This window comes from Schistocerca gregaria, chromosome 2 (genome assembly GCF_023897955.1).
Source record: "Schistocerca gregaria isolate iqSchGreg1 chromosome 2, iqSchGreg1.2, whole genome shotgun sequence".
Lineage (NCBI taxonomy): Eukaryota > Metazoa > Arthropoda > Insecta > Orthoptera > Acrididae > Schistocerca > Schistocerca gregaria.
This window is the reverse complement of record NC_064921.1, coordinates 859,684,906-859,756,994: the sequence shown is the minus strand read 5'-3', so window position 1 is coordinate 859,756,994 and position 72,089 is coordinate 859,684,906. Positions and strand designations below refer to the sequence as shown.

At 40.8% G+C, this 72,089-nt stretch overlaps 1 long non-coding RNA gene across 1 annotated transcript; it reads right to left on the bottom strand.

The window, feature by feature from the left end:
* Positions 1–27,742: 27,742 nt before the first annotated feature.
* On the bottom strand, positions 27,743–57,521 carry LOC126335238 (uncharacterized). The gene is made up of 3 exons (XR_007564832.1): positions 57,440–57,521; positions 40,860–40,917; positions 27,743–27,980 (listed from the first exon to the last, which is right to left on the bottom strand). It is a non-coding gene; the product is annotated as an uncharacterized LOC126335238 (long non-coding RNA).
* Between the last annotated feature and the right edge of the window lie 14,568 nt (positions 57,522–72,089).

Genomic DNA, 72,089 nt, shown 5'->3' with positions numbered 1-72,089 from the left:
AAGCTTAGGGACTGATGACCTTAGCAGTTAAGTCCCATAAGATTTCGCACACATTTGAACATTTGTCTCTAACTTTATTCTTAGAATGCGAGAATGCCTTGTGACTCCACCCACAATGAGAAAGATCGTAATTTACGCACTATGATCGAAGTGCTCGACATAAGTAGGTAGCTGTCTGGTATACTTTCGTGTGTATGTTCGAGAATTAACAATGAATGCACTGCACAGTCATCTACTTACATTCGCGATGGTACTCGCAAAGTACTGGAGGGGCTGTTTAGCGATGATACAAATTGGTAAGCATGCTATCACGTCATTGGCTGGTGTTGAAATTACGATAAAGTTGCTAAAACTGATCGCACTATCAACTATGATGTTTATTATTACAGTAAATCGGCGGTGTCTTTTCAATCCCAGCAGTCCACTGGTATGCCCTTGGTTACCACATAATGATTGACTGACATCACTTATTTGAGGTAGATAAAGAGTGTTATTGGAGGAGGCAACACCTTCCGGGAATGGTTAACACCAAAACAGTGATCATAAGCATGGCAGCAATATGAGGAAACAAGCAAACGGAACACAGCGACATTAGCTGCCCAATTACTGTGAATGATGGTCGACAATCACCTGGGGGAGTCAGTGGACCAAACGTGTTAATATCAGTTTAGAATCTGACACAGACGTCGAAGTCGTGGCGGGAAAAAAAATGTATGGCAGTGTACAAAGAGTGTTACAGCAGATAAAGCTGTGTATCAAACAACGAAACAGGGACCCTCTCCTGCGACTGATGACATGTGGGAGAATGTTTCTCGTACAGTACAGGCGATGAAACTTTATACCCGTCTGTGCAAGTGACGTCGGTCACTGGCCACCTGCTCCAATGGATAAACACCTGTATATTTAATAGGATAGCTGCGTATGTTCGATGCCAGCACGTAGGCAGTATTCGTTTTCGATATATCGGAAGAGAAAGATGTGGTAAAAATCTACCGGATGAAGTTAGTGGAGCTTTTATAGTTCGTAATTTTTCTCTGTTGGATAGTACAGAAAAAAGATGATAGAATGTTTGGGTGACAGACGTTGATGGACCCTGAGGGATGCGTATCTGCTTCAGACTGCAGTACCTGTATGATGTGGAGTCTTCCTATTTCTCCCAACAAGAAACGCCACCGTACCCGTTCGTACTGTCTTTTATGCTATGTCGTGTTGCAGGAGCAGGCGTTGTTTGCAGCTGACCTTACACATCATACACGGGTGGCGGAACTACAACAATATGTTCCCATTTCTATTGAGTGGTGAAAACACGGTCTATAGCATTAACTCAGCTCACTCTGTTTCTACACAGGTAGCAAAACGTGGCAGATATTGCTCTCTCCGACTTCTGGGTAAAATAGATCTCGCTATCAACTACAGTAAGTATTACAGCACGTCTCCCCATATCAATGGCATCTTTCCCATCCCGACTGTCCACTGGGTACACTGTTGATTCCCGCACAATGACTGACAGACACCACTCGGTTGAGATGCAGGAAGGTTCGGCGGAACACCGGATATCTGTTACTTGTCGCTGTGGAACATGGGATTAAATATAGAGGTCATCACCTTAATACAATTATTTGGAAGCGTTCCTCATTGCTACAGACTCGTCCTGTTTCCATATGCTGAGGTACCCTACACAGGTTTTTATTTTTATTTTTTTGTTTCTTTCACCAGTAAGTGCGAACAGCACCTTCCGGCGATGGTCAGCAGCGGAACAGTAATCATGTACATCCGTGCAAAATGAAGGAACAGTGCTTTTCGAAACGGAGCATTGAGACATCCACTATCCTGTCGATGGAAAGATGAGAGTAACCTTACAGGTAATCACCTTCGAATAGCTATTGGAAACGCTCTGCAATACTGCAAACTCTTGCAGTTTCCATCTGCTGCAATGTCTTCCGCATTTTGTCAATGAGAAACATCGTGTCTGTGTTTTATTTCTACCAGCCTGTGTTGTTGTAGCTGTATAGTTTATGCCATGTGATTCACGTTTCTGTGAGAGCCAGAGGATCGAAACGTGTCAATGTAGGTTTAACAGCTGGCACGGATCTCTAACTCACGGTAGAAAAAACAATGTGTATGGCGGTGTACACTTACTTGGTGTTACAACCGAAAAAAAAATTAAACTGCTTATGAAGAACAATACAGGAACCCTCTCGTGTGATTAATGGCCTGTTGGATAAGGTCATCCTACAGTACAGGTGATGAAACTTTATACCGGTCTGTGGAAGTGACTTCGATCATGAACCACCAGTTTCAATGAAACAATACCTGTATATTTAATAGGTTCGCCACTTAGGTTTTGGTGATAGACATGAATGCACCCTGAGAAACACAGATCTCCTTCACACTGCAGTACCAGTATGTAGTTTGGAGATGTGTCGCAAAGCAGTAGCAAAATCTTCGTCCTTCCTCCATGCCATGTATGATGTGTAGTCTTCTTAATTTTCCCAACAAGAAACACCTCCGTACCTGCTTGTACTATCTCTTCTACTACCTCGCGTTGCAGGGGAAAGCTTCGTTTCGCGCTGGCCTTACACACTGTACACGGATGGTGGAGCTATGACACCATGTTCCCATATCCACTGAGTGTCCAAAACGCGCTGCTGTAGCATTAACTCAGCTCGTCCTGTTTCCCCACAGTTTGCAGAAGGTCTTAGATGTACAGGTCAGACTTCAATTGGGACGATCACATAGACTAATCTGCAGGGAGGGCAGCGCAGAGACTTGGGAGCAATTACAAGATGCAGATTGACTGTCTAAAAACAGTATTGGAGTTCTTGGTGTATAGGATTCTTAACAGATGGGTTCGAAAAAAGGTGACACGTTTCGAGATACGAGAGTGGCACGAGTATGATTCACCAGTGGCTGTAATTAATAAAAGACGTCTCTACAGAATCCAGCACATATGTGTGGTAGAATGGATAAACTTGATTCCAAATTGCAGACAGCATTTCCACCCGAAAGCGTAACGCTATCAGCGACTCATGTGTGTGCCTGTAGACTCAAGACCGTTTTTCACGCAGGGTAATGGTAATATAGCCGCTACGACTGTGTTTTTAATAGCGCAGTTCTTACGCAAAATGTATGTGTGGGCTGTAGAATACCTGTACGGTTGGCTTCAAATGTCGGTTATCAATAGTGTCCCTCGAAAAGAACATCATGTTCCCTCCATGGATTCCCAGTTGTCCTACTAAGAGGGTGTAATCCGACTGCTGAAAACCAAAACTGCTTGCCATGCAAAGTGACTCCCATGACCAATTTAATCAGCCTATCAAATTGATATCAATGACATGCCACCTTGATGGTGGTAGAAATGGCTGGGGCGCCACAGTATGATTCTCGGCAAGCGTTTCTTTTTTTCTTTTTTTTGTCTTTGCAGCGATATCTTGTAACGAAATTTCAATCTCCCATCTACATAGGACGAGACAGACACTCACGATTTGTTTCGTGAACGCTAGTATGATATAGCATCGCAATGGTAAAATGGGACCAGTCATAGTGTACAAAACAGCTACATTCTCTTGAATTATAGCTTGTTATTGTCGAATGTAAAATGACTGTGTTTCTTCCGACTTGTGAGCCAATGGCATGAAAGATTGTATTCTCTAGTGTCATTTCACGAGCATGAGAGTTTATTTGCAGACACTGAACGCAAGATATGCCCTCAGGCCATGTAATTTGTTCAACAAACTGAGAGAAATTGCTTAGTACAGATTATTAATTTCTTCTTGATAGTTTAAATTAACGTTTTTTCTTTACTATGATGACAGTTTCAAAATACCAAGGACGTTCTGTGGTGATCAGTAGTTTTCACAGCAAAATAGTTGAAGTTTCTTTTCTCCTGATTTTACGCAGGGTGGGCATGTCTCTGCTGATCATTTGTGATTGGTGGAGGTCCATTTCGTTGGACATCACAAAATAATGAGATGCGACAGCAGTCGAACGTAAAACTATACTGATTTTGCCTATAAAACTGAATGAAAATGGACTTTGCCTATTTTCATGGAATGAGGACATTTATTATGCTCGAAATTGTGTTTTTCATTTTTAATACACTCCTGGAAATTGAAATAAGAACACCGTGAATTCATTGTCCCAGGAAGGGGAAACTTTATTGACACATTCGTGGGGTCAGATACATCACATGATCACACTGATAGAGCCACAGGCACATAGACACAGGCAACAGAGTATGCACAATGTCGGCACAAGTACAGTGTATATCCACCTTTCGCAGCAATGCAGGCTGCTATTCTCCAATGGAGATGACCGTAGAGATGCTGGATGTAGTCGTGTGGAACGGCTTGCCATGCCATTTCCACCTGGCGCCTCAGTTGGACCAGCGTTCGTGCTGGACGTGCAGACCGCGTTAGACGACGCTTCATCCAGTCCCAAACATGCTCAATGGGGGACAGATCCGGAGATCTTGCTGGCCAGGGTAGTTGACTTACACCTTCTAGAGGACGTTGGGTGGCACGGGATACATGCGGACGTGCATTGTCCTGTTGGAACAGCAAGTTCCCTTGCCGGTCTAGGAATGGTAGAACGATGGGTTCGATGACGGTTTGGATGTACCGTGCACTATTCAGTGTCCCCTTGACGATCACCAGAGGTGTACGGCCAGTGTAGGAGATCACTCCCCACACCATGAAGCCGGGTGTTGGCCCTGTGTGCCTCGGTCATATGCAGTCCTGATTGTGGTGCTCACCTGCACGGCGCCAAACACGCATACGACCTTCATTGGCACCAAGGCAGAAGCGACTCTCATCGCTGAAGACGACACGTCTCCATTCGTCCCTCCATTCACGCCTGTCGCGACACCACTGGAAGCGGGCTGCACGATGTTGGGGCGTGAGCGGAAGACGGCCTAACGGTGTGCGGCACCGTAGGCCAGCTTCGTGGAGACAGTTGCGAATGGTCCTCGGCGATACCCCAGGAGCAACAGTGTCCCTAATTTGCTGAGAAGTGCCGGTGCGGTCCCCTACGGCACTGCGTAGGATCCTACGGTCTTGGGGTGCATCCGTGCGTCGCTACGGTCCGGTTCCAGGTCGACGGGCACGTGCACCTTCCGCCGACCACTGGCGACAACATCGATGTACTGTGGAGACCTCACGCCCCACGTGTTGAGCAATTCGGCGGTAGGTCCACCCGGCCTCCCACATGCCCACTATACCCCCTCGCTCAAAGTCCGTCAACTGCACATACGGTTCACGTCCACGCTGTCGCGGCATGCTACCAGTGTTAAAGACTGCGATGGAGTTCCGTATGCCACGGCAAACTGGCTGACACTGACGGCGGCGGTGCACAAATGCTGCGCAGCTAGCGCCATTCGACGGCCAACACCACGGTTCCTGGTGTGTCCGCTGTGCCGTGCGTGTGATCATTGCTTGTACAGCCCTCTCGCAGTGTCCGGAGCAAGTATGGTGGGTCTGACACACCGGTGTCAATGTGTTCTTTTTTCCATTTCCAGGAGTGTAGTTTCTTTATTATAGTAGTCGACATGATGTTAAGTAGTCCAGCAAATAACGTTTTGCTTTTGCAAGCGAATTCCTTAATGGGCCACGGCTGTCCCTCTCGCTCGGGATAGCAGTCATTTATCATGGTCCTGAGGGATGCCAGCGTGAAGATGTGCTCGTCGGCGTGAGGATGTGCTCGCTTTATGCGGCAGGGGCTTCCTGTTTCACATGCAGTCGACTTTTGAAACAGCCATCTGGAGCATTCTCCAGATGGGCGGGGTTACGCCACTTAATTTCCCTTTGGTTTTGTCTAGGTCTGCCGGCTCCAGGCCTGCTGCGTATCGTGAGTGACGCAAAGAGGGTGGCAGCGGGTTGCGTCTGCTGTCAGCGGTCGCTTTACACAGCCGCTCTCTGTCTAGGGGGAGGTGTTTGTGGGCTCTGCCGCTATGTTTTAGGAGAACAACTTGCGGTTTATTGTGTTGGCGTAGGAGCGTTCCCTTCAGGTGGCGGCTACATGGCGGAAAGCCTAGTGCTGGCAGCAGCCTGAGAGAAGCGGTAGCGGGGGCGCGAGACGCTCGGCAGGGCATCTGGCTGTTTCGAGAATCTTGTGTATCCCCCATAGGTGGATAGAGGGACGGGCGGTGGGGGAGGGGTGGAGGGAGGAAGAGGGCCTTGATTTCCGGCAGTTTGTGGACGCCTATCGAGGAAAACGTACGTTCAACTACCGTCCCGTTGCAGTCTTTCAGGACGACGATTTTCCCCTGAACATGTGCTGCATTATGACCCATTCATTACGAGTGATGGTTTTGTTCACAACAATTTCGGAGTGTATTTACAACTGTAACACGTTCTTTTTTCGTTCCATTGTGGTATGGTGTGTTGTCACCGGTTACCTTGGCTGTAGGTGATTTTTGAGCAGGCGTCTGTAGCGAACTCTGATGTCAAACACCGATAGATACTGTATGGTTACAGATATTGCACTCCTTAAACTTCTCTCTGACCTACACCAGCATCTCGTCAGTTGAAAATTGTTCTTGCTAAAAAGAATAAAGATAGTGCCTTACACCCGTGCCTTTTTTCTGCCAGCTTGTAGGTGTAGGGTAGAGTTTAAGTGTGTCGGTCACTAGTTTAGAGTGATATTGCGAAAATTTTTCCCAGCACGATAACACCAGTTGTATGGTATCGTCAGTTTTTGAGTTGTATTGTGCATTTCTGCCGTCCTTGTGTAGTGCTATGCATATAGTGGTGTAATTAGGCTCAATCTTTGTGATTAATTACGTAATTTGGATCGATTTTTGCGTTAGTTTCCCAACCACAATAAACAAAGTATACTAACCTAACCTTCCTCTCCCGCATCTGGACAGTTCCCATGTGTTAGTGGGTGCACTTGGGCTTTCCATCCACTAGAATCAGGGCTTGAGTCTAAGAAAGGGCACCACCAATTTTAATTTCCTGTCAGTTCCCGGGTGGGGTGTAGGGTGGGATGTCAGGACAACCCTGGGAAAAAGAAATTCTCGCCAAAGTTCGAAAATTCCACCACATTCTCAATTCCCACCACAGTTCAAATTTTCTGCCAATAGGGTAGGTAGGAGGAAGGGGGAGGAGTGGGGGAGGGGAGGGGGAGGGGCTGGGGCACACCTGTAGGCTGAGAAAAATGTGTAACATCATCTATAGGTGATGTGGGCGTGATCGAGCGCGGAGGTCATCGGGTTAGGTTGAGCGTGGCGGGGGTGGGATGATTAATTGAACAATTTAACTATTTTGCATACCAATTTGATATCAAAATTGCACCTGTCACGCCAAAGCCCTACTACTCACGTCTATTTTTAATGGTCGGCGGTTCAGTTTTTCTGGCATCCCTCTTGCACTCTCCCACAGGTCACACAAACGTGCTGCCCTTCTCTGTGTACTTTCAATATCCCCTGTTAGTCCTATATGGTATGTGTCCCACACACTTGAGCAATATTCTATAACTGATCACACGAGTGATGTCTAAGACTAATTGCACTTCCCCAGTATTCTACCAATAAACTTAAGTCTACCAGCCGTTATACCCATTTCATATACCCACAGAGTGCTACAATCAGGTACCTGTGTGAGTTGGCCAGTTCCAACTCTGACTCACTGATGTTATAGTCATGGGATAGAACGTTTCTTCACTTTGTGAATTGTACAGTTTCCAATTGCTGAACATGTAAAGCAAGTTGGCAATCATTCTACCACCTTGAAAACTTATCAAGATCTGATTGAATATTTATGCAGCTTCTTTCAGACAGTACTCTATTACAGATAAGTGAATCATCTGCAAAAAGTGTGATATTAGTATTACTATTGTCTGAAAAGTCATTAGCGTCCATCATAAACAGCAAGGGTCCCAACACACTTCCCCGGAACACTCCCAAAGTTACTTCTACACCTGACGATAACTGTCCATGCAAGATAATATGCTGCGTCCTCCCTACCAAAAAGTCGTCAACCCAGCCACAAATTTCACTTGATACCCCATATGATCATGCTTTTTACGGTAAGCGTAGGTCTTGTACTGAGCCAAATGCTTTTCGGAAATCAATAAATACTGCATATACCTGACTGTCTTGAACCAAAGCTATCAGTACGTCAGAGTGCGAATTTAATTTCACATGATCGATGTTTCTGGAATCCGTTCGAGATACCTCATTATGTTGAGCACTACAGCAAGTAAGGCCGAAACCCAGTCTATGCGTACTAAACTCTCATGAACACAAATTAAAGGTATCCTTTCTCAACGGAAGCTTTCATTTTTTTAAATTTTTCGCCATTTACGAGACTCGTTGTTCTCACAAAACTGTATTCTCCGAAAGTTAGATGGAAAATCTGAAAGTGACAACTGTAAAAATATGAACATTTTTATTAAAAGTTGCTTGCGGGAGGTGAGGAGGGGGTTTATGACCACACGCTCCGCCCCCCCCCCCCCCCAACCTCCCTTAATCTGCGTCTGTCTTCTGGTTTCCACTCTGGCAAGTCACTTTCGGTCGTTCGCTGCTCAGAAACGTAGATCTGCCCCACAGTCCCCCCTAGCACCCTTCCCTCTCCGCCCCACCCAACTCCCCCAGTGAGCGTCACCTTGTCCCTTGCCTCCTGCCAGCACCGTTCAGTGTCCTGCTCTGAAAGCGCCAAAGTAAACTTGCGTGAATTCCATTTAATTTTAGAAAATGTCACGATCTCGATACGCTACCGATTTTTCTTAGAAAGGAGGTGACAGTAGAGCGCCATTGTTCTTATCGCCGAGTTTGCACAGCGTATCAGAAAACGTGGTTACATCATTTACCTCACATTGTAGTGCGAGGACTGGGCTTCAGTTTCCGCCTTGTTTAAGGAAGGCAAATGCTGTATGTGACATCTAATCCGAAGGTGGGGCGAATATAGTACGCAACATTCACTACCAATTTTGTCGATAAGATTTTAGAGATGATGCTGTTCCACCGAAGCAGGAAGTATCAGCACCGTTTAAAGGAGACTGCGGAACAGTATGTGCCAAGTTACCGCCTCCAGTCCACAATGATGAAGAGTCTGGTGGTCGCCCTGCTGCTGTTTGCTGCAGTATCCGGTGAGAGAGACACGAGCCTAGCAATGGAGCTACGAAGATCTTTCGGCTTAGAAGAAGGTCGAAGTATTGAATACGCTTTTCCGAAATTATAATACGAGTATTTGCTGAACGTTGTACTGAAACATTTCTCACACTAATCACTCCGCCCTCTGTGACGTCCAGAAATCAGTTTAGCATTACGTAGTGGTCTCTGGATATTTTTGATTATTTAGTGTATAAAATAAATGTAAGTGCGACATGACTGTGCACGCCACTATAACTCTGCAAGCCGTCCCCGCAGCCCTATGGGGATCATATGGTCTGGTAGCCCTCCTTACTCCATCCACTATACTTCGGAACTGCAGGGGTTAGTTTTAAGGATATGGGTGTCAAAAGAGCGTATCACACCATTCGATTTCTTACGGGAAGTCGATGAAGCGCGTTGGAAATAGAGTGCCGAAGTGGCTGACAGGCCAAAATGTTCCTCCTAGAATGTTACAGAATGTTCCATAAAGTATACAACCTTACGGAAGGTTCAATAATGTTTTAAAATGCTTTAGAAAGTTGAAGCGAAGCGGGTGTTTTTCAGCTAGCAGAATTATGAAACTTGATGTTATTAGAATACGTATACTTTGATTCTTAAATTTTTTTCATACTTTGCCTGTCGGACATTTAAATTTTTGAGGTGAATGTACAGAAAACTCATTTTTATTTTGCAAAAGGACCTACTTGTATCGTGAATGGGTCTAAATTTGAGTCTGTCAAAGAATATGTCGGCTTGTTCCTAGCTGAAACCATTTACTGCTCGCTGCAGACACGTGGATTCAGCTGTTCTCAGCCTTAAGTTTCCATGTCTTTTCATACAAACTTAGTGAATGTCCTTACCTGTATTCATTTTTGTCTTATAGACAGTGCTTCATTTTCCGTTGCTCTGCATATTTGTGCACTAAATTTAAGAACTCGTGTTTACTCTAAGGCACAAGTTGGTTACCAAAATTTTTACCATGATCGCACAACATTGTTTTCTGTGTGTGTGAATTCCTAAGGCACCAAACTTGTGAGGTTATCGGTCCCTAGACTTATACACTACTTAAACTACCTAATCGTGTGGCCACTCAATGGTGCTTCTGCATCACTGGACATCATCGAAAAAAGCATATTAGTACATAAAACAGACTTTGTGGGCGTCTCTTTGTTTTCACATATAGCTTCAAGTCTACGGCAATGACAGAAGCTGAAGAAATGAGTTAAAGCTTGTGCCACAGCTGGGACTTCAACTGGTGCTTCTGGCTTACTAGGCAAGTGTGCTAGCCATTGCACCACTGCGGTAGCATAGTTAACACCGCTGGATGGACTACCCTAGTCCGATGCCCTCCCCAACACAAACTCCAGTTCGCGTCTGTCTTCACGTTTGGGGCGGGAGGGGGGCGCATTAGACTTAGGTGGTCCATGCATGTGTGTTAGCTACGTTGCGTCGGTGTCATGGTTAGCCCACGTACCTAGTAACCAAGGAGAGGTGTGTGAAGTCCCAGGTGTGCCAAATATTTTAATTCGTTTCTTTTGCTTCTATCATTATCATAGATATAGCTAAGACTCTGATGTGCCACGGAAAATGTAATTATATCAGCTTTAAGTCTTTCATCCTACATATTATAGAATCTGAATATTTCTCCTGGAACGTCGTTTCACGAAGTCTTTTTCTACGGCTTCCTTTATATTGTTTTCACCCCATTTATATTTGACATTTGAATTTTTGCTAGTTAAAAGCAAATATTAAAAATCTAAGTTCTTTTGCAATCTGTTTTGTCTGATGCAACCCGAAATTGTTTTATCCGATACCGCCGTTTTAGCTTAACATTCCCAATGTTTTTATTTGGCATAGACACTGTCACAGCTCGCAATATAGGGAATATAACAGTTGTATCTAAAGATAGAATTAAAAAGTAATATTACAGATTTGCAACAACACACAACACTTACGAAATTGATGGCATTTCCAGCAAAGTACTTAAAGCTTGTTCCCCACAGATAAGTAGGATTCTCAGCCACGTATGTAATAGCCCTTTGGAGCAGAGAGTTTTCCCCAATAGACTGAAATATGCCATTGCAACACCTTTGCATAAAGAAGGGATACGTCGGATGTCAACAACTACCACCCAATCTCTCTTCTGACAGCTCTATCAAAATATTTTGAGAAAGTAATGTATTCAAGAGTAGCCTCCCATATTTGTAAAAATAAAGTACTAACAAAATGTAATTTTGGTTTTCAGAAACGCTTTTCAGCAGAAAATGCTATATACGCTTTCACTGATCAAATATTAAATGCTCTGAATAACCGGATATCACCCATTAGTATGTTTTGTGATCTCTCAAGGGCTTTTGTTATGTAAATCATGTGATTCTTTTAGATAAGCTAAATCATTATGGTTTCAGCGGGGCAGTGCACAAATGGTTTAATTCATACTTAACTGGAAGAATGAAGAAAGTTGAAATAAGTGGTTCATGTAATGTTAAAACAACAGCTGATTCCTCAAACTGGGGGGGGGGGGGGGGGGGGGGGCGCTATCAAGTACAGGGTCCCACAGGGTTTGGTCTTAGGTCCTATACTGTTCTTGATGTACATTAATGACTTACCATTCCACATTGATGAAGATGCAAAGATAGTTCTGTTGCTGATGATACACACGCGAGACAGTTATCCAAAAACCAAGAACTAAGTGATGTAATTGTAAATGATGTTTTTCATAAAATTATTAAGCGGTTCTCAGCAAACGGACTCTCTTTAAATTTTGATAAAACACAATATATACAGTTCCGTACAGTAAATGGCACAACTCCAGTAATAAATATAGTCTTTGAACAGAAGTCTGTAGCTAAGGTAGAATTTTCAAAGTTTTTAGGTGTGTCCATTGATGAGAGGTTAAACTGGAAGCAACACATTGATGGTCTGCTGAAAATTCTGAGTTCAGCTACGTATGCTGTTAGGGTTATTGCAAATTTTGGTGATAAGAATCTCAGTAAATTAGCTTACTACGCCTACTTTCAGTCACTGCTTTCGTATGGCATCATATTCTGGGGTAATTCATCGTTGAGTAGAAAAGTATTCATTGCTCAAAACCATGTAATCAGAATAATTGCTGGAGCCCACCCACAGTCATCCTGCAGACACCCATTTATGGATCTAGGGATCCTCACAGTAACCTCACAATATATATATATATTCATTTATGAAATTTGTTGTTAATAATCCAACCCAGTTCAAAAGTAACAGCAGTGTGCATAGCTATAACACCAGGAGAAAAGAAAAGGGTAAATTATGCTGCCACAAAAGTCTTTGGTCACCTACCAAACAACATCAAAAGCCTGACAGTTAGCCAACTAACATTTAAAAATAAATTAAAAGAATTTCTAGGTGACAACTCCTTCTACTCATTGGCTGATGTTTAGATATAAATTAAGGGGGAAAAAATAAAAAAAAACCTTAAACATTAGTGTCATACAATATTTTGTGTAATGTAATATCTTGTACAGAAATCTTTTATTAACCTGACACGTTCCACATCATTACGAAGTGTCGTATTCATGACCCCTGGAACAAGTATTAACCTAATCTAACCTAATTACGTTAGTGCACCGAAAAGCTCGCTAGGAACAGGTAAGTTGCTGCCACTCGTGCTATCGTTGAGAAACAGACCTCGTCCGATACAGTGCGCTGTCCAACACTACCCGACCTTCTCCTACGACCTGTTAAGAACACCTCTGATCCCGCAGTGGTATGAGTAGCGGATACATGGGAACAGACTGAGTGTAATATATCACAGTTAAAAGAGCTGTACGTGGAAAGGATGAAGCTCGTTTAAGACTCAGTTCTTTATTATCGGTGAAATCATTTTCTCGAATTTAATGTGTCTTTAACTTGTGATACTACTTTGTGTATGTGTGTGTGTGTGTGTGTGTGCACATTGTATAAAGAAAAAGTGTTACATACATACATATAATATTTCACATCTTTTATGAGACAGGTCGCTACCCCGAACAGTCGTTAAGTTCACTTTTACTTCCTTGCCTTTGAAGACTAACGTATCAAAGGCAGAGATTATGACCTTATTTGAGCACTCATAAACTAAATGTAATACACCGAAGGCTAAAGAGAGATACGTGATTCACAATTTGGGTTTAGACAAGAGCTGGGTACAAGGGAGGAAAAGGCTTGTCTACAACTGTTATAGACGACAAGAAAACGGGTGCAGTATCATAAACTACGCTGAGGTGAAAACATTTCTGGGATACCTCTTAAAATTCTGTTAGACGTCTTTTCGCCAGGAGTGGTGCAGCAGATCGACGTGGAATGGACCAAACAAGTATTGGAAATTCCCTGTAGAGATACTGGGCCATTCTGCCTTTACAGCAGTCCATAACTGCGATAGTGTTGCCACTGAAGGACGTTGTCCATAGCTGACCTCTCCACTGTGTCCCATAAATATTCAGTGGGATTCATGTTAGGCGATCTGGGTAGAGAAAATCATTCGTTTGAATTGTTCAGAATGTTCTTTAAACCTGCATCGAACAACTGTGGCGCAGTGAGATGACATCGATGTTTGGGAACATGCAAATGTCTCCAAGTAACAGAACATAACCATTTTCAATCAATGATCGTTTTAGCTGTACTAGAGGACACCGTCCACTCCATGTAAACGCAGCCCACACCATTATGGAGCCACCCCCAGCTTCCAAAGTGCTCGTTGGCAACTTGGGTCCTTGGCTTCGTGAGTGTGCGCTACACTTGAACCCTACTATCAGCTGTGACCAACTGAAATAGGGACTCATCTGACCAGGCCACGGTTTTCCATTCGTCTAGAGTCCAACCGACATGGTCACAAGCCCAGGAGCGGCGCTGCAGGCGATTCGTGCCGCTAGCAAAGGCACTCGCGCCTGTTACTTGCTGCCATAGCCCATTATGCCAGATCTCGCCACACTGTCCTAACGGATGGATTTATTGTAAGCCCCACATTGATTTCTGCGTTTATTTGATGCAGTGTTGCCTGTCTGTTAGAACTGACATCTGTAAGCAGATGCTGCTGCTCTCGGTCGTTAAATGAAGGCCGTCCGCTGAGTTCTCCGTGGTGAAAAACAATGCCTGAAATTTGGTATTCTTGGCACACTCTTAACACTGTGGATCTCGGAACATTGAATTCTCACGCGATTTCAGAAATGGAATATCCCATGCGTCTAGCTCCAACTGCCATTCCGCATTCAAAATATGTTTATTCCTGTTGTAGGGCATAATCATGTCGGAAACCTTTTCACATGAAACACCTGTGTACAAATATAAGCTCCATCAATGCACTGCTGTTCTATCGTTGTGTACATTATGCTGCCGCCATCTGTATATGTTTATATCGCTATCCTGTGATTTTCGTCACCTCAGTGTAATGTAGCTACTCAGGAAAACTTATCCTACGTTAGAACAACAATTTTTGTATGATCGCCCTGCATAAATGATTTTTTTAAATGCAAAATTTAAAATTTCAGCTTTCCCTTTGCTGTCTTCTGTTGCCACAACACACTGGTTGATGAGTGACTGGACAGAAACATTTGACATGCTTGGTGGTTTTATGTCGGACTAGAATTTTCTCATGTTGGGTTCTCGACAAGATCGTTTGTTTATTTATGACAGTTACAGTAGCTGTATGATTCATGTATTGATGTATTTACTGGCACATGAATTTCTACTAACTTTTATCTGTTGAAATATGTACATTCTCTTTTTGAACTGAGAGTGGAAGAATCTCTGCTTCTTAGCTTAACTTTGCACTAGTAATTCTTTACTCTCTCCAGTTTCTCATCATACACATCACAGTACACCCATAAAAATTTACTTAAATCCTCCTTTTGAATGTGATTACGTTTCTTAGCACCCTCTACTTTCTCTTCTACTAAACTGTTATTATATTCTAGATCTCCCCTCTATTCAAGATAATCATCCCCTTCTTCAAAGTATCCTCTGTCACCTAAACGTCCTGATGCGATTAACACCGTTTATGTTATTTGCAGTAATAAGTTTTGTTGGTTGTGAAATTTTTCATCTAGGTTCAGTGAAAAACAATTCCATATTTGTGCAACAGAATCCTACTTTAACTTTTACAATTGTATCCATGCCCATGTCCAAAATAATTTTCTTGCCTCTCTCGGGAATCACAGGGCAACACCGAAAAAATGGTATGTTGTTAACTCAACAGGACTGTAATAATCAGTTTATGAAAATATAATGAAATTGGATACATTAATAAATCTACTCACCAAGCAGTCACAGGAGAACACACATACAAAGGTACTAAAGTTTTCAAGCTTTTGGAGCTAGTGGCTCCTTCTTCAGACAGAAATGTTGAAGGAGTAGGACAAGGGATGAATAAAAAGGACTGGTGAGGTTTAGGAATCATCTCTTGTCAAATTTCTTGTGAAGTGACAACCCTGTCTCGAAAGTTGGTTACACTGCAATTTATCAGAAAGAGAGTGCAGCCGTGTGTTTGTGCTTCAGTTTCTGTCAAAAGTTCACGTTAGTGAATTGTTATAGAGACGGGACAATTTGCATTAGAATATTGAAGTGATATTGTGGAGTGTTGTATAAAGGCAGACTCCATCAAGAAATGTAAAGAAATATTTCAAGTGAAATATCCTGGTACTAAACTCCCACAACCAGCACTATTTAACATCTGTACAAGAAGTGGAGTGATGTAGGATCCTATCAGAATGTGCATAGAAATAGGCGACCAACAGCGAGGACCCCTGAAACTAGACAGAATTTGCATGTATATTACGAGAAATTCACGCAAATTGGTAAGATGGTTTCTGCAGTAGGCTGGTGTCTCTTGTACATCATGTCATTGTGTACTAAAATATAGGAAATTAAAAGCCAATCATGTGAGTGTTGTGATAGAATTGAAATCTGAGGATCAGAAAAAACAGTTCATTACTGTCACTGAGTGTCAACATCAATTGTTAACCATTACTTGGACTCCTTGCATTATTTCATGTCTGGTTTCATTTGCAAGGTTACATAAACTCCCAGAATTGAAGATATTGGTTACAGGATGACCCACATATTCTACGTAAAGAAGCTCACCACTCTGAGAAGACAGGCATTTTGTGTGTGTCATCAATTACACCTTAAACAGTGCCAGATATCTAGACTCCTTTTATGCACAGTTAACAGATGCAGAGAAAATGTATGCAATTTTTAAACAAGATGGAGCAGCTGCTCACCCATGCAACCAAAATATGGCTCACATCACTAACATGTTCCCTATATATTCTCCAGTCAGAAATATACAAATTTATAGTAGCCATACACATAAATAAATAAATATATACACTCACATTCATATACAAATTGTATTTATATTACACATGCCCAGGACTTCGAAACCTCCAAGGTGCTTGGAATGGCTTGCAGGAGATCATTCTTCATGCAGGATGTAGGGCACAAAGGGCACTGATGCATGTGGCTTGTGGTTTATCCTGGTCCACAATCACAGGACGTATCCTCTGTTATGAAGCCCCATCTCTTCAGATTGTCCAGCTCCTGATTGTAATCTGTTTAAAGATTTGCACACCAGTGAGCTTTCATTGTGCTCAGGTGGTAGTTCTTCAGCTTCTGGCATCCATCCACACAGGTGAGGCATTGACTTCTTCCACGACTCCAGTCTTGCCTTCTCTGCTGTAATAGTGAGCTTCTTCGATGTTCTCAGGAAGCTCTTTTGTGAGCTCTGCCACTTCTGTGGTGGATTATGTCCCTCACACAGTAGTTTATCTTAATGGGCCATTACAAGAGAAATTAATTACATCATGCCTTCAGATTACAGTGTGTTGTTAGTAACATCATTGAACAAAGTCAGCAATGCCTGGATGCTTTAATTTAGCTTGTTCTTATCTCAGTCGAGACAATACAATGAATTATAATAATGAATATTAAATAGAGATCAATTAAGTTAATGAAATGGTAAAATATGTTTCATACAAACCCTTGGCACTTGAGCTTGGCTTTTTCTGTTAAAGATCCCTTCATGTATTTTAACCGTGTTTCTTCTCTCTGTGTTTTGTCTAAAATCAGACTCATAATAACACAGCACCAGAAGACTGGATGATCAAGCCGGATGACTTTTTGCTTACAAGTATAGAATCTTTTGCCATGCCAAGTCACCCTGCAATCTTACAATGACTGAAGATACAAAATAAAACATACATAGGTTAGTAATAACAGTATTTCTGAAACAAAACACAATTAAATTATGACACTTACATTGAGAATTGCATTCTGCAACTCGTGAACATATTAATAAACTAATGTAGTATTAGTGGTGGTGTTACAAAATTCGTCCAATCTGGACAACCATTAGAAAACAAAAAGGTGCTTCTTATTCCGCCAATAACCTGATAATCAAAAATCTTCAAATGTTTCCAGCGGCTGCATGCAATATTTATACAGACATGGACTGTACCTATGGCTCAAATTATTTCTTTATTTCATTACTTATAATTATGGTTCCTGCTAATAAAAACTCAGCATGCAATTATGCCTTTAAAATACCCATGGCCCCATTTCCAACATCTCTTATAAACAGGGAACTACACTTTTAAATATTATTATTATTACTCTTATTTATTCTTTTTTGGTTAGATCATTGTTACTTTGATCTCAGATGTCAGGCTTACCAGATTCATGTGGGACACCCAGAATATCTTCTGCAAGTTACAGGGCTGGTGTAGGTGGTGGTAGGTGGGGGCATAGGGCAAGTCTTACAGCAGTGATGGTTACAGGGAGAGGAGCCATTGATTTCATACTCACTGAAAGCAAGCTACACACTTCTGTTCACATTAAACCTTCTAACAAACAGGGGTACTTTCATTTTGACAGTTGCAATTCTTTCTATTTCAAACGTTCCCCCCCCCCCCCCCCCCCCTACAGCCTTGGCAATTGAGGCAAATGTATTTGCTCAGATGCAGACTCTTTACAGGAATACAATACCATTCTCACCTCAGCCTTGGCTAGATATAATTCCCCCAAAAAGCATTGTTCAAAAACAGATTTCCCGAGCCATCACATCTAATTCTAGTACTTCTGATCCCTCCAAAAAACAACTTCTGAGTATACTAAACGTCACTCAGTAGTATTCTGTTCTTGAATGTGTTTATCTGCTACTTTGGAAAGGTTATGACTTCCCAAAATAATGCCTTGACATTTTGCCCACCACACACAGAGTATCTTTCCTTCGCCCTCAAATTCTCTGCAATATACTTGTCAGATCATATGATCCTTTTCCACCCATCTCCTTAGGCTATGGCTCCTACCCCTGTGAAAGTGTCCATTGTAAGAACTGCTCTATTCTCTCTCATACAACCAACCATACCAGTCCTGTAACTGATGACACTTATGCTACCAGAGGGAGAGCCAGATGTGAAACAACACTTCAATAATAGCTATTATGTTAACACTGCTCGACCTTCTACAGTAGCATGACTACCACCAAGTTATCAGTTAAGATGAATGGGAATAGCAGAGGGTGTATACTAGAAGCAGACAATATCACTTTGCAGAGCATGCTGTACATTGTGACAGTCATGACCTCGGTGCCTGTTTCACTGCATGTGCCATCTGGATTCTTCCCAAGATACCAGTTTCTCAGAACTCCACAGACTGGGAGAGGCACTACAACATATCCTTGGTTCTCGCCGTCCACTCAGCAATAATTTACTTTAATTTGTTTGGTCTCAACACTTATTCATGGTAACTATTCCTTTCTTCACTTCCTTTTTGTTTTTTATGTCTTTCATTTTCTGATCTATCCTTTATTTGTGCTACCTCCCCCCACCCATCTCTTATCACACACAATGCTCTTAGCTTTCCACTCTTATTAACTCATGCACAATGTTTTCACAATAATCTCTGTCTTGCATATTACCCTGTTTTCCATCTTTAAGCTCTTTGGCTTCCAAATCTCATCTGGTACAGTCCTCAACAATCAGTCTTCCCTTCTCATCCTGTCAGGTAAGTCTCCCCTGACCTGGGGTTCTGGGTGACTTTTCTGCATTCTGCCCCTTTTACTAAACCTGACTAGTCCTTTTCCTTCACCCCTTGCCCTTCCACTTCAACCTTTCTGCCAGAAGAAGGAGCCACAGGCTCCAAATGCTTGCAAACTTTTATATCTTTGTATGTGTGTTTTCCTGCTGCTGTTTGGCGAATAGATTTTTTAACTGTCCAGTTATATTAGATTGACAGTAATATTGTCACTTCACAATTTTACTATGTCATCCAGTAGCTCCTCTAATCTTAGTACCTATTAAAGATAACTCAACAAAATGTTGAGTGTGTTTAGTTCCATTTCTTAATTTTTCAGACACGGTACATATTGTACTCCCTGTGTCAGGCTGCTACTGTCACAATTATCCCTTTCAATATGAATATATATAGACTGCCTTGCATATCACAATCACCTTTGTTTTCTGCTTTATACAAAAGATATTTGTCAGTTTCTTTAAATCCCATATCTTTTACCTCATCTTTGTTTATGTGTGTTTCTACTTTCAGATGAATGGCTCTCATGGACACACCAGTTTTTACTAAGTTCTCTGCAGTGTTTCTTGTCTCTTTCCACCATTCTGGATACAAACTTTCACATACATTTTTCTGCATATCTTTTATTCCACTATCACAACTCTCATTATCATATGACTCCAAGCTACCCTTAAAATTTCATTACTTATACATTTTGCATACTTTCTTTAGTCTTCACAAGAGCTTACTGTTTTACTGATATCACCCAGTAAAATTTCAGTTTCATGTACCTCTCTATCACAGTTATGACCTTCCTGAATATGTTCGCAGCTGTCACCATAAATACCTTCCTCAAACATTTTGCTTTCAACCTCCACATAAATTATACCATGTAATTCTTAATAAAAGTCAATCTGACTTCCTATCCTCTCTTCAGTATCTTCGTCACCATCTTTATTTTTCTCAGTACTACTGAGTCACATCTTCCTCACTAATCTCACTGTAATTGTCTAAGACACCCCTTCACATCTCTCACTATTACTACCTAACATAGCTTCTTCCCCCATAGTAACATATTGTCAAGTTCACCAGCTTCAACATTAGAAACAGTAAATTAACATTTTGTACTGAAATTGCTCCTCCCATGAATTATGGACCTTGCTATTGGTGGAGAGGTTTGTGTGCCTCAGCAATACAGATAGCTGTACCATATGTGCAGTCACAATAGAGGGATGGAGGGATGTCTGTTGAGATGCCAGAAATATGTATGGTTCCTGAAGCGAGGCAGCAGCCTGTTCAGTAGTTCCATTACCAACAGTCTGGATCATTTACTGATCTGGCCTTGTAACATCAACCTAAATGGCCTTGCTGCACTGTTAGTGCAAACCGCTGAAAGTGAGGCGAAACTGCAGCTGTGATTTTTCCCAAGGACATGCAACTCTGCTGTATGGTTAAATATTGATAGCATCCTCTTGGGTAAAATATTCCAGAGGTAAAATAGTCCCCCATTCAGACCTCTGGGAGGTGACTATACAGAAGAATGTCATCATCAGGTGAAACAAAACTTGTGTTCTACAGATTGAAATGTAGAATGTTAGATCTCTTGGTCACGCAGGTACGTTATAAAATTTGAGAAGGGGTAAGGGAAATGGATAGGTTCCAGTTAAATATTGTAGGAATTAGTGAAGTTCAATTGCAGGTGGTATAGGACTTCTGGTCAGGTGAATACAGGGTTATAAACACAATATTAAGTAGGGGGTAATGCAGGGGTAGGTTTAATAAATAATAAGAAAATAGGAATTCGGGTGAGACACCCTGCTATACCTACAGGACAGGACAGGTGGTTTAAATTGGAGAAAGGGGCCAAAATAAGCTGTTGTCAGTTACACTTAAACATACAACTTTATTTACTTTACCAAACATTACAAGAGCCAAGGAAATTAAAAAGAACACTTCATTAATTTTGGAACTTAATTACTGGCTGAATGTGACATACAATGTCATGTTTTAAGGGCAAGACCACTTTAATTTAAAATTGGCTAAAAGGCAATAACTTAAGACTCAAACCAAAATCAAAAATGTAAAAGGCAGGAGGCCTTATCTGAAATCAGTTCTTTCAATTAGGCTGAAGGCCCAAACAATCTGACACCTTAAGAGTAAAACAACTTTAATTTAAAAATCAGCTGAAGGCCCATCACTTAAGACTCAACCAAAATAAATTTTTAAAAGGCTGAAAGGCCTTATCTTAAAACAGTTCTTTAATTAGGCTGAAGGCTCAAACAATCTTACGCCTTAAGGGCAAAACAACCTTAATTTAAAAATCTGCTAGAAAACATACAAATACAAACAACAAGAACAAATAAGAAAAGGCAGTACACCCAACTGCAATCAGAAGTTTCCAAGGATCAGCCTGGAATTCAAACACTAACCCTTGGTTAGGTGAGACAGGCAGTCGGCCCAACCATTCTTGATCCAACGACAACCCAATCGACAGACAGTCAACAGACCCACTGACAAGATAACTTCCACTTCACGTGACCAGCACACAACAGGGAGTTCAATGGAACAATGTAAGAACTATTGGCACCCACAACCAATTACACATTGAGCTGTCAAACTAGAGACTGTGCTGGACAACGACAACACGATGAGGAAACTATGATGCCTGAATTTACGCCACTGGCCAGGGCAGGTAACTGGAACAATAACGGCCACAAAGGAAAGATTCTGCTGGTGCACTTAAATTCAAAATAACCAAGTACAGTTAAACTTCACTGGAGGGTAGCTAAAATTTGCCAAGTTGTTGCTCGCAGGAATGTCTCAACAGCTGACAAATGACACAATGTCAATAGTCAGACTTGCTGGTAGATTAAGTCAAAACTAAACTTTCATGTCCAGGATTGGTGAGCCAGAGACCTCATAGCAATGGGAACATCACCACACACTACGACCACACTTACACGCTGCCAGCGGCCATAACCAGACTATGCTCCATGGAGATTGGCGCACTGCTTCATGCCAACCAACCAACTTCCCAGCCCCGGAAATGGTGAAAGGATGAAATATACATTGGCTGATGAGGCGACCAGTGGAATAACCAACTGACGGTTGTCCCGCTCCACTCTCCCTCCATCAGGTAGTAACACCAGTAAATGGAACAAGAAAACGAGGCTGCAGTACAGTAATAAAAGATGATAAACAATAAATGGCATGAACACGAGCCATGCATGGCTCAGCGGGTAAGCTATGAAGGTTGCCCAGAAACTAACGCACCAATTTTTTTTCCTTAGCGGAAAATAATGCTACAAATGCAAAATTGTTACGTATGTATTATGTGAAGTCTCCTGAGTGTGCGCAAAAAGTTTCTTTCACTTTTGACAGAAAGCTTAGCTGCAGGACAGTTTCAAAATTGTGTCTGTAGGTGAAGCACATTACAAGCAATGTGCTGCCATTGAATTTGTCACTGCAGAGAAAGAAACTGTGCGGAATATTCACAAACACTTGTGCAAAATCTATGGAGAATATGCTGTCAACAGATGTACAATTCCTTGCAGGGTATGGAGGGTGAGGTCATCAGCAGGCAGTTTGGCAGAGCTCCACAATTTACGGTGGTCGGGGAGACCATCCACGGCAGTCATACCAGACAACCTTGACCTAGCTCCTCAAACTTCCACTTCTTTTCAGCCATTGAAGGATGGTATTCGTGGAAGACATTTTGAGTACAATGTGGAGGTGATTCATACAGTGAAGCAATGGCTCTGCCACCAGGACAAGGATTGGTTCTGACAGCGTATACATGCCCTTGCTTCACACTGGAGGAAGGCAATAGAACGGGATGGAGATTACATGGAAAAATAAGGTGTGTAGATAAAACACCATTCTTTTGTGTGTGTAATTCTCATTATGTTCAATAAAGCATTGTTGAAGAAAAAAATATGGTGCTTTGCTTTCTGGGCAACCCTTGTACTATGTACAGCTTTGTGAACACATTATTGTAGCCAAGACAGACAGAAAGCTCCCACCCAGCACAGTGGTACAAGTTTATATTTCAGCTAGATCTGCAGATGATGAAGAGATTGAAGAAATGTATGATGACATAAAAGAAGTTAGTCAGATAGTTAAGGGAGATGAAAATTTAGTAGTGATTTGTGACTGGAATTCAATAGTAGGAAAATTTGTTGGTGAATATGGACAGGGGGAAAGGAATGAAAGAGGAAGTCACCTGGTAGAATTTTGCACAGAGTACAATTTAATTATCACTAACACCTGGTTTAAGAACCATGAATGAAGGTTGTAAATGCAGAAGAGTCCTGGTGATACTGGAAGTTTTCAGATTGCTTATATAATGGTAGGACAGAGATTTTCGAATGAGATGTTAAACCTTCAGTCATTTCCTGGTGGAGGTGTGGACTCTGACCTCGATTTATTGGTTGTGAACTGTAGTTGAAAACTGAAAAAATTGCAAAAAAGATAGGAAATTAAGGAGATTGGACCCAGATAAGTTGAAAGAACCAGAGGTTGCTGAGAGTATCAGAAGGAGCTTGGGCAACAATTGACAAGAACAGGGGAAAGGAATCCTGTAGAAGAGAAATGGGTAGCTTTCAGACATGAAATAGTGAAGGTAATAGAGGAATCAAATAGATAAAAAAAGCAAGGCTAAGGAGAAATCCTTTGATAAGACAGGTGATTTTTAATTTAACTGTTGAAAGGAGAAATATAAAATGCAGTTAATGAAGCAGGTGAAGGGTAATACAAGAGTCTCAAAAATGAGATTGACAGGAAGTGTCCTACAAGTTGTTCACAGCTAACGGTTTAGGTATCAGTCTCACAAACACAATTTGAAATGAACGATAATGATCTGCTTGTGCCATAAGTAGACATTAATGGCCACACACTAAATGAAGCACATTGTATCGTTTGGGAATATATATCATGACTTGTTCCATATCCCAGCTACTAATTGAATTATGAAGTAAAAGCAAAAACAATAAAAATACTTATTTATTTGTTTATTATTCATAAAATACATAAGTAGCTGGAAACAAAAAGTATTATTAGTGACAAAAATACAGGATTTTCTTAGAGGTATATATTTTCTTTCAAATTCCAAAAAGTAATCTTATGTTGCTGCTATTTAACATAAAAATAACAAAGGTATATATATTTTGTGTTCTTTATACATGTATTTCTACCAAGAAAAATTGGTAGAAAGTTAAAAACAGACAAACAAGCTGTGAGATTTGTGTTGTAGAATGAAACTATATATGAGTGGTATAGAGCACCACTAATAAATATGTTAGTGAATCTTGTTTATCATAAAAATAACATACATGTATCGGATTTACATGTTTCTTGTTATTCCTGTGTAACACACAACTACATTATCAGCACAACAGTAACATATATGATTCATCCACACAACTGAGATTCATTATCTATGGATTGGATTAAGGCAATTATACACCATCTACAACAGAACTTACTCTAGATTGAGGCAGCTAAGGCAGGCCACCACAAATATGTCCAGAATGAATAAATATATTGAGATGCTACTTTTTTTTCAAGTTATAGCAGGCAATACAGTGTATTTCCCAATATTCACAAGCAATTTTTATTGACATAACATGCATGGGACATGATCAAACAGTATCAAGATAACAAATGACTTTGTATACTATGGAACTTAACATCTGAGGTCATCAATCATCTAGAACTTTGAACTAATTTAACCTAACTAACCAAAGGACATCACACACATCCATGCCCAAGGCAGGATTCGAACCTGTGACCCTACCAGTTGCACAGTTCCAGACTGAAGTGCCTAGAACCACTCAGCCACAGTGGCTGGCCATCAAGGTAACAGCACCATGGGCCTGTCTCACCATCAGGGGAAGAGGTTCCATGGACATGATCAAGCAGTATCAAGGTAACAGCACCATGGACCTTTCTCACCATCAGGGGAAGAGGTTCCATGAGTTTCTGCCCTATTACACCAAATGTAAGCAAGGACAGAACTCAGTGTATGGTTTTTATGTGTATTATCATGGCTACCATACCATGTGCTCAAAATTTTGACCTTGAGCATTGCTGCACACTATAAAGTGATTCTGGCGAAACAGCACTGCACATCGAATTTCATCTAGACTCAATATGTTGAAAGGCATTTCATTTCTTTGGGAGTCATCAGCATTTCGTAATAGACTTCTTGTCTTAAATCTCACCACAGATAAAGGTGTAGAAGTGTTAAGTTAGGTGAGTCCGTAGGCCATTTTGCATTTCCTGAACAAGTGCTCCAATGGTCTCCAAATGTCCACTTAAAGAGGGCCTGTCAACATATGTGTGGAATGAGAGGGATATCCATCATGTTGGTACCACACTGACTGCCTTATGTTCAGTGGGGTGTCTCCCAATAAATGCAGCAGCAGTATATCTTAGGAACACACATTACTTGAATGTATTTAGAATTCCATCAACAACACAGAGACTAGTGTTGTGGGTTTTGGAAAACATGCACCAAATATTGAAAGACCAGAGCATTCATTGAGTCAGATGATTAGTGCATATTGTGAAGGCAGACTTGTGTATGGTTGGTAAATGATGCTTCTTCATTAAACAAAGTTTTGCTTAGATATGCCACCTCACTTTGCACTTTTTGTATATGACATTCAGAGGTCTGTAATCAAATTTAGATACTGACTGCCATGAAGCTGTAGATGTGGTGAAATTTGAAGAAGATGAAATATGACAGAATGAAGTGTTTGCAGAACTCTCATTTGATTGATACCTCTCATACTTCCAAACTACAAGTTAGTGACATTTACATAGTGTGTTATCCTTTAAAATGTTAGTTTAATATCTTTCATCAGTTGCTCTTCTTTTCCATTGGCGTATTTTATTCTCCACACTTCAAGTTTCTGGAACTTTATTTATAACATTTACAAAGACAGAGTCTGACTGCTTGGCACAATCTGGAGACTCTTCAGTGTACAACTGCACCACATCTCTAGCAGTTTCACAACATTCATCATAAACAATGCTCAATGCACAATGTGAATGTCTCAATAGATTTACAAGCAAGTTGTCTGATTGTTACAACAGCAGAACACAGACTGGTGAGCTTTATTTACTCAGGTAAACACAAGAACCATATGTGAGTTTTGTGTTTGCTCACAGTCAGTATAACAGGGCAGATGTTGATGGAACCTCTTCTCCTGGTGGTGATACAGTGGTTTGCAGTGCTGTTATTTTGATAATATTTGATCAAGTCCCATACATGGTGTCATTGAAGTTCTCTTAGAAGCTTCTTTTAAGTGTCACAGAAAAAAAGTATATGCTTCCATCAGAACAGATCAACATCAATGTCATAATTTGGAGACTATAAGTGATGAATACTACTTGTAAATATCAGGAAATTTGCCTTATTGTCCACTACAACTAGGCACAACCTGCACTCACACAAAAGTCATACTTGCTCAGTTTTACAGCAAAGCATGCTTTGGTAAATGTATCAGATAAGGCAGGATCAAGTATGTGCAAACATATTTTTCCTCAAAGAGAATGGAATTAAAATTATAGAGGTACCTGTAATAAATTATTAAGACAGAAAGTCAGAAATCCTCATTAATAACAACACTAATTAGGTGATGCAAGTTGTGATGGCAAAGTGAGAAACTTTACTTAATATGTAGAAAACTTTTTAGAGAAATAAAAATAGAAGGTACAGCCAGATGCATTACAATTTACAAACTGAGTGGTATGGTAAAACAACGTTTATAAGCTTTTTCCAATCCATGATGGTGTACTGCAGCAACCACTGGTAACAATATCTGTTTTTTTCATGTTTATAGACATTGATAGTACAAACTCTTACTTGTTTAATAAATAATGAGAATGAAAAAGAATCTGTTTATAAAAATTATTATCCAGCATAAAGAAGAGAATTAACTGGTATTACCAATGAAGATTTCTAATTTAGGACAAGTGCTATAAGAACTTCGATAAGGTACATGAGGGCAACTCTTAGTTCACTTCCTTAGATTATTGCCCAGTATCACATGATCATTCATTCAAAATTGCTTATCTTACATGAAAGGTATATTAGAAATATGCACATGTAACTGATAACAAGGTCAACAGAAATGGAGCAACTGCTGACACTGGATGAATAACGAAGAAAATGCTGGGTTATTAGAGTGACAGAGAAACACAGCTAAAAATGAATTGAAGTCAACTCTACATACGTACAAAATATTTTGACTGCATCTTTCACTCATTCACTTTTATGTGTGTAAAAGTTATTCACACTTGTAATCTATGCCTTGTACATGAAATTCATAAATAACTAGGAAGGAAAACAGTGATGACCGCATGCAAAAATAGTTACAGTCAGACTAGATACGTAATTTCTCAGTGTTGTCAGTTCATTCTTTCCAACCAATCAGAAACAAAAGCTCAATCAAGTGGATTGGAAGAGCTGTGATGAGGTTTGACAACAGAAGTCTATGATGTATTATATGGAGTTTGAATTAGATTTCTGTTATTCTGTGCATTATTCCTATTACATATAGCTGCTCAATGGCAACTTATTATTTGTTTAAGGTACTGTAAATTTCTGTTGTTCTTGATATTTATATCCTACTGACACAATGTTTGAAAGAATAAATTTCATTGTCCATCTGAACATCAGAAAATGTGTTCATTATCTGCTGAGCCTTCAGGCAGCAGAATTACCACTGATGATTTTTCTTGTTCACTTCCTAGCACCCATGCTGGCATAGTATTGAAGTGTTTTTTATGGGCCTGCTCCTAAGATGTAACAGTTGCAGCACTTCCGGTCATACATAAATCTCAGCATTTGAGACACCTGTAAGATAAGTAAATTTTAATAATGAATTTGAGCTGGTAATGTAGCAGATCAAGCAATTAAACAATTAGAGAACACTTTAAATTTGTGAGAGAGCACATTAATTAGATTTTATACAAAAAAATTGAAGTTTATTGCTGCTATGGCTTGAAAGTCAATACCTGTATATCAGACTATAATGACTATTTGAAACTAGATATTGAAACATAGCAAAATTGAACTTTTAGCAAAGTATGCTGTTGGGAAAAGTGGTCATGTCTGTTGGGCCATGGGCATGATGTCGAAGAGCACCGAGAGTTTCTGTAAACTATTGTTGATTTGAACATGTTACAGTCAATGTGTAAAGAATATGAAGACAATTGATAAGTATCAGACAACGAAAATATAACACCAATGCATGTTACAGTGTAAATAATTAATATTCTACAAAGCTCCCAATCAGGAGATTAACTGAGTAAAAAGTTCATGTAAAAAAATTCCCCTTATTAATTAAAACACAATGAATAATATTAGTTCTGGTTGTGAATGTTATATATGAACTACACTAAAGAGACCTATCAAATCACATAGTTACTAATTGAAACTCAGAGAGACCAAATCACACTAGTTAAACAGCTATGAGCATACTCAGTACCAAACAATGATTAATATGATAGTATATGATAAATAATAACTATAGCCCACATGTTTATAATGTAAATCACTATTATGGGATACTGTTCCTGACGAAGTACTAAAGGTTTTTGAATAGGATGCATTTTAGTATGGTTCTTATAACATCAAAAAAAGCTGATTAGAAAGTACAGTTGTCTCATATGGCACACTGTCGTTATCTGTCTGATTATTAAGTTATTTGATACACTGAATGTATACATGTCATCTGAAAGCACATTTTAATAATTAATGGATCTCAGTGAACACTGAAATAATCATCCACTGTCTTTATCAGCACCACAGTGCACACACACACATCACATGATCATAAATCATATCTTACAATAGAATAATAGAATATCTTTGAATACAATTTTTAAAATATTTACCTGTGATTTGAATAATAAGATTGGAATGTTCAAGAGGGAGCTGGTCTTAGGTGCACAAGGAGAGTTGCTAGAAGCCCCCTGGATGGTTCTGGCCAGGATTTTGGATGTAAGAGAAATGTTGAAGCTGCCCCAGACCACGAAATAAATTTCCAGCCAGGAGATATAAATTCCCTCTTTTCAAATTATATCTTGATAACAATTTAGTGAAATTGCCACAAAGAACTTAGTAATTTATTTTCATGTTCCATGGATCATTTTCACAATAAATATTAATAGTATGGACTGAGTCATTTTACATTTACACTGCAAATTAATTTTGTAAATATGGAAACATGCTGAACATTTTAAGTTGTTTTATTTTTATTTATTTATTTTCAATTTTTATTGCTTATAAATTCTTACCAAACATCTTTTACACATTACAGTAACAGCAATTCTTCTATAGAATAAAAGGAACTGTCAAGGAGAAACTTCTTCAGTTTGTTTTCACATTTTACTTTGCTGTTTGTCAGACATTTTATATCACTTTGTAATTTATCAAAAATTTTTCTTGTGGCAATGTGCACCCCTTTTGTGCTAAAGACAACATTAATGTGGAGAATGAAAGTAATTTTTTTCTTCAGGTATTGCTGTTATGCACATCATAATTCCTTTTCAAATTCAGTGGATTATTTACAACAAACATCATGAGGGAATAAACACACTGTGACGCAATAGTCGGGACACCCTACACCTTAAACAGATATCTACAAATGTATCAGCTTACTGTTTTGTCTCTCTCCAAGATTTGCAACGATTCTGAGTGCAAATAAGGCTGAACTATGTTGTTTCAGGCGTTTTCCAAAAGTGCTTTTTCCAGTCTAAATTCACACCAGTGTGCGCACCTAACAATTTTTACTTTCCTCCTTGACTATCATGAGTTACACTTATTGGTGCAGTACCCCTAGATATGCAGAAATGAATAGGTTCTGTTTTTGTTTTAAAATGGAGGATGAGACCAATTGCAGGAAACCAGTCAATGGTATGTTTAAGAAGCTTGTTTACCATTTCTTCTGATTCTGCATGTATGCTTGGATTGAGTACAATACTAGAGACATCTGCAAAAGGAACTAATTCTGCTTGTTGTAAAACAGATGGAAAATAATTTAAATAGATGAGGAATGGTAGTAGATATAAGACTGAGGCTTGGGAAACTTAGTTTTCTACATCTTTCACTCTTGATCTGTCTATTTTTGCCTTCACACTCCCACATATATCAGAAACAATGCACTTAGGTTTTTGCTCTTATTAACTCATGTATGATGTTCTGGCAGTAATCTCTGTCTTGTATATTACCATATCTTCCACCTTTCAGCTCTCAGGTTTTCAGATCTCATGCATTATAGTCCCCAACAATCAGTCTTACCTTCTCATTCCATCCAGCAAGTCTCTCCTGACCTGGGGTTCTGGGTGACGTTTCCAAATTCTACCCATTTCCTATACCTCACAAGTCCTCTTCCTTCACTCCTTCTCCTTACCTTTCAGCCCTTCTGTCAGAAGAAGAAGCCAAAGCTTGCATATCTATACCTTATTCACATGTGTTTCTGCCATTTGGTGAGTTCATTTTTTTAACTGTCCAAGTGCATTATATGAGAATATTGTGATTCACACAGTCGAATGCCTTAGAAAGGCTACAGGAAATTCAAATTGGCACTATTTTGTTGATTAATTCTTGTAATATTTGCCGATTGAACTTGTAAATGGCATTCTCAGGAGAGCAACTATTCTGAAATCAAAACTGTGATTTGCAGAGGATATCACAATTGATCAAGTGAGATGCTATTCTATAATTTATCACCCTCCCAAAAAATTTGAAAATGATGTCAGTAGTGAAATAATTAAGTAGTTATTGACATCTGTTCTAACACCTTTCTTAAAGAGGGGTTCAATAAGGGCATATTTCAGTCTCTCTGGAAAGATGCGTTGAGTTAGTGATGCATTACAAATTTGAGACATGCGAACAAATCTTTAGTCCTCTACTGGGAACACCATCAAATCCAGATGAGCTTTAATTTTTAGAGGATACATGATTTTCTTAGTTGTTTTTTCAGCATACTGCTGTGATTTTTCTCTTGTACCATTTGTCCTTATACTTTCTGCTATATATAAGAAATGATTATTAAAAGTATTTTGTATCTGTGACTCATCATTTATAGCCTTTCCATTCAGCTCAATAGTGATGTTATCCTGTTCTGTTGCTGGTTGCCCTGTTTCTCATTTCACTATATTCTATATAGCCTTGCATCTGTTGTTGGAATCATTGATTTGTGACATTTTAAAGATGTTCCTTGATTTTTAGTAAGTTTTCTTAGTAACTTTGAGACGTTTTTGCAGTGTGCAACTACTACAGGATGTCTTCTTGTTTTCACCAATAGATATACATCTCATTTCTTTCACAAGATACTTTACTCCCTCTAGTGACCCATGGTGTCATACATGAGTGTTTAATGCCCTCCCTGATTAGCTTATGTAGAAACCTATTTTCAAATAATAATATGAATTTGCCATGGGGTAGATTAAATTTTATGTTGAAATTTGGTTAATTATAAATGTTATTCCAGGTTATCTCTTTAAACAATGGTTGAAAATATTTGTCCTGGAGTAATTAATTATTCTGATTTCCACTGAGGAGTATCTATATTGTAAGGCAATGTCTTATTTGTCCTCACTGACTTTGCTTTGGTATCAGCGAGATCATTTTTTAGTGGGTTAACAATTATTTTCTTACTTTGAGTGTCACCAAAGACAATATCATCAGTTAGGGTTCTTCTGTCTTTATTCACCTATATTGGAAAGTTAATTACTGAGATCAGATTGTAGAATTCAAATAAGATATCCACATCATTTTTTTAAAAATCAAAATCCCTTAGTAAATCTACACTGGTGTCACCACAGACTATTAATGCTTGCTAACTGACAGTATAGCAAGGAATGGAGACTCCTCATAAACAGTTCAAAATTTTCCAGTGGGGATCTATATACAGTTGCAATTAAAAGTGATCTATTTTTCAGTATTAATTCACAAGCACACACCTCTGCTTGCTGATGACACAAAATCTACTTGTGTCAATGTTTTTGAAGTTGTCTTCTGCATTAATATAAATAACTTGCAATGGACAAATAACAATGCCAACCGGTGGCAAACATTTGTTTAACACATTTAGCTAGGTTTTGACACTTCTAAGGATGTCTGCATCAGAATGAAAATTTAAAAGCTGTGAAGTTACTTTGCAAGAAGGCAATAATCAAAATTTGGGGCAGACATGCTCAAGTAAAAAATTAAAAATTAAAAACATTACAGCCTTTGATGTGTACACCTATATTTTATGGAAGTAGCTGCTTCTGCAGTATATATATATATATATATATATATATATATATATATATATATATATATATATATATATATATATAAGCCCCCCATGAATCATGGACCTTGCCGTTGGTGGGGAGGCTTGCGTGCCTCAGCGATACAGATGGCCGTACCGTAGGTGCAACCACAACGGATGGGTATCTGTTGAGAGGCCAGACAAACATGTGGTTCCTGAAGAGGGGCAGCAGCCTTTTCAGTAGTTGCAGGGGCAACAGTCTGGATGATTGACTGATCTGGCCTTGCAACATTAACCAAAATGGCCTTGCTGTGCTGGTACTGCGAAAACTGGCGTTCTACGGATCGGAGCGTGGAATGTCAGATCCCTTAATCGGGCAGGTAGGTTAGAAAATTTAAAAAAGGAAATGGATAGGTTAAAGTTAGATATAGTGGGGATTAGTGAAGTTCGGTGGCAGGAGGAACAAGACTTCTGGTCAGGTGACTACAGGGTTATAAACACAAAATCAAATAGGGGTAATGCAGGAGTAGGTTTAATAATGAATAGGAAAATAGGAGTGCGGGTAAGCTACTACAAACAGCATAGTGAACGCATTATTGTGGTCAAGATAGATACGAAGCCCACACCTACTACAGTAGTACAAGTTTATATGCCAACTAGCTCTGCAGATGATGAAGAAATTGTTCAGATAGTGAAGGGAGACGAAAATTTAATAGTAATGGGTGACTGGAATTCGAGTGTAGGAAAAGGGAGAGAAGGAAACATAGTAGGTGAATATGGATTGGGGCTAAGAAATGAAAGAGGAAGCCGCCTAGTAGAATTTTGCACAGAGCACAACTTAATCATAGCTAACACTTGGTTTAAGAATCATGAAAGAAGGTTGTATACGTGGAAGAACCCTGGAGATACTAAAAGGTATCAAATAGATTACATAATGGTACGACAGAGATTTAGGAACCAGGTTTTAAGTTGTAAGACATTTCCAGGTGCAGATGTGGACTCTGACCACAATCTATTGGTTATGACCTGTAGATTAAAGCTGAAGAAACTGCAAAAATGTGGGAAATTAAGGAGATGGGACCTGGATAAACTGAAAGAACCAGAGGTTGTACAGAGTTTCAGGGAAAGCATAAGGGGACAATTGACAGGAATAGGGGAAAGAAATACAGTAGAAGAAGAATGGGTAGCTCTGAGGGATGAAGTAGTGAAGGCAGCAGAGGATAAAGTAGGTAAAAAGACGAGGGCTGCTAGAAATCCTTGGGTAACAGAAGAAATATTGAATTTAATTGATGAAAGGAGAAAATATAAAAATGCAGTAAATGAAGCAGGCAAAAAGGAATATAGACGTCTCAAAAATGAGATCAACAGGAAGTGCAAAATGGCTAAACAGGGATGGCTAGAAGACAAATGTAAGGATGTAGAAGCTTATCTCACTAGGGGTAAGATAGATACTGCCTACAGGAAAATTAAAGAGAACTTTTGAGAGAAGAGAACCACGTGTATGAATATCAAGAGCTCAGATGGCAACCCAGTTCTAAGCAAAGAAGGGAAGGCAGAAAGGTGGAAGGAGTATATAGAAGGTTTATACAAGGGTGATGTACTTGAGGACAATATTATGGAAATGGAAGAGGATGTAGATCAAGACGAAATGGGAGATAAGATACTGCGTGAAGAGTTTGACAGAGCACTGAAAGACCTGAGTCAAAACAAGGCCCCCGGAGTAGACAACATTCCATTAGAACTACTGACGGCCTTGGGAGAGCCAGTCATGACAAAACTCTTCCAGCTGGTGAGCAAGATGTATGAGACAGGCGAAATACCCTCAGACTTCAAGAAGAATATAATAATTCCAATCCCAAAGAAAGCAGGTGCTGACAGATGTGAAAATTACCGAACTATCAGTTTAATAAGTCACAGCTGCAAAATACTAACGTGAATTTTTTACAGACGAATGGAAAAACTGGTAGATGTGGACCTCGGGGAGGATCAGTTTGGATTCCGTCGAAATGTTGGAACACGTGAGGCAATACTGACCTTACGACTTATCTTAGAAGAAAGATTAAGAAAAGGCAAACCTACGTTTCTAGCATTTGTAGACTTAGAGAAAGCTTTTGACAATATTGACTGGAATACTCTTTTTCAAATTGTAAAGGTTGCAGGGGTAAAATACGGGGAGCGAAAGGCTATTTACAATTTGTACAGAAACCAGATGGCCATCATAAAAGTCGAGGGGCATGAAAGGGAAGCAGTGGTTGGGAAAGGAGTGAGACAGGATTGTAGCCTCTCCCCGATGTTATTCAATCTGTATATTGAGCAAGCAGTAAAGGAAACAAAAGAAAAATTCGGAGTAGGTATTAAAATTCATGGAGACGAAGTAAAAACTTTGAGGTTCGCCGATGACATTGTAATTCTGTCAGAGACGGCAAAGGACTTGGAAGAGCAGTTGAACGGAATGGACAGTGTCTTGAAAGGAGGATATAAGATGAACATCAACAAAAGCAAAACGAGGATAATGGAATGTAGTCAAATTAAATCAGGTGATGGTGAGGGAATTAGATTAGGAAATGAGACACTTAAAGTAGTAAAGGAGTTTTGCTATTTAGGAAGTAAAATAACTGATGATGGTCGAAGTAGAGAGGATATAAAATGTAGACTGGCAATGGCAAGGAAATCGTTTCTGAAGAAGAGAAATTTGTTAACATCGAATATAGATTTATGTATCAGGAAGTCGTTTCTGAAAGTATTTGTTTGGAGTGTAGCCATGTATGGAAGTGAAACATGGATGATAACTAGTTTGGACAAGAAGAGAATAGAAGCTTTCGAAATGTGGTGCTACAGAAGAATACTGAAGATAAGGTGGATAGATCACGTAACTAATGAGGAGGTATTGAATAGGATTGGGGAGAAGGGAAGTTTGTGGCACAACTTGACTAGAAGAAGGGATAGGTTGGTAGGACATGTTTTGAGGCATCAAGGGATCACAAATTTAGCGTTGGAGGGCAGCGTGGAGGGTAAAAATCGTAGAGGGAGACCGAGACATGAGTACACTAAGCAGATTCAGAAGGATGTAGGTTGCAGTAGGTACTGGGAGATGAAGCAGCTTGCACAGGATAGAGTAGCATGGAGAGCTGCATCAAACCAGTCTCAGGACTGAAGACAACAACAACAACAACATATATAAGCTGAGTCACATAAGACATAACACCCCCATTATTCAGGGGGCCATCACACGTATCGACAAGCAGTGATTGGCGAATCATAGCCAACTATGGGACACATACTTTGGTACATGCACATTAATCACAACTTTTATATTGACCGAGATAATGAGGGAAGTAAATGTTTTTTAAATGAGTTGCTATACTTTTTTTACCATCATTTGAACACTCAGGAAAAGACTCATAAAGTGGGTTAACACATATTGCTCTTGTAATTCAAACTTTGCTTAAAAGACGCTGGGAAATATTGTATGATTGAAGGTTGAGGTGATCAGAAGCGGCTGCAGACTGTAAACATGCCTCACTCAACCCGCAGGCCGAGTAGCCGTGCTCTATGCAGAATGAACAATACACCATAGGCACAAGGGTGGCAACTCATGTTTTGTATTTAACTGTGGCACATGCTAGTGAATTGCTTATCAAAAGGGGATTATGAGAACAATGCCGAAAATATGAACATTTCCAGGCTGAAATGAATAGTTATTGTGTGAACACAGCAATCACTTTGTCACATAGTTCGTCATTTAAGCTTTGCCCGCTTCCTGCTTACATGTCACACCTGACGCACAGTAAGCCATTGATAATGTTATTGATGGATGCATAATGGGAAACTCTTCACCAGGTGATGCCTGAGTATGTCTGCTGTGAAACTACTGTTTCCAAGATAGTATTGGACATTATAATTAGAGAGAATACACGTTTGATAAGATAATCATCTTATTCACATTCATTTGCTGAGCACCTACCACCAAACAATATGACAGAAGGACAACCTACATGGTATACACATTGTTCACACATGCTACATTTATACTTCTAAGATATTACTGGTCATTTACACATATTGTTTTATAATGCATTGGTACCTACTGATAACCTTCACAATTCATAGTGTTCTTAACAAAACATGGCATTGTACTTTACTTTGACTGCAAGACACATCTGTAATCGATGCTGAAGAGACTGGGTAACAGATGAAAGGTCAGTGGATGAAATGGCAGAGCAACCTGTGATGATTTGGTGGCGCATGTCATCTGGTGTTGTTGGGGCTTCACTGTATACTGCATTTTTCAGTGTTCCCCACAAAAAGAAATCAAGTGGAGTCAAATCAGGGGACTTGGTAGGCCATTGTACTGCAGCATTCCATCCCACCCAGGGGTCAGGAAATGTCTCATTCAATATTTGACTTGCAACACGTGAGGAGTGAGCTGGGCAGACGTCGTGTTGGGACCACATACACAGATGCTCATTGAGTTGTATATCCCCTAGCAGAATGGATAGACTGTTTCTAAGAAATTCTCCATACTTATTTCCATTTAATACTCCTCTAATGAAATAAGGTCCTACAATGTAATATCCTACAATGCTGCATCACACGTTGACACGCCATGGCCTTTGGTCCTGTCCTGACACAGCCAATGTGGGTTCTCAGCTGCCTAGTAGTGCATGTTACATAAATTTAAACCATTCCCATGATTATCGATAGTTGCTTCATCAGTGAAGAGCACACGTTTGAAGAATATATTATCATCTCGCAGGCGTCGCAGAAATAAACGATAAAATTCCATACAATGTTCGAAATCGCATCCTTCGATTGTCTGATGGAGTGAAAGGTGATGTGGGTGGAACTAATGCCGGTGAAGATTGTGCATGACACTCATATGACTGACCCCACACTCCATAGCAATACGTCTCATGCCACTGCATGACACTCATCTGACTGACCCCACACTCCATAGCAATACGTCTCATGCCACAATGAGGATCGGTAAACGTCATGGCCAGAAGAGCCTCTATATGGTCTCTGTTGGTCGCAGTCTTCTTCATCCTCCTTTGTCTGCTGTTAAAGCTGCCTGTTCACACTTGTGTAGTAATCATTCTTGCAATGGCCTGGTGAGTAGAACACCAACGATCAGGATACGTATCTCTGTACTACCGTACAGGTTTGACATCATTTCTATGACATTCACCATACAGAAGTAACATGACTAACTTCTCCTGCTTTGCGTATATATAAGGACGTAATGTTCCAACAGCAACCATGTCTGGATACGAGACGCATGTCATACTGGTTGAACGTCGCATGACCTACTAGTTTTATGACTTGGCCTGCCTTCCGGATCATGCAAGATGTGTTTACAGTCAGCAGCTGCTTGTGACTGCCTTGACGTTCAGTCGTACAATATTTCCCAGCATGTTTTAAGCAATGTTTGAATCACAATAGCAACATACGATACATCACTATACACGTCTTTTCCAGAGCATCCAAACAATGGTAAAAAAAAGTATAGCATCTAATTTAAAAAACATATACTTGCCTCATTATCTCGGTCAACATATACATTGTGATTATTGTGCACATACCATTCTATGTGCCCCATGGTTGGCTATGATTTGCTGATCACCACTTGTCGATATGTGCAATCGCCCCCAGAATAAAGGGGGTGTTACATCTTACGCGACTCACCCTGTATATATATACAGGGTGTTACAAAAAGGTACGGCCGAACTTTCAGGAAAGATTCCTCACACACAAAGAAAGAAAATATGTTATGTGGACATGTGTCCGGAAACGCTTACTTTCCATGTTAGAGATCATTTTATTACTTCTCTTCAAATCACATTAATCATGGAATGGAAACACACAGCAACAGAACGTACCAGCATGACTTCAAACACTTTGTTATAGGAAATGTTCAAAATGTCCTCCGTTAGGGAGGATACATGAATCCACCCTCCATCACATGGAATCCCTGATGCTCTCATGCAGCCCTGGAGAATGGTGTATTGTGTCACTTCCGTCCAAAATACGAGTACGAAGAGTCTCTACATTTGGTACCGGCGTTGTGTAGACAAGAGCTTTCAAATGCCCCCATAAATGAAAGTCAAGAGGGTTGAGGTCAGGAGAGTGTGGAGTCCATGGAATTGGTACACCTCTACCAATCTATTGGTCACCAAATCTGTTGCTGAGAAGCGTACGAACACTTCAACTGAAATGTCCAGGAGCTCCATCGTGCAAGAACCACATGCTGTTTTGTACTTGTGAAGGCACATGTTCTAGCAGCACAGGTAGAGTATCACGTATAAAATCATGATAACGTGCTCCATTGAGTGTATGTGGAAGAACATGGGGCCCAATCAAGAGATCACCAACAATGCCTGCACAAACATTCACAGAAAATCTGTGTTGATGACGTGATTGCATAATTGCATGCGGATTGTCATCAGCCCATACATGTTGATTGTAAACATTTACAATTTGATCACGTTGGAATGAAGCCTCATCCCTAAAGAGAACATTTGCACTGAAATGGGGATTGACATATTGTTGGATGAACTATTCGCAGAAATGTACCCGTGGAGGCCAATCAGCTGCTGATAGTGCCTGCACACGCTGTACATGGTACGGATACAACTGGTTCTCCCGTAGCACTCTCCATGGTCAACATTACCTTGTACAGCAGCAACTTCTCTGATGCTGACATTAGGTTTATCGTCAACAGCACAAAGAAATGCCTTGTCCATTGCAGGTGTCCTCGTCATTCTAGTTCTTCCCGAGTCACGAGTCATAGGCTGGAATGTTCCATGCTCCCTAAGATGCCAATCAATTGCTTCAAATGTCTTCCTGTCGGGACACCTTCATTCTGGAAATCTGACTCAATACAAATGTACCACGCCACGGCTATTTCCCCGTGCAAATCCATACATCAAATGGGCATCTGCCAACTCTGCATTTTTAATCATTGCACTGACTGCAAAACCAGGTTCGTGATGAACACTAACCTGTTGATGCTACGTACTGATGTGCTTGATACTAGTACTGTAGAGCAATGAGTCACAGGTCAACACAAGCACCGAAATCAACATTACGTTCCTTCAATTCTGCCAACTGCTGCTGACACAGGGAGTCTATAAAAGCATCCAGGGACCAAGTTAGATCCATGTTTAACACTTACCTTCATCAAAATTTTTTCACAGTCTCAATAAGGATTCATCTCACTAGGTATTATTGTATTTTTTTATTGCTATAAACACACTTTTAGATTTCATTGCTGTTGACATGCAGTTTCAGCCAGCTATTTGTTCTTCGTATTGTGTGGGTATTTTTTACTATTTATAAATGAGACTAGTTCTGGCACCTTTCCATAGATGCTCTTGCTATTAGCTGATAGAGTATTAACATATTGTCTCTCCAATCTTTTATGATGAATGCTATTCTGTGCGCACTCAGAATGTGTCTTATCAGGTGTGTAGAGGGATTTCTCTATCCTAAGAAATCCACATGTGCCTGCTGCACATACGCCGGTATCCTGGAAGCTGCTTCCTGCAAGTAGTGCACACACCTGACCTAGGGGGCTATACACTTCTTCACCCAACCCCAGAGCTCAAGAAATCCACATCCACAATGATCAAGGAATTGTCTGATCCTCTGTTTTAAGCCACCCTATTACCTCCAAACCAGAGGACCACGGTCATTTGTGGGAGTGACGCTGCACAATGTTAGCTCTGTTTTCACTCTGTGAGCGTGACCTGCTGTCTTCACAAACTCAGCCTGCTACCTGTAGGAAATAAGGATGGCCTGTGAACCCAGGCAGCAGACATTAGTTGTGCTGACATGAGCAATGATTTGCAGCCGAGTGCACCCAGTGCGCTCAGTCACTGCCGGCAGAGCCTGCTCCACATCTCAGACTAGAACCTCCTGGCAAGCAGACAGAGTGGACACTAGCCTTTTCCAACCTGCTCTGGCTATAACATTGCCCATCCCATGGGCCCCTGCAGAGCACACAGATCAGAGCAAACTGTCTTTGCTGTGTGCATGCCATGAAGTGTATAACATTTTATGTCTTGTGTCGTGTACTACTATACTTAACTTGGTAGTGTACTTAATTGTACAGCACTGTTTACCTCATGTTGGGTACTACAACAGAAGTTTGCAAGATCAAATACTGGCAAATAACACCCATACAAAATCATCACTACAGCTGCACACAGTGTCATCACAGTTTTATTCAAGATAAGAAAGAAACTAAAAAAGGAAACAAAGGAACAAAAATGGAGTTGAAGGAACAGATAAAGTGTTAACTAGACTTAGAGAAAGACAGTTTAACAATCACAAACAGCATATATCTAAATTTATATCAACATCTTAGGAAGACATTTGGTAACTGCTTCAGACACACAATTTAAGACATTTGAACTAATTGTTCAGGTTGTTGATCTAAAATGAAGAGTATGATACGTATCACATACCTTTCCCTGATGAAATGGAAATAGTGTCCTCTGGATCCTTTTCCCTCCAGTTTAACTCCTGTAAAATACATGTGACTTAAATGAACAGTTAGCAAATGTATATTCTAAATGCACTGACACTTGTGAAACTGACAGCACTCAAAATTTATGGGATTATATAAATAATATTATTTACACAAATTATTCATGGTGTAAAGTTCACCACATTTATTTTGAGTTCAACTCAAAATATTTTACTAGGAAGATTAGCTCTAGTTAAACCTGAGATGATTAGAAAGAGGATACTTTTACATTTGTCCTGCGAAGCTCAGTGTTGTTTCATGGTTCTTGGTGGTCACAATTGATAGGTTAATAGTGGAACAATCAAGTTCTTCACACTTTCCCCCAGAGATGAGGGAGGAGCAGTGTATAACATCCATAGAATAACTATTAGGCAATCTTAACCAAATGGGCTGGGAAACATTGTGAGATGGATGCTAACATTATCAGTACAAAAGTAAGGATATTTTACTCAATTTTGATAATTTATTCTAAAATAGGTATTGATCATTACTTAGCAGATGGGATTAAAGGAACTGCAAATCAAGAAAAATGCTCACAGTCCATATGTGTACCCATGCGTCACAGAGCCTACGTATACATCTGTCTGCACAAGCACCAACATAGTTGTCTCACAATGTCCTTCCTAGTTCCTGATTAACTGAGGCCATTAGAAGGCCACAGACAAGAGGCCATAAACGTTTTGTGTCTGGCTGCTGCCAACATTAGTGATCTAAAATACAGTACCTATGTTACTGTAGCCCTTACGAAGTGATTGCCTTGCTGTACTGTGCCAACCCAGTAAACACACGTGAAGTGCCAGAACTTTGTCAGGAAAGTGCAACTTGTTCCTGCCTGCACTACCACTGTCCCTGTAGCTGCCAATGTGTTGGGATCCAGCAGGTGGAGCTTGCTTCGTCCTCCTCTCCCCACACCTTCCCAAAATCTCAGTCAGGACACTGTGAACAAATTATAAGTGTGTAGCAGAGATACATAACACTTCTGTCCTACCTATTTAGTTTGTCTATGGTGTATAAGAATAATATCTGTCCATGTACAGCCAACTGTCTCTCTATGTGATGTGTGCATAAAAGGGGATAATATATTTGTTGGTTAATCCTGGAATACATAGTCTCATAATTTTAAGAGTGGACTTGTGTCTTTCATCTGGGCAACATTGGCAACATTTTGAGGCTTATTACATGTGTTTACTAATTAACTGTAACTTAGTTTATGATGTGTCACAAAAGAAAAATGAGAGCATTGACTATGGATCTAGAGTTCTGTCAAAAACCCCTATATACATGTATACATTCCCATCCACCCAGGGCCTAACAAAATTTCCTTTAACCTCATCCTTCATATCAAACCTTGAGTCTCTATGGAAACTTCACTTCAGGCATTGGAATGATGAAAGCCATACATTATTTTTGTATCTCCTCCATAATGTTGCCATTCACTGACTTATCTGTATTATTTATTAATGATGATCATGTGATTCATCTTCCTGCCAATGCCTGGAGGAATGTTTCTGTGGAACTTTATTTTATTTCTCTCTACAGTCTTTTGTGATTGGTAGCCATGTGCCTCCTTTTTTACTAAATCCTGGGGTAGTATCCTAAAAGAAATGGAAACAAATACTTACCCTTGGCGGCCAAACTTCCCCGAATGGGGGACTCCCAGGTCACAATGCCATACTCTCATTTCCATGGCAGCAAAGCTGCTAGCCAGTGGAGGTTTCCTTTCCTCTTCCTTTGGGAGGCCAGGGGTATGTCTTTTAGTTTTCCTTTCAAACTTAGTTGGCAGTATTACATCTTAACAGAAGAACAGAACTTTCACACTGTTCTTAAAATTGTGCCATTTGATTGGTCCTGTGGCCTGCTGGGTAGAATCTCCTCTAAGTCTTCTCTGTTCAGAAAGAAGAGGGCAATAGATACTCATGTTTTTTCCAACCCTAATTGGATTAACATCTCATGCTTCATGGTGGGTGTGGGCAACTGGTCAGTTTGCCACATTCTTCATAGGGTACTGATGCTGAGGGTTGTGACTGATTTAGGGAGAAAAAGATTGTGAGTGAAGAGTCTGCTGAGAGGAGCTTGTGAGTATTGGTGCTCCACTGAAATGTGGAGATGTAGCTCTAGGTTGACTTGGATTTTATGAGTTATGATCTGTTTAAATCTGTGGCACCTTCAGGCAAAGGGAATGATTATATTTATATTACAATAACTTTTTGCACGTGAAATTTGTTACATTGAGTAAAGCTTAGTGTCAAAATTTCCATTTATTAGAGGTGCTTGTATCTGTTTGTGTAGATGCTCCATGTGGTCATCATTAGCCGTGTACCCATCTTTCCCATTTAAAATCAATAAATTTAATTTGGTGTGTGTAGCATTAATTCATTTTATCTTAATCATGATGGTGAGTAAGTATAGTATTTCTCACCATGTGCAGAGTAGCATGCGGTCTTCAGCCAATGTTATTTAGTTGGCAGCCATTTTGCCATGAAATGAAACCTTGCAAAGTTTTACTGTCTGTGGTAGTCACAGTTTCCCACTCTTATGCTTCACTGTTGATCTGGCAGCCCGAAGGTAGTGTATGATACAGAAACCTATCCTTAAATAGATCATAAACCTTATGTTTCAGTGAGGCTTACCATAGCTGATCGTCATACAAATTCACTTAATTCCCCCATGTCATATATAACTATGGGACTGTAGGTATTACAGCTTGACAATGAATAGTGCTGATAATGTCCTATTCAGTGCTAAACATTGTCACTAAATAACTGGATTCTTGAATGCTAAATCTCTAGACCATTAAGATTATTCAGAATTCCATTTCTTTACACACTGTGGTGATTAAAGTCATAGGGTACCTCCTAATACAGGGTGGCCGAGCAGTTCTAGATGCTACAGTCTGGAACTGCGCGACCGCTACGGTCGCAGGTTCGAATCCTGCCTCGGGCATGGATGTGTTTGATGTCCTTATGTTATTTAGTTTTAAGTAGTTCTAAATTCTAGGGGACTAATGACCTCAGAAGTTAAGTCTCATAGTGCTCAGGGACATTTTCTTTTAAACAGGTCGCTACCGCAAACAGTTGTTAAGTTCACCTATATTTCTTTGGCTTTGAAGACTAACGTATCAAAGGCGTATGTCATACGTCCACTATTGATCTGTGCATTTATTTCAAGCAGTGCTGACTGTCCTTTAGCACTGAAACTCTACGCAGAGGCCACTGCTCTCGGTCATTAACTGAAGGCTGTCGGCCACAGTGTTTTCCATGGTGAGTGGTAATGCCCGAAATTTGGTATTCTCGGCACACTCTTGCCTTTGTCGGTCTCGGAACACTAAAATCCCTAACGGTTTGCGGAATGGAATGTCCCATGCGTCTTGCTCCAACTACCATTCCGCATTCAAAGTCTGTTAACTCCTGTCTCCCGGCCACAATCACGTTGGAAACCTTTTCACTTGAATCACCTGAGTACAAATCACGTCTCCGTCAATTCACTGCCGTTTATTGCCTTCTGTACGCATACTACTGCCCTCTGTGTTCGTGCATATCGCTATCCCGTGACTTTTGTCACCACTGTGTATACCAAACATGTTTAAAAATTGTCTTGCTAAGAATGCTAGCTGAAGTAACTTCGTTACTACGTGGTCATTCCGGATAGATTATTTTGTTTGGTTTAGTCTATTAAAATCATAGGGCATAAATGTTTCACAATAATTTCAGAATCCAGTACTACCCTGCATGCATAGTGAAAGAGCAATCATAAAATTTTATGTGTACAGACTGAAGCTGCTGCGAATATTTGTACCCAGGTCACGAATCGAACCCGGGGCTCCTGCTTAGTAGGTAGGTTCGTTAGGCACTAAGACGCCTTGGCACGGCGATTCACATAACTGTATGGATTACCCTGGCATGCCTCTCTCCTCGATCCAGGTTACCACTGCTGCCCCAGTCTACTTTAAACTCCCCCTTACACATGAACAGAAATGCGGAGGCCCTCCATGTTCTGGAATAAAACCTCAGCATCGAACGTAAATGGGGCATCCAGCACGAAACCCAGAAACAGGTACTTACACAAACGAAATGACACAGTTTCAGAGACTTTACAGGTCTCATACAGATATGATTTTATGTACGGACTGAGGTGGTGAGTGAAAATTTGTACCAGGGCTGGGAATCGAACCTGGGTCTTCCACTTACTACGCAGGCTTGAGGCTTGTTATCCACTAAGACGCCTTCGTGCACTGGTGGAGGAGCAAGACATGCGAGGGTAAACCGTGCAACTGTGTGAACCTCTGTGCCAGGGTGGTTTAGTGGCTAACACAAGTGCCTAGTAAGCAAGAGATCCACGTTAGAGCCTTGGTACAAAATTTCACTCGCCACTTCAGTCTATATACATAAAATCATATCTGTATGAGACCAGTAAATTGTCTGAAACTACGTCATTTCATTCGTAACTATAAAATGGAGGATCACGTTACATTTTTGGTCCCAGATAGCCAGAGTAAATACCTTAAAGTAGAAAGTCAAGATCCTCATTTCATGCGGTTGGCTCGCAACGTAGTGTAGTACCCTGTGCTTAATCCCAGAGTTAAGTATTGCTGTGCTTAATCCGAAATTTGACTTCAGAATTACAGTGCATGCGCATCTACGGATATGCAATGAAAACCACTGCGAAATTCATGACAGTGGGTACTTAGAATGGTACCACATGTTAGGGTTTCTACACGTTCAGTTCACGTGTGGAGCGTGGGAAGAATGATTGTTTAAATGTCTCTGTAATTAATCTAATCTTATCCTCTTGATCCCTATGCGAGTGATAGATAGGGGGTTGTATCATATTCCTAGAGTCAACATTTAGAGCCAGTTATTGGAACTTGGTAAGTAGGTTTTGTCGGGATGCTTTACATCTATCTTCAAGAGTGCCATTTCAGCATATCTGTGTCACTCTCACGTGCAAACAAACCTTCTATGTATGCGTTCATTGCCTCCTGTTAGTCCTATTTGGTATGTATGCCACACACACGACCAATAGACCAAAACGTGGATCAAGTTATTTATAATGCATGTCCATTGTATACTGACCGCATTTCCCTAGTATTCCGCCAATGCACCAGTCTGCCACCTACCTTACCCACGACCGAACCTATTTGATAACTCCATTTTACATTCCTACTGATTGATACACCCAGTTGTTTGTTGGAGTCGAATGTTTCCAAAACTAACGCTTTTACGTTTATGAAGATTTAAAACAAGTTGTCAAAATTGTAATCACTTTGACTAGCAAGGCTGCTCGCACACACCTCTGGGGAACGTCTGAAGTTACTTTCACTTCCGTCGTTGACTGTCCATCCAAGATAACATGGTGTCTTGCAGGTACACATCCGAGTTTTTTCTATTTTATGCACATTATTTCGGCGACCAGCCCAGTACTTATTTTCATGTTCTGTGAGTTTTGCTCTTATCTGCATCCGCTGGTTGGACTCCCACCAGAGTGGCTGGAGTCTAGCCAGCGAGTGCACATAACAGAAAATTCGCGACACCTGAAGAAGATGACTAGGTAGGTCGTCTAAATGTTGTGCGTAAAATGGAAACAACAACTCGGCTGTGTATCCAGAACCACACCTTTAACCAATTTCGCCGAGAAAACCAGAAATCACATAACAAGCTACGTCCTCCCCACCAAGAAATCCTCAATCCTGTCACAAATTATGTTTAATACGGTAATCCATATAACAGTAATTTTTTAATAATCGTTCTTTTAATTGCGTGATCATGGTGGAAATGGTTCTCTCTTCCTCTGGCTTGAAAACCGGTACGTCCAGCCACTTATACTGTGGACACAAAGTTTGATGTGCCATCTGAACCAAGAGGTTGATTACATATGGTGTTCTATTGTTACAGTACCTGAAAAACAGGCATTGCCAGGGTATTCATTTTCCAATTATCTATTAGCAAAGAAAACAAAAAAAGAACAGTATTTTTAGTGTAATATCAAAAATTTTCATTTCCTTGTATTTCTGAAAACATCTTTGACATTATGAAGCAGTCGTAGAAGGAAATATGCATGACGTACAAATGCATAAGCACAGTATCCAAATTAGACAGTTTCAGCCCAAAGGGCGAAGCTGCTTCCCATCTCTATGACTTGTTTTCGCCTGCAGCTGTTTGCGCTTCGCACCTGAAATCTGTCAAAAATGCAGCCGGGTGTCAGGGATTTCCTTAAGTTGATTCGAGTCTGGGAATGTCTTCGTAGTAAAGAATAGATATATTAAAACTTTACCGATGATGCTGCAGTTTTTCACGCATCTCATTGTTTATTATGTCATATCTACTGATCTATAGTCGGCAGGTCGTTCTTAACCCCACAGAGATCGCTGACTGACAGTAAGAGATACGTGTACCAAGTTTGGTTGAATTCGCTCCAGTGATTTAGGAGGAGATGTAGAACATACATACGTACATACATTTCTATAATACGTAAGGGTGCTACCCTGCAATGAGTGGATATCCGGGAACAAATGAAATTGGGAAACTTTACACACTTACTGATCTCAAGTGATTTCTGGGAGTGTTAGTTGCCATAAAAAGTGCTAGCTTCATATAATTTACTGATACATTGGAAACCGCTCGTCGTAATGCAACGAAAATTGACATACAATGTGTAGTGGGTATCGCAATCTGCCTCCAGTTGTGACTTTTGATCGTTATCGCCATATGATAACACAGTTTTTATGACCACAATTGCAAGAATTGAATATGTAACGCATGTAGTTCCACCAGGAGAGGGAAAGCACGCCACACTACCGTTGAACATCAAGGTTGTTGAGAATAAGATTCCCTGCTCGTCTCATCTCTCGCAATGGAGATCAGAACTGGCCACCGAATTTGACACCATGTCAAAGCTCGTGCTTATATGATCAATCCACGAACCAGCCCTCAACCCAAGGCAGAAATTACACGCGTCGTTGATAAAAATTTAAGCGAAACTTGGCTCTCGTATAGTTGAAAATTTTGTGGATGTCTGCAGAGAAGCGGGGTGGAACACATTTGCCTGTTTCATGTTTAATCTCAGTCTTTGTGTTCCGTATTGACTGTTGACATAATAATACTAGTGTTTTCAAATAAAGTATGTGTTTTATAATTAAAAAATATTACATTATTTATAGAACACCCAATATATAATATGTAACACTTAATATCTATGAATAAAAAGTTATCATTAACAGGCAAATACTGCTGAAAAATCCATTTTGTACCTTAAACGGCCTAGCAAAATTCGTACAGTCCAATATTTTTTGTTGATAACTAGCAAATGGGCAGTAATTTCTGCTGGATTCTTGTCCGATCGAAAACGATGTTAACAGTTCTTGAGTTTATTGAGAGTCTTCACGTATGCTTCTGAACTGATGATTGACACTCTCCACATCCACGAGAATGACGCCATCACAATCCCAGAAGCCTGTCACCATGACTTTTTCGGCAGAGGAGGTTGTTTTGAATTTCTTCTTTTGTGGTGAATGAGGATGATGTCACTCCATTGACTGCCTTTTTGTTTCCGGCGCAAAGCGGTGCACCCAGCTCTCGTCCCCCGTAACGATCCGTGTCAGAAAGGACTCTCCATCGGTCTCAAAACGCTCCAACAATTCAGATGAAATGGCCTTTCTTTGAATCTTGTGGTCCGCTTTCAGTATTCGTGGAACCCATCGTGAGCACCTCTTTGAATATCCGAGAGTCTCGACCATTGCAGACGCACTTACAATGCTGACCGACAACTGAAGAGCCAGTTGCTGAGTTGTGATGCGCCGGTCGTCAAGAATAAAGGCATCCACACGATTCAGCATGTCTGGAGCAGTGGTTGTGACAGGACGTCGCGGGCGTGGCTGATCGTGGAGCTCTGTTTCTCAATTTCCTGAGGCTGTAACGTATTTTACCCATCGCCCAGCTGTACTCCTATCAACTGCAGCATCGCCATACACTGCACACGAACGTTTATAGATGCTTACCACGGTTTCTTTTTCTGCACAAAAGAATTCCATAACGGCAAGCTGCTTGGAACACAAGTCGTTTGTAGACGTCATTTTGACGCTGTACTACGGCCCTGCCATCTGTCAGAACGGTTCGAAACTTCACCGGCGCACAGAACAAACATCAAATGTGAAGCACCAACAAGGATGTTTTTCTATGTATATTAATGCCTTTTTTTAAAAAAAATGTGGGGCATTTATTGAACGACCGATATATTTTACACCGGATTAGCAACATGAGGAAATGTCTTTTTCTTTTAATATGGAAACTGTTGTCCTTGTCCACAGTCCCTTGAGCCATAACTTCTAGGTCATTTTACAGTCCTTTTTCGTATGGCGCAGACATCTGTAGTTGTATGGATTCCTCTTTCCTATCTTAATTTAGCCAAGATATAATATCTTCCACCTACGTTTGCAGAACCAGTCATTACAATAGGATCTGGTGTGAATTCTGCAAACAGAGCGACCTCATCCATGCTGTAGTCACTCTCCAAACAAATGTCGGAAACAGAATTAATCTCCTCAGTTTCCTTTCCATTTAGAGTACTTGCCACATCTTTGGTCACTGGCATGGTTTTCTAGCCTACGAATTTTTTGTCTGACAGCTTTTCTATTTCAGTAATGAGGTTACTGCTGGATTGTGGTCTCCCGCGGTTCTTTCCCTGGCGTATGGTAGGAGCGGCATCCCACGCTACACCGCTGTGTGGCTGTTGGTTGGGTCACAGGCGATAGTGTACCACTTTAAGGAATCATACAGTACTTAGGAATGGAGCGTATCGTATTTAAGGAATATACTGACTGATTAATAATTATACCCAAATAACAAATAAGTCAATAATGAATGAATTAGTAGACAGAGCACTATTTTCTGTGTATCTAACACAAATTTGACTGGTATGTAGTCAATACTTGCATAAATGTGGCAAATGTTCCAGAACTGTGTGCACATTTATTTAAGTCTGAAAAGTGAAGTTTCTAATGGAGAAAGTAATGACGACAAATTATTTATAAACAATGGCAGCATAGCTAACAGCAGGAACATTTGTGATAGGTGTGGTTTTTTTAGGGGTATCTTCTTTTGGAAAGTTTTGACTATCAGTTATATGACATCTTACCCTACATCGGCTGCAATCATGAAAGTTTCTTTTCTTTATTTCTGGGACGCTGCAGGTCCTATATACGATGATACTGAAAACTGCTTAGATTTCAATTAGCCATTGTTACTGTCAATTATGAATCGACTGCGCGAATGAACTTCAGGGTGGTTTCCCAAGAAACTGGGATCGGGAATGATGAGCCAATATAAAGTGACGGAAAAAAATCGCAACACCAAAAAGAAGTTGTACGACATAAACAAAAATTTGAGATATTATGTCTATGCAAATTTCACGACTGAGCGAGGTGGCTCAGGGGTTAGTGCATTGGACTCTCATTCGGGAGGACGACGGTTCAAACAAGCGTCCGACCATTCTGATTTACGTTTTCGGTGATTTCCTTAAATCACTTCAGGCAAGTGCTGGGATGTTTCCTTCGAAAGAGCACGGCCGTTTTTCTTACCCATCGTTCCACAAACCGAGCATGTTCTCCGTCTCTAATGACCTCGTTGTCGGCGGGATGTTAAACACTAATCCCCCCTCCTCCAAAATTCACGCCAGCTGGATAAGAGGGGCGTTAGTAGTGCCTCTATGCGGATGCAAATCAGGTTTGCTTTAAATACACACTACAACGGTCACGAGCGTTAGTTACCTTTGAGATTGGACGTAGTGAGTTGGCGTTAGCCGAGAACGCCTTTAATGCGACAAATACGTCATTATCAGCACCTCACTGACTCTGAACGAGGTCATGTAATAGGGCTACGAGAATCTGGATTTTCCTTTTGTGATATTGCAGAAAGACTTGGGAGGAATGTAGCCATTGTACATGGCTGCTGGCAACGGTGGTCACGAGAACGTACGGTCACAGGAAGACCGGGCTCCAGACGGTAACGCACCACTACCGAGCGGGCAGACCGTCGTGTTCGGCGTGTGGCTCTGGCGCGTCACACTTCATCTGCAGAAGCAATTTGAGCAGCGGTTCTCACCACAATGACACAACGAATTGTTACAAATTGGTTACTCCAAGAACAGCTCAAAGCCAGACGTCCCGTAGTGTGCATTCCTCCGACCCTAAACCACCGCCATTTGCGATGTCATTGGTGTCAAGCGAGAGCCCATTGGAAGGCAGGGTGGAGGTCTGTTGTGTTTTCTGATGAAAGTTGTTTGAGCCTCAGATCCAATGATGGCGATTCGACCTGTCGTGCTGCCACTGACGAAAAGCATTCCAGGGGGTGTTTTCCAGCAGGATAACGCACGCCCACATACCGCTGTTGTAATCCAACAAGCTCCAAGGAATATCGATATATTGCATCGGCCTGCTCGATTACCAGGTCTGTCTGCATTCGAGAACAGTTGGGAAACTATTGGAAAACAATTCCATCCACAATCAGCGTCAACTGTTCGGTTATTCACTGACCAAGTGCAACAGGCGTCGAATTCCATCGCACACACTGACACCTGGCACCCTTACTACACAATGCATGCACGTTTGCATTCTTGTGTTCAACATTCTGGCGTTTACGCCGGTCATTAATGTACCAGCATTTCACATTTGCAACGCCTTACCTCGCATTTACATTAAACTGTGATTTTGCACTGGTAATCACTTAAATATGTTATCTAGAGAAACGTGTTCTTGAAATTTCATTACTCTACATTAATTATTTTTCGGTGTTGTGATTTTTTTCCGTCAGTATATCTTAGAGTTCTTCATTTTAGGTGGTTACCGCACGAGGTAGCCAAGCTGTCTTCGGCGCCTTGCCGCGATTCTCGTAGCTTCTCCCGTCGGAGGTTCGAGTCCTCCTTCGGGCATGGGTGTGTGTGTGTGTGTGTGTGTTGTCCTTAAAGTTACATTAAAAAGTGTGTAAGCCTAGGGACCGATGACCTCAGCAGTCTGGTCCTATAGGAACATACGACATATTTACACAAACGAGCTACTAAACAAGTGCCGAAACGGCTGGCCTTGTCTGAGGTCTTCACCTTATCTTTGATTCAAGCGGTGACGGTGAGTGGTAGTGCTTACCACGAAGACGGCTTTTTTTTTTTACCTTTGCATGTTGCTTCCTAACATGTTGTGGTAAAATTGCTTCGTACACGGATCTAACTTCTAACCGATTTCTGGATGTTCACCCCTGTTTCAGTCTCCATAGTGCGATATTGTGTGGCGCGGTGTCTTGTGATGTTTACCTGTATGAAAATTATCGCGTTTTATCACAAGATATTTCGAATGTATCGTTGAGTAACAAATTTCAAGTCACCGCGTATCAGGGCACCTAACTGCCTCAAAAATCACTTTATATCTTGTACTTAATCATTTCTTTCGTTAAACATCCACACAAGCCGCACGATAATTTTACAACCAATATTGCGTTATTTATTGTGTTTTTTTTTCATCAGTCTACTGTGTCTAGCACGGCGCGATCATAGACTTTTTAGCTATAAGTTAAGGAATGTGCTAGACATTGTACCAGCTGTCGTTTCTCAAACGTCAGCACAACTGATTTTTGACGTTTATGTAACAGGCTGTTCTCTTCGGAAGAATCCACCGTTGCGGAACTGTGGCGATAGCAAAGCGTCCGGAGTGGAGAGGGGTGGCGGGAGGGGAGGGGGGGGGGAAGGGCTGCTGCATCATGATAAAGATGCATCAGAGCGTCTTGTAATTCTGATCCTGAGCCACATTTGTATATACGTTTATCTATGTATTTATCTCAGGCAATCTGCTTACGGGAGAGGGGGGGGGGGGGGGTTGGAATACAATAATGAAATGCCTGAAATGCCCCGTAAATATATACAGCACTTCAAGAGGTGAGGACCAATTAAACTTTTCAGAAAAAAATCTTATGAAAAACGGGGGACTGAATACGGGACGTTTGACTACCACGACACATCTTATAGTTCCGTTACGTTCTACGTAGACTATGTCCGGCTTCCGTGCTTAATTGTACAGACAACATCAAAGAAGTCACAGTCACAACCCTGTGATGAAATTAAGTCGCCTGCACATATGGAGCACCTCACGTAGTCTCAACGTCGCATAAACACTATTATGTTGTCGGCGGAAAGGGGAGATTAAGTTGTCGATACCCAAGCGAAGTACAAAGAACTATGGCGGATCCGATTGCAGACCTACACCACCGTCTGTGAGTGCAATTTTGTGCAAAATGGAACAAAAACTTTCGTATTTCTTACCAACTTGAGGGACAACCAATCTGTAAATAGGCACGAACATACCGTTACGATCGCGGTACGATTCTAGAGGGTATAACAGAATTTTCTAGCGATACTGTTTAGCCTTCGTTTCCGCTGTGGAAAATTTAGATAGGATACTCATCGACTGCAATGGAGAGAAATAGCTTCGTGTGAGTGTGGCTGAAGGGCAATGCCAACCAAATCATCATAGGCTGTCCTCTGAGATCAGAAGAAACAACCAATTTACAAGGGCGATCCAAATGAAATCCTCAAAAGTGGCATAAAATTCCTAAAAGTTGTACCATTGGTTTGGAATCTGGCAGAAGTTATCCTTGCATTTCGACAAATGACGAGCAGTTAGTAGTCTGTTACTGTATCATAGAAAAGAAAACAATGTCAGTACAAATGTGGCCAACACCTTATCGACTTGCACCACTTGCAACAGGAATCTGTGATACGTCCTGGAGTAGTGAAGCTGTTAAAGATGTGAAAATACATCGCAGGATGGAAGTACAGTACGGTGATTGATCTTTGTCCCTGCAGCAAGTGTTCGAGTGTTGTAAAAATCGTAAAAGAGGAGAAATTTCTGTGGAAGATGTTCCGCAGCCGGTTCAGGGACGCAGCACAGTAACGAATGAAAACATTACCGCTGTTGTGAAGGAAAACTGTAGACCAAATTTAAACTAACCAGTCACTGTTTTGGATGTTAGTGCTGCTTAGCATATAATTTTGTCTATGAGGTGCTCGATTCAATACAACGGTGGCGCCACGTCAGGTGACTGCTGAATTGTGAGGCATTTTTGCGTCGTTTTCAGGTCGAAAGTAATGGGCTTCTGGAGAGAATTGTTAGATGAAACCTGGGCACACTATCACCAACCTGAAAAAAAAGAGTGGGCACAGACTGGCGCCAAACCTCTTCGCCAAATAAAAGGAATCCGCACTCAACCATTGCTGCTCATCAATTTCAGCGACTAAGTACAACTGAGTGTTGTACGCAGCTGATGGTGCTGTCTGAAGGTAGCCTAAGACTATGCCGACTCTGGCCATTATAATAAAATAAGCATCGCGATCTAGCCTGCTTTTTAACTGATTTCATGTGGCTTACAATATCGCTGTTTCTCAAAAATGATACCAAAATATTTGAATTCTGAAAGTAATTTCTGGAGTATCCGAAAGGAGTGTTATAACGCCGCTGTATTTACGTTAGTGAATTAATCGACAACGTCTGAAGCTGCATGGGGCTGTTTTCGATATTGTGGTTATGTGTAAGAAGGTAACAACATGAGAAGACTGCTGCGAACTGCAGGAAGAGCTGCAGAGGATTGATGAGTGGGGCAGGGGCTGAACGTAAATAAATGTAACACACTGCGCACACATAGTAAGATAAATCCACTAATGTGCAATTACAATATCGGCGACAAATCAATGGAAACAGTATCAACCGTAAAATACGTAGGAGTAACCTTTCGGAGCGACCTAAAGTGGATGTCCATATAAAACAACCAGTACGAAATGCGGATGCCAGGCTGAGATTAATTGGTAGAATGTTAAGGAAAAGTCATTCATCCACAAGAGAAGTGCCTTGGAAAACACATTTGAGACTGATCATCAGTCTGGGGCACTTACTAGTTATCATTAATATAATAGAGAAGATCCATCGGTGAGCTAAGCATGAGGGCAACCGACCGGTTAAAACACATTGCGGTATTTTAGTTCTTCCGTCTCGACTATAACATGTTTTTATTTTATTTTTTACTAATAACCGAGTAAAAAACCGAAATATAATCAGCCATATCAGGAGTTCAAAATTTTTTTTAAAATAAACCTTTCTTAAAAGAGGAGTATGTTTTATTTGTGAAATTTATATTGGTTTTAAATATGGCGTTATTACACACAATGAGGACAGTAAGCAGTGCTATTTTAGTAATAATTCCGACGGAAACGAGCAAGAAACACAGGGCGTAAGAACTGGTACAGCACTGCTGAGACAATAATGTCCGTGTTGTCGTGTATTCTGGCTTAACGTACGCACGTACATGCAGTGGGCAAGACTTCCCACCACCTCATCTATTCGGTAGCTTCTCGCTGTCGTCGACGGGCATCCGTCGTATTGCAGAATGACACCAACACTAGTCTGGAAATATGTTTACCAAGTTACGTAGCAATAAAGCGCAACGCTTCATTTGCTTGAAAAGTTGAAATATTTGTCTGCCATTTCTATGAAATAATAAAAGAGGAAGCAAGTTATGGCAACAATAATAAATTAAAAACTTTAAAACAGCTCATTCGTAGTATTGAATAAAAATAGAAAATAACTATCTGCTGCCTGTGTGAACATAATATTCCTTTATTTGCTTGTACCCCTTGTGAACGGACTAATTATCGTGAACAAAACAGGTATCATTTTTTACCCTTATCATTTTTTACCCTTTAGCACTGAGCATTCATAATGACCAAATAGTGTTATATTCTCCGATTACAAGATGATTTTTGAGCAGAGTTTGAAAAAATTAGAATCACTAGGAGAATACAGGTGATTTTTTGTTGTGTTGAACCAGTTATCACGTTTCCGCAAGAGCAGTGAACTGTGGACGAGCTTTTAAATTTCCTATGTAATGTAACATTCTGACTGTTTGTATCTTGAAATTAAGAGAGAATTACTCAATCTATCTTCGATTTCCACGTTTATTACGGAAAATAATAAGAACAAAAAAAACGAAATTGATAATTTCAGTAGACGGTTATTTTGAGCGGTTTTAACAGTCAGGTTAAAATGGCTTGAAATATTACCGATACAAACGAAAACCGGTTGTTTCAGCGGTAACAGCCATCCATAAGGTGAGCGACGCGTTTCCACACGCGATGATTTACTAGGTGAGAGAGCGTTATGGAGATGCTCAACAAAGCCCAGACGCTACAAGAGAGACGTTGTGGAGAGAATACGTTTCTAGAAGAGTCTGGCGATTTTTTATTTTCTCTCATGTACTTCTCACGACATGACGAGGACGAGAAATTTAGAGAAATTGGATGGCATTCGGAGGTGTACCGACACACAATCGCTGCCTGGGTTTTGGTGAATAGAACAAGAAAGGGGGTAGCAGATGATCGTACCACACAACGTAAGGCGCTTTACCGAGTACTGATGTAGATGCAGATGAACAATCAATAGAAAAAAGCTCGCAGCACAGTTGCTCAGAACTGCATCTGTATCTGACAGACGTCTGTATGTGGTATGGTTCAAATGACTCTGATATCTATGGGACTTAACTGCTGAGGTCATCAGTCCCCTAGACCTTAGAACTACTTGAACCTAACTAACCTAAGGACATCACACACATCCATGCCCGAGGCAGGATTCGAACCTGCGACCGTAGCGGGCGCGCGGTTCCAGACTGTAGCGCCTAGAACAGCTCGGCCACTCTGGCCGGCGTATATTGTATTAATTTGCGGTAAGTTCCTATGGGTCCAAACTGCTGAGGTCATCGGTCCCTAGGGTTACATACTGCTTAATCTAACTTCCGCTAAGGACAACACATACACACCCATGCCCGAGGGAGGACTCGACCCTCCGACGGGGGGAGCCGCGCGAAATGTGGCAAGGCGCCTCAGACCGCACGGCTACCCCACGCGGCTCACGTTAGTCGACCGCATAATTCCAGAACGAAATTTTCGCTTTCCAGAGGAGTCCGCGCTGATATGAAACTTCGTGGGAAACTAAAACTGTGTGCCGAATCGAGATTAGAACTCGAGACCTTTGCCTTTCACAGGCAAGTGCTCTATCAACTGAGCTACTCAAACACGACTCACGACCCCTCTCTTTTCGGCTGTACTTCCGCCAGTACCTCGTCCCTACATCCCTTGGCTATGTCAGTTGGTAGAGTGCTGCCCCACGAAAGTCAAACATTTGGAGCACCAGTGTCGGTCCGGAATACAGTTTTAATGTTCAGGAAGTTTCGACCAAAATATTATTTCACCTCTGAGTGAGAGAGATCGGTCCCCTCATTGTGTCAGAGCGTAACCGGCGTTGATAGTATAAGACAACTGACCTGAAGCCATTGAGAATGCGATGCGTTTTCCTTAGTCACTAGTGTGATTGTTAACTGTCACGTCGCTGTGTGTTTTCGATAGTGGCCAAGTACAATAATATCGTGGTTAAGTAGTACAGTTACGGAACCTCCTTGTGGTGCAGCTCTCTCAACACAAATACGTGACGGAGCTTACCCAGCGCTCGGGCTGCGCCTGAACCTGTGACGTATTCGCGGTCAGCAGCAGACAGATGAGCAGCGCGGCGACCTGCATGGCTGCGACTGGCTGCCGGACTCCGCGGTGAGGGCCGCTATATTGACGCTTCCGCCTGCTTCCCCTCCCGCCTAGCTCACCCACGCATTCCGTCTAGCGCGCACGTCCTCTACACACACACACACACACACACACACACAGAGCGTCGTTCCACGGCCGTCATTCCGTAACACTCGCACCTTACGATGTTCGCCACGTTTGTGGAATAAAATATCGCGGTAGCCATCCCACACGATCGCTTGGTTTTTTTTCCCTTCTACTCAGATGTATTTCAGCGTGTCTGAGTCTTCTCTTTTCTTTTAAAATGCCATTGCACTTACCATGTAAGGTACGGTCTCTTAGGGGGTTTACCCGGCATCGGTGCTCTGTGGAAAATTCGCCACTGTTGATATTTTTCATAGGCAAATGGTAATAGTTTGCAAATTAGAACGGCGCGTGCGGATGAAAAAGAATAGTGAATGCATTCTGCAGAGAGGGAGACCAAGGACACTATACGGCACTCATTTTTCTCTCTTTTCTTTTTAACCTCTAAGTAGCTCTGATGTTATTAGCGCTTGTAGTTTTATTCATATTTGAAATACATTTTTAAATTGCCTCAGGCAAGTGCTACTTTTTGAACCGCTGCAGGCAAATACCAAGATGGTTCCTCTGAAACATATATTCGTGTGTCTGTAGAAACATCGATGCACAAAGCGTAGGACAAAAAATCGCTAAGTGCGTCTAAGGCTTCTAGCTAGTCACTAGTTGACCAGTCTGGTGTGGCAGCAGAAAATAGCAAAAGTAAAGAGGAAGTTTTGAATTTCTTGTTTAAGAAATCATTCAAACAGAAGAATCGTACAGACATACCATAGTTTGACCATCGCACAGACTCCCATATGGAGGACTTGGTAATGATCATCGCTGGTGTAGAGAAACAATTGAAAGAATTGAAAGCAAATAAGTCGCCAGGTCCTGATGAAATCCCATTTCGGGTTTACAGAGAATACTCTACAGCATTGGCCCCTTATTTAGCTTGCATTTCTGGCGCATATCTCTCCAAGCGGAAAGTCCCAAGCGACTTTAAAAGAGTGCAGATGATTCCTGCACATAAGAAGAGTAAAAGAACAGGCTTGAAATATTACAGACCCATATCTTTAACATCGAATTTGCTGCAGACTCCTTGAACATATTCTCAATTCGAATATAAGAAATTTCTTTGGGGGGGAAAAATCTTCTGTCCACGAATCAGCACATTTTTAGGAATTATCGCTCGTGCGAAACTCAGCTTGACCTTTGCTGACATGAGATCCTGCGATCTACGGATGAAGGACAACTAGGCGGATTCCACTTTCCTAGATTTCCGTAAAACATTTGATATGGTGCCATACCGCCGACTGTTAACTAAGCTACAAGCGCACGAAATAGGTTCCCACATATGTGGTATATATGGGAAGGTGTCGTCGCTAAGGGGTGTAGAAGGATTCGAGATGACTTAGACATAATTTCTAGTTGGTGTGGTTAATGGTAGCTAGCTAAAAATGTAGAGAAATGTAAGATAACGCATATAGAGCAATCCACAGTGCTGCTTCACACAATAACGTCGATTAAATTTCCAGCCTAACGTTGCAAAGCAATATGGAATGGAATGACCAAGTAAGCACTGTAGTAGGGAAGGAGAATGGTCGATTTCGGTTTATTTGGAGAATTTTTGGAAAGTGTGGTTCGTCTGTAAAGGAAACAGAGTTTAGGACAACTAGTGTGACGCATTGTTCAGTACTGTTCTATTATTTTGGATGCGAACTAGGTCAAATTAAAGGAAGATATCGAAGCAATTCAGAAGCGCGTCACTAAATTTGTACCAGCAGGTTCGAACCACACGCAGGTATTACGGAGATGCTTCTGGAACTCAAATGGGAATCACCGGAGGGAAGGCTACGTTTTTTCGAGGAACACTATTGCGCAAATCTAGATAACCGGCACCTAAGGCTAACTACAGAGCGATTCTACTGGCGCCAAAGTACATTTTCCGTACTCAGTAAGCAACGTAAACAAGGAAGAATCAGACTGTAACCGCGTCAGTGCGTAGATTAGGGTACAGGCTTTCATGTAAAAATAAAATTATTGAGATACCTTAGCACGTTTTTTTTTAAATTTCAAACGGTACTTACTTAAGAAATACGCCTCGTACTTGTAGACGTGGATGTAGAAAAGGGCACGATGGAATTCCTTCCACTGTGCGGCTGGTCTCAGAGGAGGTTCCAGTCCTCCCTCCGGCATGGGAGTGTGTGTTTGTCCTTAGGATAATTTAGGTTAAATAGTGTGTAAGCGTAGGGACTGATGACCTAAGCAGTTAAGTCCCATAAGATTTCACACACATTTGATTTTTTTTTCCAATTCCTTCCCATCGCAGCCTCTGCTTCTCTATGGACCTCGTTTCCGATGACGCATTGAACTCTCGTCCTCCTTATTTCGACACCTTTTTGCAAGGATATTCGACATGTCGTGATATTACAATTTAAGAACAATAAAAATAGCATAATTCATATACACAGGACTTGATGTACCGAGCGGACTGGTTTGACAAGGATGGGAAAGGCAGTAGATCGTGGTTTTGTAGTAGGAATCATCCCATCATTTGCCTTAATTTACCGAAAACCTAAATCAGGATAGCTGTATGGACATTAGAGTCTTCATACGCCCGAATAAAAGGCCAATTCTGTTTACAACAGTGCAACAATATTCGCTTAATTCCTGGTGCAGAACGCTGTTTTGCAAAGAAGATATTTAATAATATAAAAAGCTAGTGTTACAGCGTTCATTCATTTTTTACTACCGACCACTAAACACACAACGTTCTTATTATTGCATAACATAAAGCTACATTTACTCCCAGCTGACATGAGGGCCATAGCGACAATGTTTGGCTTTCATTTTGTATACCGCAACGTTTCATTGGCTAGCCTGAAAAACAGAGTCACGATCCCTTAGAATTGAGTGAAATGTGTAACTATTATTCACTGCATAACTTTGAAAGTAAGGTAAAAAGGAGAAAACAGTGTGAAAGAGTTATGTGAAAAGATAGTTTATTATCATCATTTGCTTGAGCTACTTTTTACTAAACCCCTACCGAGTGATATCTAAATAAGCGTTCCCTGTGAAATGTATATTGCTTATGAGACACTTTTTAACAGCGTTTTTAAGTAAGTTTGCTTTAGTAATCTCTTTGCGCCGTTTGTGATACGCTGTTCATCCTCACTGTGTGTCTCCCCCTACACTATTTAATGTAACAAAGAACCGTATACTAGGAGAAAAATCTCTTCTTTGAAAAACAAACATTATTTATACGTGTGTTATATTAAATATCTGCTAACGAATGGTTAATACTGACTGCGACCAGTTGCTGCCATCTCGTAATTTTAGAAACTATTATTTTCCTGTTCCTCTCCTTTACAGCCTCTGAGGATTCATCATCAGATGGTGGGAGTTTATAGGAACTTAATTTTTGCAGCAAGTGCAACTAGTCCCTGGCTTCGTGACGATGTTATTGTAATTCCGTAATTTATGAGCAGTTTAAAAACATTCATTTCACATAAGTGCCAAAAATACGGCATTTATATGCGTGTGATTTAAGTACTAGGATACAAACATCCATCTTAAGCACTTAGCGACCTTACAAGCCATCCACTAATTTAACACAGTGGCAGTGATCGTCAGCCAGAAGGCTGGAACAAATATGCTGGAGAGACAAAGAAACTGGTACACCTGACTAATGCCGTGTAGGGCCCCCGCGAGCACGCAGAAGTGCTGCAACACGACGTTGCAGGGACTCGACTAATCTCTGAAGTACTGCTGGAGGAAACTGACACCATGAATCCTGTAGGGTTGTCCATAAATCCGTAAGAGTACGAGGTGGTGAAGATCTCTTCTGAACAGCCCGCTGCAAGACATTCCATATATGCTCAATAATATTCATGTCTTTGGAGTTGGTGGCCAGCGGAAGTGTTTAAACCCAGAAGACTGTTTCTGGAGCCACTCTGTAGCAATTCTGGAATTTCCCAATCCGATGGAACGCACAATGGACATGAATGGATGCTGGTGGTCACAAACGATGCTTACGTACGTGTCATCTGTCAGAGTCGTATCTAGCCATATCAGAGGCACACTCCACACACCATTACATAGCCTCCACCAGCTTGAACCGTCCCCTGTTGACATGCAGGGCCCATGGATTAATGAGACTGTCTCTGAATCTGTACACGTCCATCCAGTCAGTACAATTTGAAACGAGACTCATCCGACCAGGCAACATGTTTACATCATGAAGAGTCCAATGCTGGTGTTGACGGGCCTAGGCGAAGCACATGCTTTGTGTCATGCAGTCATCAAGGGTGCACGAGTGCGCCTTCTGTTTCGAAAGCCAATATCGATGACGTTTAGTTGATTGGTTCGCACGCTGACACTTGTTGATGGCCGAGTTTTGAAATATGCAGCAATCTGCGTAAGGGTTGCACCTCTGCCACGTTGAACGATTCTCTTCAGTCGCCGTTGGTCTCGTTCTTGCAGGATCTTTTCCCGGCCGCAGTGATACCGGAGAGTTGATATTTTACCGGAGTCCTTATATTCACGATACACTCGTGAAATGCGCGTGCGAGAAAGTTCTCTCTTTATCGCTACTCGGACACGCTGTGTCCCATCGCTCGTTGCGCCGACTATAACACCACGTTCAGACTCACTTAAATCTTGATAACCTGCAATTGCAGCAGGTGTATCCGACCTACCAACTGCGCCAGACACTTGTGTTGTCACACGCGCTGCCGACAGAATCGCCGTATTCTACCTGTTTATATATCCATGTATATGAATACGCATGCCTAGACCAGTTTCTTTAGTGCTTCAAAGAACATGACCCGCAGCTTAATATTTACGTTGATACACTGCCAGTTATAAAAGAAAATAATTAGAAACATGTGAAATAATAAAGACATTTGAAAATTAACTGTTAGGCTAACCACAAACAATGTAAAATCAGTAGGTACACGCAGGGGTGATTCCTTTTTACAATCATTCTGACATCCTAATGGTGAAAAGCGCAAAAAACTAGCATTGCACCTTTTGAGTGGTGGGGCCAGAATTTTAACTTACAAATTCAGCACAGTCATTCAGTATATGGTCCTCCATCTCTGGCGAGAGGAATGAGCGGGGTCTTCCCTTGTTCACCTTTAGGGATGTTAGAGAACCTGTGTGCCAAAGACGTTATAAAATACGGCTGAACAACTTACTTGGTGGTAGTCTTAGTCATATCCACGACATCTTTCATCCTCCCCTATAAACAACTGTTCCGGACCTATATTTATTCGGCTTGGATGTCTTGTTTCGATGACTACTATTATCCCTCGAAATATTCGACACTTTCTTTCACACCCCGTACTTGTCACATACATGCAAACATTTGAAATGCGATTTCTAAGATGAGTTGCAGGTGTAATAATAGTTGAATGATGGGAAACGAAGATATCAGAACTCTATATACAACTATGCAAAAAGACATAATACTGTTGCAAGTACGGAACAACAAATCCCAGTGGCAACAAAGGGGGGGGAAAACAGACTACTTTGAAAGGAACAGTTGTAAGACTCGGTCCATGAATAATGATAATCACCACCTTTGGTATTTACAAGCATTACTTTTACACAATATTCGCAATGTTATTGCGTAGTAATATACGTTTATGTATTGGTTCGAATCGTCAACGTCAGCAACATCATCACGACCACCACCATCACCAGCACCATCAGCCCTTTGACATCCATTGCTGGATAAAGGTCTCCTGATGCGACTTTTTTTTTGTCCTCAGTCGTCTGACTGGTTTGGTGAAGCCCGCCAGGAATTCCTCTCCTGTGCCGACCTTTGCATCAAAGGGCAGCAATTGCAGGCGACGTCCTCAGTTATTTGTTGGACGTACTCCAAGCTCTGTCTTCCCCTGCAATTTTTACGCTCTACAGCTTCCTCGAGTACCATGGATATTATTACTTGATGTCTTAATAAAAGTCCTATTATCCTGCCATTTCTTCTTGTCGACGTTTTCCAGAAATTCATCTCCTTTTCGATTCTGTGGAGACCTTACTTCTCATCTTATCGGTCCACCAAATTATCTACACACTTCTATAACACCACATCTCAAACGCTTCTAGTCTCTTCTTCTTCGGCTTTCCCTTAGGCCATGATTCACTTCCTTACAGATGTGTTTCAGACGAACATTCTTACAAATTTATTTCTCAAATTAAAGTCGATGTTTAATACTAATAGACCTCTTTGGCGTGGAATGCCCACTTTGTCTATGCTTGTCTGCACCTACTTTCTTCCACGCTTCATCCGTTGTGTAGATTTTTTTTCTACGATAGAAAACTTTCTTTACTTTGTCAACTTGGTGGTTTCCAAGTTCGATGTCAAAATTTATCGCTAATCTCATTTCTGCCATTTCGTATTACTTCTGTCTTTCTTCGATTTACCATCAAACCATATTGTGTGCTCGTTGGACTGTTCGTTCCTGCGCTTCTTCCTTGCTTTTGCTCATCAGGGCAGTGATTCATCTGCAAACCCTATCATTGATATTTTAACTTGAACTTATCTTAGTATCGATCTTTCTTTCGTTTCCGTCATTGCTTCTTCCATGTATATATGAGCAGCAGGGGTGAAAAACTGCAGCCCTGTTTTACACCCTTTTTAATGCGAGCACTGCATTCTAGGTCTTCCACCCTTATTATTACCTCTTAGTTCTTGTAAATATCGTACATTGTCTGACTTTCCCTATTTTCCTGGCCATCTCTCACCATTTTATACTTTCTAACGCATATTCCAAATCGACATATCCTCTGAATGTCCCTTGATTTTTCTAAAGTCTTGCTTCCATTATTAAGTGTAACGTCAGACCCACCTCTCCATAGGATTTACCATTTATAAGGTCAAACTAACCGCCATCTAACAGATTTTCAATTTTCTTTTCTATTCTTCTATACACTATTCTTGCTAGCACCTTGGATGCGCGAGCTGTTAACCTGATTGTATGATAGTTCTCGCACTTCTCTGTCGTTGCTATCTTCGGGATGGTGTGGATGATATTATTCCGATAGGCTGATTAGTCGTATGGTTGCCACCAGCCTTCAATGATTTTAGAATTTCTGTAGTAATTGTATCTAAACCTTGCGCTATATTCGATCACAAGTGTTCCAAAGCTCTGCTAAGCTCGCACGCTAATATTTCATCTCCTACATCTTCCACATCAACTCCCATTTCTTCTTCTATCACGTCATCAGACAGTTCCTTCCCCTTTCCGTAGCCATTTCGCCTTGGCTTTCCTGCACTTCCTGCTTATTTCATTGCTAAGAAGCTTACAATGTCGTATTCGCAACTTTTTCGGAACATCTTTTTAGTCCCTTCTCTCGTCGAACAATCGAAGCGCTGAGCACCGTGAAGATGTAACGCCCGACGTCCTTGATTTTGATTTTAACAAGTATGCATGCTCCTGACATCTGTCGATCTCATGGTTAACTAGCTTTATCTATGCTGTAGGCCCACATTGTATATATGAACTTTCAAGGCAAAGTGTCTCACCGATTTCTCTGGTACTAGTTTTCACATGGTCCCAAAGCACAGAGCATAATTTTGTTTCTTTGTTCTGCGTAATTGTTATCTGGGCTGCCAACATAATTTAGTGTCTACATCAATCATGTAGTAGTAGTATTAGTAGTAGTATTAGTAGTAGTAGTAGTACTTCGTAATTGGAGGTATATCGGTAGTTTTAGTTGAACCTCAAACCACAGAACGTGCTTAATGAAAATGATGGTAACAAAGACCACGAAGCGCTGGAGCAAGTCATCACAGATATATGCGTGGTGCACTTAGTATGTGTTCCTTATATTCTGAAAAAAGAAACACTATTGTCACTGGGAGATATATGGAAATTTTGTGAATTAACATTAATAATAAATACAGGCACTGATAACCAGAAGGGTCTAAAGCGCACCATCGTCGGGCCCATATGGAAGGAATGTCAGAGAAAGCTATTACACAGATTTTAGTGAATGTTCGCGTGTACAGTGTGGGTCTACAGCACAGATACACCGAACTCACCATAAGATCAAAATACGTCAAGAGTATGTGTACAAGCCACAATCTCAAAATCAACAATGGTGTGCATTAGGCCCTTACGTGTCTCAGCGCTTCATATAATCCTAAATATTAATTAATATTTTATATCAAAGTGGGTATATTATTTTTTTATATGAAATATAGGAAATTGAGGCTTGGTTTTAAAAAAAGTCTAAAATATGAGACTGGCGCTTTTTCTTCAAATTTGATTTTCACAAATATCTATTTTTCTCGAAACTCTGTGTTCTTGTTTTGGGCCCTTATGGTTCTCAGTGCCTCAGATGAACTATTTCTTCTGTTACCCAAGGATTCTTCGCAACTACCTTCTTCGTACCCTTTTTTCTGTCAATTTTCTGTGACACCAGTTTTTAGAGGTGTCTGTTCCTCGTCGACTGTATTTTTTTGGTATTCGTTATTGCATTATCTACAGCCAACTTCGTTCCGTGCTTTAGTATCCCACTTCTCTCCACATCGATTCTTTTGGACAATTCTCTTAAATTTCAGTTTGTTGTTCAGCGATATTAAACAGTAATCTGTAGCTACAGCTGCTCGTGGTACTCCTTTTAATCCATTTTCCGATTTCGGAATATACGTTTATGTATTAACTCAGTTACTAGTATTACATTTATGGCAAATCATTATCGTTTTATGGTCAAATCTTCATCATCATCATCTTTTTGTTCTGCTTCGTCATGACCACCACCATCCCTTTGACATCCAAGGCCGGATAAAGGTCTCCTCATGCTTTACGGTTCTCAACTATACGCATTCCTGTTGCCTTTTCATCTTTTCTGATAGTATTTACGTACCTTCTTGGTCTTTTCTTATGTAAAGGACTCCAGTAAAGAACTTGTAGACTAAATGTCTAGCCACGTCCATTCCATTTTTATTACTGTCGTAAATACACTACCCGTCAGAAGATGTGGACACCCCTTTGTAACACAAAATTCACCATTAGCTATCACAAGAGGCGGACCTGTCACTACAAAAGGAGGCAGGGGGTATTGTTAATAGAGAATCAGCAAAGCACAATAGGTGGGTCATAAGAGCTCAGTGACTTCGAAGATACTCTAATCAGGGTAATCCATTCGTGTAACATATCAATCAGGGACATTTCACCCCGGCTGTAGGTGACCAACGCAAGTGTTGGTGATTTGATTGTCAAGGAAAAACCATAGCTAAACAAAGACCAGGCAGATCCCATGTATTGACAGGGACTGCCCAGCATTGCGGAGGGCGATTGCTAAAGGTCCGATGAAATCAGCAGACGGAAACACTCGTGAGTTCCAAAGAGTTACCAGCAGTCTGGTGAGCACACTGACTGTGCTTATCGTTTTGATAAAATGGCCTACAGTGGTCAAACAACTCCTCATAAGGCACACATTTCTGTAGTCGATGATAAGCGACACTTGAGGTGGTGTAAAGAGCGACGCCATTGGACAGTGGATGACTGGCAACAAGTGTTTTGGTGAAATGAATCACGATATACCGTGTGGCAATCCGATGGAAGTGTTTGGGTTTGGCCAATACCTGGAGAACACTATCTGGCATCATGTGTAGAGCAAACAGTGAAGTATGGAGGAGGTGGTGTTACGGCATGGGGGGCGGGGGCTGCTTTTCATGGTTAGGGCGTGATCCGCTTGTTGCTCTGAAGGAAGCGCAAAATGGGGAAGGATATCATCACATTTTACGTACAAAAGAGGAAACGTTCGGAGACGATGATTGTATCAGGATGACAATGCACTCTGTTACAATGCAGCGTCTGTGTGGCAGTCGTTTGTGGACAATAACATTTCAGAAATGGTTGATCTGCCCAGAATCCCGGCCTGAACGGAACGGAAGAACTGTGAATGAGTTGGAACGTCAATTCTGCTCTAGATTCCGGCTTTCCAACATCACTAGCTTCTCTAGTTTCGGTTCTCGTTGATTTTACTAGTAATAAAATTTCACACAGGGGAACAAACATCCTACTTCTCTTCCGTTTCCTTTGCTTCCTGTTCCTTGGCCTCGGGAAAATACAAGAACGTGTTTAAAATTACAATATCCTTTCCAAATATATTTAATTCTAATGAACTAGCTCTCCCTTATCGTATCTTTTCCGTCCAACATCTGATGTCATGTAATAAGACATAGTACCAATGTCCATGTGATCAAACTCACTGCACAAGTGCGCATAGGGCACCGCTTTTCTGCCCATTTATTCTGTTCGCCAGAAATCTCAGAGATCCAACCAGATCCTACTCAATCTGTTGATCTTCTGGTGTAGGCAGTAGCTCCTCGAAATCCATCCAATACCCAACCAGTATTTGCAGGACGAAACAAACACATCTTCAGTCCCCATAACTTTTATTTTACTATGTACAATCTCAGCTGTAAGCGAACATGAAAACACCACCTAATATCTGAATTATATATAAGCCTTTTAACCGTACAAACTTTTTAATTTTTTACTGTAATTATTTCTGCCCTAAGCCATTTTCAAGTACGACAACGTTGGTTATAACTAGAGCTTGTTAAGTGATGTCACCGTCACGATCTATTGAACTGGGTGTCCTAGAGTGTAGATAAAGTCACCGAAATGAAGGGCAGACAGGTAACAAACGTATTTTCAAACCATAAAACAAGTGAGCCACAGAATGGACATTAACACGGTAGTTACATGTGTGAATTCCGTGAATATAATAATCTCATGTAAGAGGAAGAGGGAAATTTATATACAGGCCAAAGAAAGTCAACATACGACACTACTTTCATACTACAAAAAGTACTGCAGCATTTTAAGGAAAGTCATGGGAAGGTCCAGAAATATGCACGTGCTAATAAAAATAAACAATGCAGATACAAAGATTAAAACTACATGAGGCATTGTCAAACGAGAGACAGGACAACCAGTCAGTTTAAAAGATACCATAACAGTTCAACTAAATGACAATGTTGGACTGATAATTCACAAGCTGTAAGTACTTTCAACAATGAGGTTCTAAATACAGCAACTACAAGTAGCACCATCGACCTTCACTGAAATTAACAGAATTCTTAAAATTCTAAAAGACGAAATATAATATGATGCTGATGCCATTCTGAAAAGTTATTCCAACTTCATAAGTAATGATCTTAGTGAACTATGCAGTGCAACATTGTCATCGGAAATTTTTAAAAAGCAATCACACTTTATTCAGTCCTGTACAACAAACAGAATCATACTAACAAGTGATATAGCACATTAACAGCAGTCAGTAAGTAGGGTACAATGCTCCTAACGTTTGAGCGTACATATTGATGAAAATTTGAACTGGAAGAAGCGAATCTTGTAAACAAATCAATCAACCTCCTTACATATTTTGGATATTTCCACTGCTGCTTTCAACTAAACGTGGTTCAAGCGTTGAACATCACTTAATTTCTAAGTATACAATTTGGTAACGTCAGGTAAGCTAGAGGGTAATAGGGGAGCTACACTATTAATAAAGAACACCATCAATTATGGATAAAGAAAATGAAATTTAGTGTTTAAATGACTCAAGTGAAGAAGCTGCATAAATAGAAACCCCAAAGAGAAACTACGGAATTGTGTCCATATTCAAATACTCTACCGAAGAAGGAAGGGACATTAGGGTTTAACGTGTTGTCGACATCGAGGTCATTAGAGAAGGAGCACAAGCTCGAAGTGGATCAAGGATGGGGAAGGAAGTCTGCAGTGTCTTTTTCAAAGGAACCATCCCGGCATTCGCCTGGTCAGATTTAGGGAAATCGCGGAAAATAGAATCTGGATTGCCGGACGCGGGTTTGAACCTTCGTGCTCCTGAATGTGAGTCCATTGTACTAACCAGCACGCTCGATAAACCCCTAAGATCATGACCAGTAGCAATATCTGGCATCAACTGTTCATTAAACTCTATCGACAGTTCGCTATATATGGAGACTTTTAATTCTCATTACAGCAATTGTAGTGTTGCTATAAACGACCCAGAAACGTGTTGTCTTTGTAATGTAACTGGAGATCTAAATTTGCTTATTCTGAATGTCGTCTTTCTAACAATTATAATCGCTTTCAATTGACCCCCTACTGGTGTCACCCGAACATAACAAAATTTGTAAATTGAAGGTCTTATGATGTTCCTTGGGATCATACCATATCCCCACTAAAATAGTATTTGGAATCGAGATGAGTATGAGAAATAGATATTATTCGAAATGTCCATGGAAAATACTGAATCTCTGGGGAAGAAATAACCAAAAGTAATACAGGAAGTACTCTGGAAACAAACACTTGTATGGACACCAAAGTAGCTTACGTCTTTCTTATGCGGGAAGAAATTTAATATTCTAGAGGAAAACAGTTGTATTCTGTAGAACCGCCAGTTTTCCATTGGGACTGACTGCTTCAAATCATTGGGTAAACGAACGTTATCCTAGCCATATATCTTAGGGAACAAGTGCTAGAGCGACTCCTGGAAGTGAGAACACTAAACACAGACACTAGGAGACTTAACGAGGAAACAATAAAGGTGCGGTTCACCTACTGTAATAGCTTGAATAAGTACTACAGCATTTCAGAGACCTAGAGGACTGATCGATCTCTAAAATACATAATTCTGCAGTAGTGGATCCAGTATGATTAGAAGAATTCGTGACAAAAGTAGCTTCTCCGTCTTATCCTAACGTCCCATAGCTTTTCCACACTAAACAGGTTAGAATGATCCTCTATTAGCTCCAATCACTTGACATTTCATTGGCTTAGGATATCTTCCAAGACCACGAGTTCCTATACCAAAGTTGCTGTATTCCGACTCTTCTATCTGCTCCTTCAGCTTGTGGGCAACAATTAAAATCACTCTGTATACGAAAGCTTACCTTATAATCGAATATATTAATTACCCAAGAAAAATTCATAGCTGATGTTCTTGACAAATTCTCTACACTACTGAGAAATGAATACCAGATATGTCGTCCAAACGTTTCCAAAACATGTAGATGTATTTACTCGACAGAACTGATATATTTACAGCATATCAAACAATTTTCACAAGGCAGACAATAACGTATTTATAATTTATTCTTTGTCTCTTATTTTCTTTGTAATTGCAACTTTCAAATAAAGTAGAAAATAATTTTTCTCGATAAATAGATCTCGATTTTTCACTGTTGAAAGAATTTTCTTGAGAAACGTGTATCTATGCACGTCTTATTTGTCTACAATGTAGGCCTTTTCTTTATTCAGGTGTTGTAAAACGTAAATACTCTCTCGCTTTCGAGTATTTCGTCTCTCTTGTGGAAGAACTCTTCTAGATTTAGCCTACATCTATAATCTGGAAGCCACTTTACGGTGTGTGGCCGAGGGTACCTTGTGAACCAGTGTCACTGCCTCCTTTTCCTGTTCCAGTCGCATACGGTTCGCGGCAACGACGATTGCTGGTAACCCACTGTATGTACTTGGATCTCTCTAATTTCATCGTAATGATTTTTTACGATATAAACTTTGCAGGAGTCAATATATTGTCTGACTGTTCTAGGAACGTAGGCTCTCGGAATTTGAACGGTAGACCTTACCGTGAGGCAGAGCGCCTCTGCCATTGGAACTGACTGTCTATATCCGTGACGCTTTAGTGATTACTAAATGAATCTGAAGCGAAACTTGCAACGCTTCTTTGGATTTCCTCTATTTACTGTATTAATTAAAACTGGTACGGATCCCAAACTGACGACCAGCATGCAAGTACTGGCCGAACGACTGCTTTGTAAGCCACTTTCTTTGTTGATGGGCCATATTTCCTAAAGATTCTTCCACAACATCTCAGTGTGGCCTCTGACTTTCCAGCGATTAATTTTATGTAGTCGTTCCCCTTCAGATCGCTCCGTATGCAAGCGTCTAGATATTTAATACAAGCAGCTGCTTCGAGTGATTTTTCTGCAATAGTGTAACATACAATAAGGGGCCTCCATATGTGTACTGTGTATTGAACAGAGGACCTAGAAACGACGGAGAGGCTTCGTTACCCCCGTAGCACTCAGTGGTTCACAATGGTTCACAACGCCACTGTACAACAGGCTACAGTCCCCCAAGGTTACTATTTAGTTGGGTCCGAGTAATTATGGTATACACGTACGTGGAGAAAGTGTATGCGCAGCAATCGCTGACATAGTGTAACTGAGGCGGAATAGGGGGAACCAGCCCGCATTCGCCGAGGCACATGGAAAACCGCCTTAAAAACCATCCATAGGCTGGCCTGCACACCGGACCTCACCACCAATCCGTCGGGCGGATTCGTGCTGGGGACCGGCACGCCTTCCCCCTCGGAAAGCAGCGCGTTAGACCGCGTGGCTAGCCAGGTGGTCTGTTTCTATGTTCTCACAGTAAGTTACATTTATCTATGTCGAGAGCCAGTTACCATACCCGTCACCAAGCGTCGACCTTCTGCAGTTATTCTTGGATTTCGGTACAGT